The 72,089-nt window shown below is 49.1% G+C and overlaps 1 long non-coding RNA gene across 1 annotated transcript; it reads left to right on the top strand.

The window, feature by feature from the left end:
• The first annotated feature begins 42,482 nt into the window (after positions 1-42,482).
• On the top strand, positions 42,483-48,420 carry LOC132506042 (uncharacterized). The gene is made up of 3 exons (XR_009535686.1): positions 42,483-42,691; positions 47,305-47,374; positions 47,909-48,420. It is a non-coding gene; the product is annotated as an uncharacterized LOC132506042 (long non-coding RNA).
• The last annotated feature ends 23,669 nt before the right edge of the window (positions 48,421-72,089 follow it).

The following is a 72,089-nucleotide window of genomic DNA, read 5'->3' on the forward strand; positions in this document are numbered from 1 at the left end:
CTGTGACCAGGCCCCCCCACCGCCAGAGGCCCATGAGCCATGAGAGTGACACACGGCAACCTAGTGGGAGCTAAAGGGCAGGGGATCTCCCACCATCAACACCCACGGGGCAAGAACTGAGGACTCTGTGGGGTTTGTAGGGGCATTCTTGTGGATCCAGGGTTCCTTGGACTCAAGGAAGCTGGAAACTCTAGTCTAAAACCCTCCAACTGCATCTGGAAAGCTGAAGGTCATACAGCAGCAGGTCAGAGGCACTGCTGGGGCCAGAACCTGGGTCTCCTGATTCCTGGCTTCTGGTCCATTAAACCTTCCCCAAGGGGAGGACACATCCAGGTGCATTCAGGCCTCATGCATGCGCACATAAATTCCTGTGCACTGCCCAGCCCTTGGAAGGAAAGAGCATGGGAAATCCAGAAGAAGGAAAGAAAAGAGCACAGTCCTAGAGCCATCTGGGTGCCAGGCACTGTGCAAAGTGATTTGCATGCACCAACCATTTGATCTGCACAAAAGGTGACTATTACTCATGAGGAGACAAGGCAAAGAACTTGTTCATCTTATACAGCTGGCAAAGTGCCAGAACTATGTTTCAAGTCCAAAGGTCATGGCCTCCCCTTCAATCACACCTCTTCTCACATGCCTGCTCTGCCCTCCTGTTACTCCTATTCCAATCACTGATGGAAGATGCAGAACTCCACCCATCCTCAACCAGGCCCCACCCATCCCATCCAAGCTCCACCCATCCCCATCCAGGCCCCTCCCATCCCTATCCAGGCTCCACCCACCCCTGTCCAGGCACCTCCCATCCTCATTCAGAGCCCCACCCATCACAAGTCCAGGTGAATCCAGTTTGCTCCCAGCTGTGGATGTTCCAGGCAGCATTTTCATCCTGGATCCAGCTTGGTTTTGTTACCGCTGATTTGGGCTCTGACTACACTTTGACCGTTTTTAGTTCTATTAAAGTCTTAATTAAAGCTCTTTGGAAAAAGATAAAAGTAAACCAGAGCCAGTGACGCTTTATCCTGCAGAGTTTTGTTTGTGCATTATCCAAGAATCCAGCTCACAGAGGAGAGGGACCTACCCCCCTGAGAATAGTACCCCCCTCTTTCCCACAGACAATGTGGGGCTACCTCAGGCTTTCTGCACGTAATGAACCACAATGGCTGCTCAGGCGTGGCAACATTTTTGGGTAATAGATTTAGTCCCCAAAGATTGATGGGTAGAAAATGAGTGTGTAACCAGGACAGCCATGAATTGGTGCGGGTGCACAGGTTGCAGGGAATGGGGCAGAGGGGGGCTCAGTGGCTTGGGAGTTGCTCAGGACGACGCAGCCAGACCTGTCTAGAAACCCAGCTTCAGCACCTGGGGTCAGTCCAGAGACTGGGGCAGAGTCCCTCTGTAGCCATTGGTCTGCTTTGGAAAATGGATAACACAGCCTCATGGGATTTTCACAAGACTCACAGATGGAAAATGTGTTCACAGAGATTTTGGGGATCATTCAAAACTCTCACTTGGCTTCACAAGAACTGGTTGCCCTTTGAATGACCGACCAGGCTGGCAGAAGGGTGTCCACTCATGGACAGAGAGACCATCTTCGTGGGAGAAGGAGACGCATAGGTTGGTTTCATCCAACAGCCAGCTTATCTCCACCATTTAAAACATGACTTGATACTCCCCAAATGCCCCTGGGGTGAGCAATTGTTTTAAAGCCACGAGGAGGTTTGGAATGGATGGAATCGTCTGGAACATCTATAAAGGGAACCCAGAAAGGCCCAGGCAGGCCATCATCAGAAGATCGTGCACAGGTTCCCTTTGTAGACTGTCTGCCTGGACTGCCTCTGGCTGCCAACCTCAAGCCTCTGTTTGGCGTCTTGAGACCTGTTAAAAAGCTGATGTGGTTTTCCTGTTGCAGAGACAGACTGAGTAAAGGATAGAAATAAAGAAGGAATGGGGCTTCCCTGGTGGCGCAGTGGTTGGAAATCCGCCTGCCAATGCAGGGGACACGGGTTCGATCCCTGGTCCGGGAAGATCCCACATGCCGCGGAGCAACTAAGCCCGTGCGCTACAGCTACTGAGCCTGCGCTCTAGAGCCCGCAAGCCACAACTACTGAGCCTACACGCCACAGCTACTAAGCCCGCGCACCTAGAGCCCGTGCTCTGAAGCAAGAGAAGCCACCGCAATGGGAAGCCCGCGCACAGCAACGAACAGTAGCCCCTGTTCACCGCAGCCAGCGCATCAACAAAGACCCAATGCAGCCAAAAATAAATAAAATAAATTTTTTTAAAAAAAGGAGTGTACCCACGAGGAATGGTTATCAGTGAATGAGAAACTTCAGCAGGTTTCTGGAAGACGAGAAAGTGGATGGGGCCACATGGAACCATGAAATGAGGCAGGGGGAGCCATGACACAGGACTCAGCAGAGTGGGGGAGCACGAGGAGGACTGGCAGTGGGATGGTTATGAAACACCCGCCCCGGCAGACCACTGGGCCATCAGGACAGAGGGGATCCACGCCCCAGAATTGCCTTCCTCCAACGGGGACTCAGGGCATCGGGGCACCTTCCACCCACCCTCGAAGGAAGCCCAGTTGTTGGCATGCCCCACCTGGTGTTAAAAGACTCCACTCAGGTAACCAACACAAGAAAGGGAAAGAACATAGCTGTCAGTCATTGGGAGAGGAGGAGAAGAGGGTGGTGTAAATCAACTAAGTCCTCATGGACCCCAGCAGGGTCAGTAGTCACTCCCTAACTTGACAAGTGAAGAAGCAGAGGAAGAGGCATATCGTGTAGCCTTCCAGCTGCCACCAGAGCAACTCTAGGCAGGGATTGTTCAGAGAGGTTGTCCCAGAGCAAGTAGGATGGGGGTGAGGGGCGGTGGTCAGGACACTGCTGCTCTTCATCCTAAACTCTTCCGTTCAGTTTCATTTATAACTGAGCACCTATGGTATTGTGAAATCCTTTTTATACATTTTTGAAATAAAAACCAGAACATTTTCATGAGACTGAGGGGGCCTGGGTGCCAATCACAATGGAGACACTCACTGGTTTCCATTAGCTTTCCCTGTCCCCAACTTATCCAAGGCAAATGCGTTCACGTGCCAATTTGGATAGGAAAGAGGGAGAAAGGCTGAGGAGAGGAGGAGAAAAAATTTAGAACTTGGAGTATCCACCGTGTTTTTTTTTTTTTTTTTTTTTTGGCTGCATTGGGTCTTAGTTGCGGCACATGGAATCTTTCGTTGCACTGCACGAGCTTCTCTCTAGTTGTGGCGCGCGGGCTCCAGAGCACGTGGGCTCAGTAGTTGCGGCACGCAGGCTTAGTTGCCCTGCAGCATGTGGGATCTTAGTTCCCCGACCAGGGATCGAATCGGTGTCCCCTGCACTGCAAGACAGATTCTTAACCACTGGACCAACAGGGAAGTCCCCGTATATTTATTTTGAAACAACAAAAAAGGCACTGCTGATAGGGAAGCACTGAGGGCTTATGGGGTGAGTGTCCAAAGATGACATCTCAGTGAATGCAGACAGAATCCAGAGGTGCTTCTGAGATGTGTTCTGTAACTTTCTTTACATCGCATGGGCTAAAGAATAGATCAGCACCACTAAGGGGTACGAAAAAGGAGGAAGAATTACACGTTCACAAGTCAAAATTCTGTGTTCTGTTTCTATTCTAGAGGAAAACTTTTTTTTTTTTTTTACCAAAAGTAAGAACTTTTGTTACAAATACCCCTGTTAAGTGAGAGCTACAAAGTCCCCTAGCTGAGCAAGTCTCCAGGTCTGTAGGAGTGGCTGCCTTTACTGTAAGCGGAGCATCTTATTTAATTAGATAAGAATTAGATAAGTGAAAACAGAGATGCAAGAAATGTCTTTGCTAATTGCCTTTCCTACACAGGCCTGCATCCTGTTGTTTGGCTTTTAGCTACATTCACACCAGTCATAAGACGACCTTGACTTCAGGCATGTGAGACCAGAGAGGTGTAACCATCTCTTTTCTTATCCTGCCAGGCCTGCGTTGTTGGGTAGGAGCTCCCTGGAGAGGAAGCACATCCAGCTGGGCCCGCTTCTAACACCGTGCATCCCCAAAAGCCAAGGCTGATGTCTACACTCGTGGGGGCCTGGCGCCATGGTTGGTCAGCAAGGCCAGCAGCTGGGAAGGTGAGCTGGACACAGGGCAGAGGGGAGTAAGGATGAGCTGGTACCCGTGCTCAGTGTCAGTAGTATAAGGCCTCACGAGCTTCTGAGAGTAGTGGCTGCTGCTTTACTGCTACCTTCCAAATCTTACACAAGTTCCTCTCACATCAAGCTTTAACCCAAAATCACTTAGGGGAGGAGAGTCTGGGAAACAGGGTTCCCCAGCCTTAGCCAGTCTGGTAGAGCATGACCCAGCACACCAGGTCTGGACCCAGGCAAGCTCAGCTGAGTGCCCCCCAGCTCAGAGACAGCTGTCCTGGCCCAGCTGCACATCCTGATTCTGAGCAGCAGAGGCCCATCCAGGGCACCATTTGCCTCCAGGATGAAAGTGAGTTACGGAAGCAAGCCCACTGTGATTCTGGGGCTTTGGCTCGTAGGCTCCAGGCCGGTGGGAACCCCAAAGCCCTCCGATCCAAATTTGACATTTGGCCCCCGGGGCTGTGTAGTGGTATCAGGAACAGCTGCCTGCAGGGTGAGTTCTACTTCCCCACCTTGGACCTGACTTCCTCTGACAGCCTCCTGCAGGCAGCTGGCAGTGGCACACCCTCTCCCCACACCCAGGGGCGTCCTGGTCTCATTTCTGCCAAGCTTTGCTCCTCCCTGGGTCACCTTACCTCTACCACTGCCATCCAGGCACAGCCCCAGAAAGGCCCTTCTGCTTAGGGATGGCACCTGGGCACGTGCCAGGCCCTTGGGGGCATCAGGCAGCCTCTCAAACCAAGCTCTTCATGTGCAGGTGGCTCTGCGTCAGTTGCAAAGTTATGTGCAGACTTCAGTGAAAAGCAAAGAACTGTTGACTTCTGTCTTATGTGGCACCCAAGTCTCCCTACAACTGTTGTGGATAAGACTCTGCTCCAACCACTTTCCAAATCTCCTTTTTAAAAATGTAACATTTTGGGGGCTTCCCTGGTGGCGCAGTGGTTGAGAGTCCGCCTGCCGATGCAGGGGACGCGGGTTCGTGCCCCAGTCTGGGAAGATCCCACATGCCGCAGAGCGGCTGGGCCCGTGAGCCATGGCTGCTGAGCCTGCGTGTCCGGAGCCTGTGCTCCGCAATGGGAGAGGCCACGACAGTAAGAGGCCCACGTACCGCAAAAAAAATAAATAAATAAAAGATATAACATTTACTAAGATTTTTTAGTTTTTAAAGAAAATTCAAAATGGATAATCACCATAATCTCTCCACCTAGATAAATCCTACTGACATTTTTAATAATAAAACTAAATATAAAAAATATCGTATATGGTAAGTAAAAATATATAGAGAGAAAAGTAAAAAATATATACACGCACGTATATGTAAGATTTGGAAATGATCAAAAAGTTTAGAGAGGTACTACATTTGTCACTTACTATAGTAATAATGCTGTGTAACAAGTAATCTCCCAATGTTAGTGGCTTACAGTGACAAGTAGTGTTCTCTTTATAGGTCTGCAGGTTGGCTGGAGCAGCCCTGCTTCAGTCTGTGGGTCTCCAGGTCTCTCTCTAACCAGGACCAGTGATCACTCAGAGCATGTTCTTGTCACGCCAGTGGCAGAAGCACAAGATGTCAAGCCAAAACACAAAAGCATATGTAAAGCCTGTTTATACGTTTGCTCACATCTTATTGGCTAAAGCAAATCACATGACCAAACTCAAGCAGAGAAGTCTACTTCACCCCCAGAAGGAAGAGGGAGGGGAGTGAACATTTCCTGAACAACATTTCAATCTCACAGGAACCAAGTTAAGAAATTAGGTAACATCTTCCTTCCGACTCCCATACAGAAATACACACATGTGTTGTGCAAATATCCACATGCAAGTTCATATACTTATTTTTAAATACAAAAAGGAGTCCTTTCGTACGCATGCTGTTTGTTCCTTTTAGAGAGTTTTGCAGTAGAGTTCCCCTATTGATTTATTTAATAAACACTTACACAGCACTTACTTGCTATGTGCCAGGCACCATTTTATAAATATAATCTGCATGTATTGGTGCAAAAATATCCTGGGGCATGTATCTGGAGAAATTTCAGGGTGTGCTTTTAGGCTAACTGCACAGAAGTGGGGTTGCTGGGAGTACTTTTAATTTTCATAATTATTCCCTAATTGTCTTCTGGAAAGAATGCACTGATTTACGCTCCCACCTACCGGGTAGAAAAGTGTCTACTTCTCCATCATCACCAGCCCTAGGGCATCACAGTTTTCCATTTTTGTCAATCTGATAACTGCACACACATTTCACTGTTGTTTGTTTTAGATTTCCTTCATTAAAAATGAGGCTGGGCAGCTTTCCCACATTTATTGGCCATTTGTATTTATTTTTCAGTATATTGCCGTTCATGTCCTTTGCCCATTTTTCTACTGGGTTATTTTTTCTTATTGATTTATGTGAACTCTTTGAGGCTGGGAAATTGGCCTGTCACATTTGTCTGCCACAGATGTTGCAAATATGTTTTCCCAGATTTTTATCTATCTCTTGACTCTGTTATGGTCTACTCTATCAAATGGAAGTTTTATTTTTATGTAGCTCAATTTATTGATTCTTTCCTTTCTGAGTTCTAGGTGATTTTTTTTTCACTCATGCTCTCTTCTGTAATTTTTATGCCTTTATTTTTAACTTTTTAGTCTGAAACAGTCAATCATAGATTTATAGGCAATTGCAAAGATAGTACAGAGAGGTCCCTGTCACCTCCCATCTGCTTACCCCCAATGGTTACAGCTTACATAGTTAAAAGTTATGCAACACAGAAACCAGGAAATTGACATTAGTACAATGTGTGTTCTATGCCATCTTACCACTTGTGCATATTCATGTAACCAACACCACAATCAAGATACAGAACTCTTTTTTTTTTAATTTTTAAAAAAGTTTATTTATTTTGGCTGCATTGGGTCTTCGTTGCTGCATGCAGGCCTTCTCTAGTTGCGGCAAGCAGCCTTCTCATTGCGGTGGCTTCTCTTGTTGCAGAGCACAGGCTCTAGGCGCCCGGGCTTTAGTAGTTGTGGCTCACAGGCTCAGTAGTTGTGGCACATGGGCTTAGTTGCTCCACAGCATGTGGAGTCTTCCCAGACCAAGGCTTGAACCCATGTCTCCTGCATTGGCAGGCAGATTCTTAACCACTGTGCCACCAGGGAAGTCCCAAGATACAGAACTCTTCCATCACCACTGAGATCATCCTCATGCTTCCATCACCACTGAAATCATCCTCATGCTGTCCCTTTATTGTCAGACCTGTCCTCCTTTCCCCCATCACTTATAACCCTGCACAACCACTAATCTGTTTTCCATCTCTATAGTTTTGTCCTTGTGAGGACTTTATATAAGTGGAATCATACAGTATGTGACCTTTTGAGATTGGCTTTTTTCACTCATCATAATGCCCTTGAGACCTTGATAATGCCTATATCAAGAGTTCATTCCTTTTTACTGCTGAGTAGTATTCCATGGTGTGGATGTTCCACAGTTTGTTTAACTGGTTACCCACCTATCACAGGACATTCTGTTTTTTTCCCAACTTGGGGCTATTACAAACAAAGTTCTATGAACAGTCAGGCTTCTCTGTGAACACAGATTCATTTCTCTGGGATAAATACCCAGGAGTGCAATTGCTTGGTCATATGCTAAGTGTATGTTTGATTTTTTTTTTTAACTGCCAAATTATAATATTTTCCAGTGTGGCTGTTTTCTAATTTACTCTGTCAATCTCTATCTTTTAATTGGTATATTCAGACTATTTACGTTTAATGTAATTATTGATATGTTAGGGCTAAAGTCTGACATTTTATTTTTGTTTTCTGTTCATTCTCTGTTTTTCATTTCTCTGTTTTTCTTCTACCTTCCTGTAAGTTACTTGAACATTTTTTAGAATTTCATTTTGATTTATAAATAGTGTTTTTTAATGTGTCTCTTTCTATACTTTTTTACAATGTCTTATTATACATACACAATAGATCATAGTCTACTGATGTCAACATTCAGGCAATTCGATGAAGTATGGAAACCTTACTTCCCTTTATGTACCTTCACATTCTCCACTTATAATTGTCTTAAATATTTCCTCTACATCATGAGTACTTCATCAGAAAGTGTTATCATTTGTGCTTAATCATCAAACATAATTTAGAACACTCAAGAATAAAAGGAAAGTCTATGTATTTACCCAAATTTTTACTCTTTCTGTTGTCTTTTCTTCCTTTCTGTGTTTCAAGATTCCTTCTATCATTTTATTTCTGTTTCAAGAATTTTCTTTAGCCATTCTTTTAGGATAGATCAGCTAGTGACAAATTCTCTTGGTTTTCCTTCAACTGAGAAGTTCTTAATTTCCCCCTCATTCCTGAAGGATATTTTCATTTTATATAGAAGTCTGGATTGACAGTTATTTTCTGTAAGCTTTTGGAAAATATTGTGCTACTCTCTTCTGACTTCCATAGTTTTTGATAAGAAATCTACTGTAATTCTAATTATTTTTCTCACATAGGTAAAGTGTTATTTTTCTGTTACTGCATTCAAGATATTTTATTTACCTTTAGTTTTTAGAAATTTTATTTTGATGTGTCTTGGCATGGATTTCTTTGTATGTATCCTGTTTGGGGTTTACTCAGTTTCTTGCATCCATAGGTGTATGTCTCTTGCCAAATTTGGAAAGTTTTCAGCCCTTATTTCTTTGAATAATTTTTAGCCCCATCCTCTCTTTCATCTCCCCCCAGGACTCCTATGAAGTGAATGTTAGATCTTTTCTTATCATCCCTCAGTTCCCCAAGGCTCTGTTCTTTCACTGTTGTTGTTGTTTTTAGTCTATTTTCTCTCTGTTGTTCAGACCAGGTAATTTCTATTGGTCTCTCATCAAGTTCACTGACTCTTTCCTCTGTCCCATCATTCTGCTTCTCCAGCAAGATTTTATTTTATTTTGTTTTTGTTTTTTGGCGCTATGCGGGCCTCTCACTGTTGTGGCCTCTCCCGTTGCGGAGCACAGGCTCCGGATGCGCAGGCTCAGTGGCCATGGCTCACGGGCCCAGCCGCTCTGCGGCATGTGGGATCTTCCCGGACCGGGGCACGAACCCGTGTCCCCTGCATTGGCAGGCAGACTCTCAACCACTGTGCCACCAGGGAAGCCCAAGATTTTATTTTGATTATTGTATTTTTCAGTTGTAAATTATCCATTTGGTTCTTTTTTTAATGTATTCTATCTCTTTGCTGGGACTTTCTATTTCTTTGCTTAAATGTTTTATGTTTTCATTTAGTTCAAGCATTTTCATTATTTCTTGCTGAAGCATTTTTTAGAAATTTATTTTATTGAAGTATAGTTGATTTACAGTGTTGTGTTAATTTCAGCTATACAGCAAAGTGATTCAGTTATACATATATATATATTCTTTTTCATATTCTTTTCTATTATCACAGGATATTGAATATAGTTCCCTGTGCTATACAGTAGACCTTGTTGTTTATTCATTCCATATCTAATAGAATCTAATCTGCTAACCCCAAATTCCAAGTCCATCCTCCGCCAGCCCCCTCCCCCTTGGCAACCACAAGTCTGTTTTCTGTGTCTGTGAGTCTGTTCCTGTTTTGTAGATATGTTCATTTGTGTCATATTTTAGATTCCATATATAAGTGATATCATATGGTACTTGTCTTTCTCTTTCTTACTTCACTTAGTATGATAATCTCATGTTTGTTGATTACCTTATCCCGTTCAAGTTGAGATATTCCTGGATTTTGGTATGATGAGTGATTTTTCTATGGAAACCTGGATATTTTTGGTATTGTGTTTCGAGCCTCTGGGCATTATTATCTGTTTATCGGGCCTCCTCTGACATCACTCTGTCAGGGGAAGGAGTTGGTGCCACTTCATTACTTCAAGGTGAGGGTGGAAGTTCAGGTTCCCCTCTAGACCTCCCATGACAGCACCCCAGCAGGAAGGGGGAGGGGGACCGCAGGCTCCACACACAGTCTTCACCAAACCCACAGATGGAGGGGTCTCATTACCCCCAGCAGGGATGAAAGTCCCTACTAGGGCCTTCTCTGCCACCATCCCAGCGAAGGGGGGCGGATGGGGGTGCCTCGTTACAACCCAGCAGGCTCCTCACTCAGCCTTTGCTGAAGGGTGGGCGTGGGACTGCAGTGTTTTCTGCAGTGTTTGGCAGGAATTTAGCAATTATTGCCTAAAAATTCCTACTTTGCTAGGCTGCCCCTTTTCTGGTCCTTCTATCTAGGAGAGATCAGATTTTTCTTAAGGCTTTTTTAATCTGCACCTGTTGGCATTTCTAAGTTGCCAGCTTCTCCAGCACCCAGTCTGGGATATTTGAGGCCACAAGAAAACAGGTAACTCACCACCATGCCGTTCTCTCCATCTTTCAGAGGCTTCTTATATTGTTTTCCATATAATATCCAAGTGTTTTAGCTGTACTTAGCTGGACAAATAGGAAAAAGCGTGTCTATTCCATCCCAGAAACTATGGCTTTATTTTTTTAATAACACATTTAAGCCTCTGATCCATATGGAATTCATTTTCACAGAAGGAGTGATGTAGGGGACTCCAGCTTCATTTCTCCAGGCTACTCTAAGTTATCGTAATACCGTTTATTGGAGAGTCTCACTTCCCCCCACTGATCTGAAGCACCATGCACATTTCCATACATATGCAGGGCTATTTCTGAATTTATACTGTTCCATTAGCCTGTGTGCTTCCTCAACACCAGCTGCTTTATCTATTGTAGCATCACACACAGGTACTGTTTGCTGGAGTCTTTGCTGGAGCTCATGACCTCATTCTTCTTTTGCCCGAGAGCCCATCTCTGCAGATCCTCTCCCCACACCCTCTGAAAATCACTGTATTAGTTCCTGTGGCTACCGTAACAAAGTACCACAAACTGGGTGGCTTAAAACAATAGAAATATATTTTCTCACTGTTTGGAGGTCAGGAGTCCAAAATCAAGGTGTCAGCCGGGGCTGGTCCCTTCTTGGTGGCTCTGAAGGAGCATCTGTCTGCTCCATGCCTGTCTGCTGGCTTCTGGTTTGTGACTGCATCACTCCAATCTCTGCCTCCATTGTCACATGGCTGTCTTCCCTCTGTGCATCTCTGTGTCTCTTCTCCTCTTATGGTAAGGACCCCAGTCACATTGATGAAGACCCCTACTCCAGTGTGACCTCAGCTGTTTACGTCTGCAATGACTGTGTTTCCAAATAACGTCACATTCTGAGTTTGGGGAAGGACATGAATTTTGATGAGACCCTATTCATCCCGGTACGGTCTCCAACAGGCCACATTTGTCAAGACCTCCCCACAGGGCCTCTCTTCCACCCCCCAGGTGGTGGCCACTGTACACCCCAGAAGCCCACCAAGCCGTCTCCCCTAGCCTGCTCAGTCCCCACTACCCCCCCACATGGGGCCTTCTTAGATGTGCAAGAGGGAATGGCCCATTGGGGGTTCACTCATGGTGGGAACCTCTTGGTCTGCATAACTGTCATACTCCCTGTGGGGCAGGATCCTGGTCAAATCGGGGCTCAAACGGGGGCTCCTCTGTCAGGGCAGACAGGGTCCCAGGCTCTCAGAAGTACTGCACAGTAGGGGCAGACACCCATGGAGATGCTTTTCCACTTGCCACCTTGTTCCAAGTTCATGGAATCCTAGGAAATTCCCTGGCTGTCCAGTGGTTAGGGCTCTGCGCTTCCACTGCAGGGGCCCTGGATTCGATCCCTGGTCGGGGAACTAAGATACCACATGCTGCGCAGAATGGAAAAAAAAAATCATAAAATCCTAATCATCAGAGATGCTACTCTGTGTTGAAAACATTAGGCACATCACAAAGACTATTCCTGCTTCTCAGGAAAGCCCTCTGATGGATGCACTGCTCCCACTGTACCGAAGAGAAAACTGAAGCCCAGAGGGAGTTAAGTAACCTGCCAAGGTCCCACGTGAGGAAGATGCAGATAGAGATTGGAACCAGCTCTGCCTGGCTCCTCCATCCCCCTCTGGAGGCCCCAGGGACCTTTGAGAGCTAGTCTGGCTGTTTCACTGGGTCCACCCTATATTACTTATGGCACATAAGGCCACCTGGTTCAATCTTGAGATAAGAAGTTCCTGGCAATAGCCTTCACCTTCAGCCTAGGAGGATCCAGAAGCAGTTAAGGGAATTTGTCCAATCAGCATGAGGGAAAGGAGCCTCTCACCACGATATTACTTTGACAGAGATGAGAGTTTTAATGTTCTCCCTCCTGAATTTGGGAATTTTGCATTTTAAGCTCTTTTGTACCCTTTCTGTTTTTCAGAATCATTAGCACTAGATGGAGGCCCTGCTGGGACCTTTCCAACCATCAGCCACAGGTGAGTGTTTCCATGAACCACATCACCATCTTCAGTCTCAGACAGGGAGCAAAGTGCCCCCACCACTTCCTCCGTGTGACCAGCCCTCCTGGGTCTCCTTTACCCCTGGAGAAGACCAAGAGTCTTGGTGGCTCCGAGAGAGGCTTGGGGGTCAGACTCCAGGGTTCAAATCCGTGCCCTGCCATCTGCAGCGCAGTGAGCTTGGGTGTGCAAGAAATTTAACTTCTTTGAGTCTCCGTTGCATCATTGGCGAGATGGGCAATGACAGTGGGTACTCCGAGGGGCTGGCGTCGACTGGATACAGCGTACACACATCTACCATGGTATCCAGCCTATGGAATGTTCTGCATAAATGCAAACTGTCAGTATCGCCATCGTGGGTATTACTCTTATTCCTATTATTCAGTCTCAAGGTTATTGCTACTATTTCTGTTACTCAAGCAGGACCATGTTTCTTCTCTGGTCTAAGATACAGGAGCCTCTGACTCCAGGGGCCAACCTGGAGCGGGACATGTTTGCCATAATTTAGACCAGTGTTGCTGTGAGGAATTGAGTCATGATTATCAGCTTGTGAGCAGGGCCTGTGTCCAGTAATAACAGCTTGACATTTACACCACATTCAAAGCCCCCCTGTGCCCGCTAGAGCGTGAGGCCTTTGCTGCATCCCTGAAGAGGCTGGAGAGGCAGCTGTCAGACGTCCTGCAGGCCAGCCGCAGAGAGGACTTCCCTGAGGCCACGCGTGTGCCCAGCGCAGACCTGGGCTCTGGCCAACTCTCTCTGGGCTCTGCCTACCCAAGTTCTTATCCTTCTACTCCACCACACGTTCCCGGGAGAATGTGGAACCCTCTCTGGGAACATGTCCTTAATTCTTGGTTCCCAGGGTCCGATGTTTCCTGGAGAGATCTTTGGTAGGTTTTTTGGTTCGTTTTTTTGTTTTGTTTTGTTTTTTACATCTTTATTGGAGTATAATTGCTTTACAATGTTGTGTTAGTTTCTGCTGTATAACAAAGTGAGTCAGCTATATGTATACATATATCCCCATATCCCCTCCCTCTTGCGTCTCACTCCCACCCTCCCTATCCCACCCCTCTAGGTGGTCACAAAGCACAGAGCTGTGACCTGTGCTTTGCGGCTGCTTCCCACTAGCTATCTATTTTACATTTGGTAGTGTGTATATGTCCATGCCACTCTCTTACTTCATCCCAGCCTCCCCGTTCCCCACCGTGTCCTCAAGTCCATTCTCTACATCTGCGTCTTTTTTCCTGCCCTGCCACTAGGTTCATCAGTACCACTTTTTTAGATCCCATATATATATACATTAGCATATGGTATTTGTTTTTCTCTTTCTGACTTACTTCACTCTGTATGACAGACTCTAGGTCCATCCACCTCACTACAAATAACTCAATCTCGTTCCTTTTTATGGCTGAGTAATATTCCATTGTATGTATTGGTTCATTTTTTATTTGTATTTCCTTTCATTACCTGTGAATCAATTCCATGAAAAACCCTTGTTTAGTGGTTCAGGGAGGGGGCTGTGCAAGTCTTGTTGCCAGTGGCTCACCAGAGGAGGACACTGCCCTCAGCGTGCCCAGACTCCCTCTGGCCTGAAGCAGCACCCGCATTGCAGGCATTTTCCTGTCTCCCAAAGGTATTCTCCTATACGTCATCATCCATCCATATGGCAGGGAAGGACTGGGGGCTTGGTGTCAGCCAGGGGCCCTGGCTTTGGACCTCCCACTCCTGTATTTGGATGTATGTGGGTGCAGGGATGGTTGGATTTGGATGTATAGTCAAACCACAGTCACCCAGAACAATTCATAACTTCGTTCCTTTCACCAAATTGTAATGAGCACCCACAGTGGGCTTTCTGTCTTGGAGACACAGCTGAGAAGAGCCCAGCAGTACCCTGTCCTCAGGGAGACACAGGCAAAAACTCCAAACAAGTAACTGAGAAGATATTAGGTGTGAGCCATATGTTCATAAAAACAAGATTATGTCACAGAAAGTGAACCCACTTTAGGTAGGGTTGTCAGGGAAGGTCAACATTAAGACAGCATCCACCATGCAAATAGAATGACTAAGGAGCCAATCATGCAAATGTCAAGGAGACGAACACTCCAGGTGGCGAGAACCACCCATGCAAAGGTCCTAAGACAGGAATGAGCTTGCTAAGTTTAGAGGACAGAGGAGGACCACTGCTGCTGGGACATGGAGACAGGTGCGGGGACAAGCCCAACTCCAGAAGGCAGGGGGCTGTTTTCTAAGATCACGCCCTGTCGCGTTGCCACTGCCCCTCCAAGCCCCTCGCAGCCCAGGCAGGGAGTTTTGGACTCTGCCCACATGTCCCAGTCACTGAGCATCAGAATGCCCCAGAGTCCCACGCTGGGCAGGCATTTGGGTTAATTGATGAGGGTGGGACATGTCAGGTCCTTTGAGGCCCCAGCACATTTCTGCATGTCATAATCTGCAGGGACCACTGCCCACAAGCTCTTCTGCATACTGTATGGAGACCCTATGGGTTAGGGTTTCTGCCCCTCCCCCCGTGGCCAGCTCACGGCAGCCCCAGCCTGGCCTCTCCATCTCCCACCGTCACCACCATAAGGGAAGCTGCACTCAGTGAACTACCCTTTCAACATTTTAGAGGCACATTTCAGTCAACTCCACTCTTCAGCAAGGCTGGCAGATGAGACCTTCTGTCTCAGTCAGATATCCTGGTTAATGGAGCATCACATCTGTACCTTACACGGATCTCCCTTTCTCAAAGAATTATAAAACAATCAAATGCATTTCGCACTAAAACCTCAGTGACCATAATTTAATCGGGTTCCAGTAAACAAAGTCTCGCCAAGAATTTCTGTTGTCTGAGGGTCCTAATTATGAGTGTCAGTTACTATTTGTACCATAAATGTGCAGATCTGTTGGCTAATAGACATTCCTGGTGGAGAAAATGCCACATCGACCATCTCTTATGATCTATCCTCTTTGCTGGCCTTGAGAAGTTACACATACAGAGGAAGACCATTTTCTAGTTCCCACGAACACCTGTCTTAATGAGGATGTACGTCACCCTATTTACTTGCCCTCATTCCCTCCAAAGTTTGCACTCTCAATGCATGGCAGGCATTTGCAGGACCTCCAAAATGCCTGTGCCCTCAGCTCAAGCAAGATCTTCAGCCACATGCCAGGAAGCTGAACGATGCCTGAAGACCAGCAGTCTCCTGCTGGTCCCTTCTGCCCTTGCCAGTCGACGAACTGGTACCAATTTCTGCCACCAGGCCCCAGCAATTAGACCCTGTTGAACTACTATCTTAGGTGAATACAGCAAAGCTTTCTCAAAAGCCTGAATTAATCACAGAGAAAAGGGGTGTCATGGAATCCAAGATGATATTAATATCAGGAAAATGCAGTAAATTTTATTTTTATTAATCCATGTAGATTGATGTTCTCATTACCTGTCACACTCGCAAATGATAAAAAGCAAGGGTAGAAGCGCCGGTTTTCCATACAGGAGATCTTATCAACTGTACTGAGGATGTGATCATTATACTTACACATTTTATAGAGCTGTTTTCTGAACAGCCAAAAGCACTTTCGTTTAATATTAATAAAAAAGATGTTTGGCTGAAAGTGGCTGGAAGCCACGTGGCTTTTGTACGAATGATGGCACCTCCCACTGCACTGTTCTCTGGTCAACACTTCCCTGCCCAGAGGCCCAGCCTCCCGACAGAAACCGAGGCAGGTTGCCATAATCCCAGCCCCTCTCATCTTTTCACACAGCCTGAAATGAGGGTAAGTTGGGGAGAGTAGAAATCCAGTTCTACTTAGCCTAGGTCTAAAAAGACAAGAAGGTATTGGAAGATAATAACATTTTTTCTGCCATTTCTGTATTATCAGCCCCTCCACTGGAACCAACTATAACTGTGAATAGGATATAGAAATAGCCACGGAACACACGACATTAGCACCAAAGTAAATCATAGGAAAAATTGTGGGGCGGTGGAAAAGGACAGAGTTTCTCCACGGAGCCATCCCTGCGAACACGTAGAAGCCTCTTTGCAAACTCTGTTCTTGTGGCCGTGTTACAGCGTGCTCATTCAGCTATCAGCCAGGACACTTTTTCTCTCATCATAATAAAAAAACAACTAGTTGGATAAATTTCCCCTTGGCAACCTCTTGTTCAGACAGGTATAAGACTTTTTCAATGTGTGGGGATGGTTCCTCCCTGATACCCTGGAAGATCCAGCACTTGGCTCACCCCAAACAGCACGCCCTATAAATAAAAATGAAAAGCCCACACCGGTAATGCAGGGCCGGGCTGGCTTCCTCGCCTGCCAGGCAGACAGACCTCTCATTAGGAAGAAGCCAGGAGAGGAGTGGGAGATGAGAGCAGGAAGGTTAGGACGTGGAACCTGATGCAGTTATTCACTGGCAGGGCAGCAATACAGAAACACAGAGGGATGATGAGGTTAAAGTCTCAGACACTGCCTGGCTCTGAGGAAGAAGACACTTGCAACACTAATCAAAACCAGGGTCCCGGAGCAACCAGTCTTCCTCAGGAGAGGAAACATTTTGAAGACCCAGCAGCACCCCCAGAAGTGGCCCTGGAGGTGTGCAGAATTGATGAATGGTTCGCTGTATTATTCACAGGAAGCCACATTTAAAGCTTATTTCAGCTGGGGCTAAACCCATCCAAATGTGTTACTCTGCACAAGGACTTCTAATCCACGGAGACTCTATAAACCCTCCAGTCCATTACCTGGATCACCTGGCCTTGGGCAGAAAAGTATTTGGGAATTGGTTGTTTTATTTGACACTAAGCAGGGTGCCCCACGCATGACAGGCATTCAGCAATGCCTTTAATGAATGAAGGCTTGAGTAAATGAACCTTGAAGAAACCCTCGCATGGGCCAGAGAGAACCAGGACAGATGTCACCCTGGCAAGGATTCATGGCCTCGTTTACAGGCCCTGTTGGGAGGTCTGTGTCATCTCTCAGAAGGACCGGCTTTGCCACCCTGGCAGGACATGTCCCTCCCATGTCCCTGGCTGCACCTACATGGATGAAGCAATAGGCCGGCTGGCGCTTGGGTGCCCAGCTGCACAAAGCAATCGGTTTCACTGCCAGAATCCACTCTGCTCAGCCGGGGGAATAAATGTACTTCCCACCTCAAGCTAGGGCCTGTGGTCCTGTGCGTTTCCATCCGTATTTTCCTATCCTGCCACCCACCCCTCTTATTTTTATGCCAAGCGTGATGATTAAATTCTGGAATTTTAAACGAGTATGTGAGGCCATTGCAAGACAGAGCTGGCTGTTTGAGACCCCGACAGCTGTAATCTTCCATCGCCCCAGAAATTGATTGGATTCCAGGCCCAGGCCCTGTCCACACCGCATTCAGAGCCCACAGGCCGAGAGCTCCTCCCCGGCTCTGGAGAGGAGGGTGTGTGGGTGGTGTCAGGACGCCCCGGGCACTTCAAAGGAATGGTGGGAAATGATGCTTGCTATCAAAAGTTAAGCGTGTCTCACCAGATGAATAATGGAATGTTCTTCAATAATCCATCAGTTTATATTAAAAGCTCCAAAATGATATAAAATGTGAAGACATGGAAAAGGGTCACTGTGTGTTTCAGGCAAATCAAAGCAGCCAGGAGGGAACCTCCCTCCCTAAACCCCTACCTGTCAGCATCCACAACACCCAGACCTCGTCTTGACCCCGTTTCCCTCCCTAGCCCCCACCCCCGTTCCTCTCCGCCCGCCTTCTCTTAAACCAGCCAGGCGTACACCCCGACTCCTCCGCTGTATTAACTTCCTGGGGCGACCGTAGCAAAGCACCACAAACTAGGGCACTTAAAAGAACTTCAGCTCAGGAAGGCCAGAAATCCGGAATCAAGGTGTCAGCACTGCTCATTCCTCCCGGAAGCTCTGAGGGAGAATCTGGTCCAGGGCCCTCTTCCCTCTTCTGGTTGCTTCCAGCAACCCTGGGTGACCCCACGTCACTCCAGTCTCTGCCTCTGTTGTCACATGGCCCTCTTCCCTGTGTGTCTTCTCATTTTCTGCATCATGTAAGATACGCATCATTGGATTTAGGGTCCATGCTAAATCCAGGGTAATCTCATCTCAAGATCTTTACCTTAATTCCGTCTGCAAAGACCCCTTTCCAAATGAGGTCACGTTCACAGGTACTAGGGACTATATTTTGGGGGGGTCACTGTTCAACCTGTGACATTCACCAGAACTGGAGTTGTCAAGGTTGCCAACGGCCCCAAGTTGCTGAATCCGATGTTGATTCTCCATCTGCAGCTCATCTGACCCGTTGACAGCATCCTTTTTCTTGGTACCCCTCCCCTCGGCCTCCAGGACCCTCCACACTCCCCGTGGTTCTCCTCTTGCCTCCCTCTGCCCCTCACACAGGCTTCCTCATCTGGGGGAAGATCGCCACTCCAGCCTCCTCGTTGTTCAGATCAAATATCCTGGCATTGGTGTTGATTCCTCTTCCTCTGACACGCCTAATCCAATAGGAAGTCCCGTGGGATCCGTCTTCAGAAAAGACCCAGAATCTGACCATGTCTCACCACCCCTGTCTGAATCATTCCCATCTCTCCTTGGATACTGTACAAGCCTCCTAAGTGGTCTCCCTTTTTCTGCCTCCCAAAATCCATTCTCAACAGCAGCCACAGTGACCCTGTGAAATCATGCCAGCTCACGCCAGCTCTCTGCTCAAAATCCTCCAGTGGCGCCCATTTCCCTGGGAGAAAAGCCAAGTCCTTGTAATGCTGACCAATCCCTCCCCAGTCTGGCCTCTGATTACTTTTCTTTTTCCTTCTCATCCTCCTCCATCCCCCACCCCCATGCTGCTGCAAAACAGGGGCTCCTTCTGGTTCGAGAATTCCCCCCAGCACTCTCCCACCCCTGGGCCTTTGCACTGGCTGTTCTCGATTCCTGGAAGGGTCTTTCCCTAGAGACCTAAGTGTCGCCCTCCCTCACCTCCTCCAAGTCTCTGCTCCATCTTCACCTTCTCAGTGAGCATCCCCTGACCATTCTGTAAAAATTACAAACTGTCTTCTGGCCCTCCTGATCTCTGTTGTCTCTCTCTTCCGCTCAAACACATGCTCCCAGGGAAGAGATCTTTATGTGTTGATCCCCAGTGGATGACAACACCTGGAATACAGGAGGTGCTCACCAAGTGTTTTGTCAAATAAACAAGTGGGGAGGAATGCCATTAAAAACAAAATGGTTTAATTGTAAACTATATCATAGGCCAAAAAGTATATATCATCTTTAAATATAGTTTAAAGAACAATACACACCCAAGTACCCACCACCCAGCTTAAAATAAAAATATGGCCCATTCATGTGAGTCTCCTGCGTACCCCTCCCCATCCCAGCCCTCACTCCCTCCCCCCATTAATCACTATCCTCAATTTGTATTAATCATTCCTTTTCTTTAATGTTTTCCACGTGTGTATGTATCTCTAAACACATACTATAATATACTATATACGTTAAATTGCATATTCTCATGTTTAAAAAACATGTTTATATACATAGAAGTGCTGACAGTTGTAGTCTACAAATTATGGGTGACTTTCAATTTCCTTCTTGTCCTTTTCTGTATTTTCCAAGCTTAGAGAATGAACGTATATTACTTCTGCCGTCAGAAAACAATGGAATACATGCCTACACATACCTAGATGGTCTCATTGTGAAACAGGAAGCATGCTTGTTTGTGAGGCAAACAAATATCATTTCTGCACTTAATGTCCCTCTATGACTTACCATCAAAAAAAGGTTTAGATTTGTTTAACGTGGTAGAGAAGCAAATATTGCTAAATGAATCTCAGAAATGACGTGCCCCGAGTGGCTGACTGGGTGACCTGTGATGGAGCAGGGACCTTAAAAATCCTGCTCCCCAAAATGAGACCCCTAACCCCCATCTCCCAGGTCCAGCTCTGGGCTCAGCTTCCCGGCGCATCTGAAAGCTGCTGTTCTTTCTATGATTTGTCCACGATTCAAGTCCTGGGTGGTCTCCAGTTTGATTACAGTGACTCACCTCTTCTATTATTAAGGACACAGGAGGTCCTGTATTTTTACTTCTTTGCGGCTGTCAGGGATACTTGCCCACTCAGGGTGAAGGGTTGTGTGGGGCGACAGGCTGGGAGGCTACACTGGACCCCCCACGCTGTCCACCCTCTCCCCTGACGTGACCTTGGCGGTGCAGCCTCGGAGCCCCAGCTTCCTTCCCTTCAGCACGTAGACTGGGTCTAGAATCTAGAACATCTGCCCTGTACATGCTTCTGTTTCCCATACTTTTCCTTTGCTTCTTTCTTCTTTCTCAGAGTGATGATGAGCTCGAGGTCACTGGGCCAAACTGCCTGGACCCCCATCCTGGCTCTGCCTCTTGGAGCTGGTGACCCAGTGTAGGCTCTCTGACCTCTTGGTGCCTCCGCTTTCCCGCCTGTGAAAAGGACATAAAAAAATAAACCTAATGCAGAAGACCGTGGGGAGAAGTCACCCAGAGCAGCGCCAGCACACAGCGAGCTCTCGGTAAATGTTGCCCTTTTCTCCCCTCGACTGTTTTAGAAGGTATACATTCTTTTTCTCGTATTTTAGCAGCAGCTCTTACATTTTTAACATTGATACTTAACCTAATAAGCCTGAAGTTAATTAGCATCTATCTCCAGGACCACGAAAGGCTGCCCTGGATCATCAAACTGTAGGATGTGTAACGCACCTTATACATCCTCGTGTGCCTCCCCAGCTTTTCATGATGTATAATATTTTAGTTTCACTTTGTTTTTAAAAATCTTTGACATTAGTCTTTTGTTATTGCATTAAATATTTATTTGGTAGTGAAGAGACTTTTGGATTTTCTCGGGGGGCTTCCCCTGCATTGGCAGCCGCCCTACAGGCCTCAAGATCCACTGGTCTCCCTGCCCTTCACCGCCCAACCATATACACACATGCACACGCACATGCGTGCCTACACATATGGAAACACACACACGTGCACACAAAGATGCCTACAAACACGCAGGCACCCAGACATGCAGCTGCACTCATACACTTGCACACACAGGCACATGCAGGCATATGGACATGCACGTGGACACACGTGCGTATGTCTGCACACACTCACGTGCACACAGACATGCACGCGCAACATTGAGGCCTGGTCCCCTGAAGCACCGCCTCTCCTGGATCGCCCCAATCTCTCCCCTCCATCAGCATCCTGGGTACCAGTTCCTCAACATCTTGCTATCTCCTAGGATAAATCCATGGACCAGTGTCTCCCAGGGTGACGTCCCTGAATCACTGTGTCAGAATCACCTCGGGAGTTCAGATTGGAAGAGAATAAAGAGAAATAACAATGAAATGCAATGTGTTCTGGGTAGGATCCTGGGACAGAAAAAGAATATTAAACGGGGGATGCAAATAGAGTCTGTAATTCAGCTATTGGTATTGTGGCCATGTTAATCCTCGAGTTCCATCACTGTATGATAGGTAAGGTGGTAACTGTAAGGGGAGCTGGGTAAGGGGTATATGGGAACTGTCTGTTCTATTTTTGCAGCTTTTCTGTAAGTTTCAAATTAACTCAAAAAGTGAAAAAAATTATCTTGCGAGTTTTAAAAAATATATATTTCGGGACCCACTGCAGACCTGTGGACTCAGGAGCTCTGGGGGTGGGCTGTAGGTGGTAATATATATATATAATACCTAATATAATATATAATATAATATATATAATATTATATTATAATAATATATAATTATAATATAATATATAATGTAATATTTTATATATATATATATATATATATTTTTTTTTAGACTAGCAGTCCCCAACCTTTTTGGCACCAGGGACCCGTTTCGTAGAAGACAGTTTTTCCACAGACAGGCGTGGGTGGGGGATGGTTCAGGCCGTAATGCGAGCAACGGGGAGCAGCAGGTGAAGCTTCGCTCACTCGCCCGCCGCTCACCTCCCACTGTGCAGCCCGGTTCCGAACAGGCCGTGGACCAATACCGGTCCACAGCCCGGGAGTCGGGAACCCCAGTTTTAGATTATATCTCCAAATAGTCATATTCTGAAGTATTAGGGGTTAGGACTTCAACAAATGAATCTGGGGAGTTGGGACACAATGAAGTCCATAATGATCAGACCCCTGCAGACCCCCTGGCAGTTCCCCAGGGCACACGGGTCCCACTCTGGGCACAGTCCCAGAGCAGCAGCACCCCCAGAACCACACAGGCTGTGCAGAGGGGCGGCCACACAGAACACCCACGTCCACTCCCAGGCCCCCACCCTGGTAGGGGTCGACAGTGGCAGGAAGATCCATCCATGGGCCAGCCTCGCCCTGGGCACCCAGGAAGGGCCAACCAAGGGCCAGGAGCAGAGAAGAAGATGGGAGAGGGTGGAGGGAAGGAGGCCACAGGCACTGGGAGCTGGGCTAGCAGCTGCTCTCCAGGAAGCTACATGATTAACAAGCATTCAGGGGACACTTTCTGTTCCGTGAGAGCTGAGAACCACATGTACTCACCCATAGGGCCAACCAGGGCTGAGTGCACTAAGCCAGCACTGGCCAAGAGAACTTTCTATGATGATGGAAGTGTTCTGTATCTGTGCTACCCAATACTGAGGCTGTTGAGGACTTGAATGTGGCTAATTTGACTGAGGGACTGAATTTTAACTTTAATCTTAATATAAAGAACCACATGTGGCTGGTGGCTGGTGACCGACATGCAGCACTCAGCCCTGGCCCCTTCCTCCACTGTGTACAAACTACAGCCTAACATTTATTTTTTATTTTTTAGATTTAATTTATTTATTTTAGTTTTTGGCTGCGTTGGGTCTTCGTTGCTCCACATGGGCTTTCTCTAGTTGCAGCGAGCGGGGGCTACTCTTCATTGCGGTGTGAGGGCTTCTCATTGTGGTGGCTTCTCTTGTTGCAGAGCACAGGCTCTAGGCGCACAGTCTTCAGTAGTTGTGGCATGCGGGCTTCAGTAGTTGTGGCACGCAGGCTTCAGTAGTTGTGGCTCATGGGCTCTAGAGTACAGGCTCAGTAGTTGTGGAGCACAGGCTTAGTTGCTCCGCGGCATGTGGGATCTTCCCAGACCAGGGCTTGAACGCATGTCCCCTGCATTGGCAGGCAGATTCTTAACCACTGCACCATCAGGGAAGCCCCAGTCTAACATTTTAACCTCAGCCTTCAACACCCAAACGCAGAGTGGTGACCTGGACCAGGCAAGCTACGGGGCCTTTGGATAGAGGGAGAGACTTGCAGGCACTTACTGAAACGTGCCTCCCTCCCCAACTATCAGGATGGATGGCAAAAATGAGTCTTCTGTGAGTAGCTGTCCAAACTAAAACAGGCCATAGATGCATTGCAGGTTGAGGCTCCAGGATCCAAATACCCAGGCCCTTTTGGATCAGGTAGGAACATTTTACTCCCCTTCTAGGGCCGGCAGCTACAGCACTGGGTCCCTGCTACTCTGAAACCAGACTGGAATTCACATCCAACTGGAGCTGCTCTAGAGAGGGCAGCCCAGGGCTACATGAATAATGGATGAGCCACACTGCCTGCTCTGAGAGGCCTCTCTCCCTTCCAGGATCCCAGAACCCTGAAGGAGGGGACACCCTCCTTTCTCATCCCCGGCAGGGCTGGCCCAGGCCAGAGCCTGAGAGGGGTCGTCAGGGCAGGCTTTGTCCCAGCCCCAGCACAGACCTCTGCCCTCCAGGATTGGACAGCAGAAGGGCCTCCCTGGCCCTCCACATCGGCTGCATCTGGGATTTGGGATTCGGGAGCCCCATGACTGGCCCCGAAGATGGCTTCCCCCCCCCCAGAAGGTGCAGGCTAGCTGGAACCATCCAAATCCCCTACGGGGTCAACAAAGAGGCCAGGAAAGCAGCACGGGGCCTGGGCTGGGAGCCAGGAGGGCAGAGACCAGCCCCAGGCTGGGAGTCCTTGGTGGGAGCTGGGACTCACCACACTGGCCTGTCACCTTTACTAAGAGTGGTGGTGCCATCTTTGGTTAGAGAGCCTGTAGTCTAGAGAGGACAGTCTGAGAAGGACTGGGACATACAGTAGTGTCTTAGAGCAGACCTGAGATGAGGTGACCCCAGACCTCAGGAAGCACCCACCCAGTGGGTGGGAGTGAGGCAAGGCAGGTGTTTTGGACTGAATTGTGTCCCCCTCAAAATTCATATGTGGAAGCCCTAACCCCCAATGTGACTGTGTTTGGAGACAGGGCCTTTAGGGAGGTAATTAATGTTAAGTGAGGTCATAAGGTGAGGCCCTAATCTTATAGGACTGGTGTCTTTATGTTATGGAGTCCAAGCTCATTGCTCACCACATGACAGACCAGTAAATCAAGAGACTAGTTTTGGGGGCAAGGAATAGCAACTTTATACAGAAAGCCAGCAGACCAAGAAGATGATGGACTAGTGTCCCAAAGAACCATTTTACCCGATTTAGAATTCAGGCTTCTTTTATGCTAAAAGGAGAGTGGGTGTGGCTGGTCGTTGCACACTTCTTGGTGCCAGAATCCTTTGTTCTTGCAGCTGTCCAGGGAGGTCAGGTCACAGTGTTCCTGTAAACCTCCAACAAGACAAGTGTTATTCTCTGTTCTGCAACTTTTTGTCTCTGTATGAATGGAAAAGTGCTATACCTTGAGAATGTATATTTCAGGCTATAGGCAACTGGTAGCAAAAGGTTAAAGTAAAAAGAAACAGATCCAATGTGGACTCAGATTTGTTCTTCCCTAGTACACTTACAATAACTCTCCCCCCCAGCAGCACCCTTAGCACAGAGAAGAGGCCATGTGAGGACACAGTGAGAAGGCAGCTGTCTGCAAGTCAGAAAGAGAGGCCTCACCAGACACCAACCCTGCCGACAACTTGATCTCAGACTCCCAGACTCCAGAACTGTGAGTACATAAATTTCTGTTGCTTAAGCCACTTAGTCTGTGGTGTTTGCTGTCAAGCCAGTTGCCCCTGTGGGCAATGGAGGTTGACCTACTGAAGAACTCTCTGGAATGTGGCACAGGCCAGAGTCACCCACCTGAGAGGACAGGGGAAGCTCAGGCATTTATCCTCTAACTCCTGGCAGTCGCTGGGTGAGGGTGACCCTCAGGAGGCGGTAATGCCCAGCTATGAGCAGCTTCAAGGAAAGCCTTGAAGACAGGGAAGTGCAGATGCTGTCAGCTGGCTCTCAGGCTGGAGTCCACTGAGAAGTATATCCCAGGGGATCTGGGCAGGCTCTGCCCAGCAAAATCTGCATCTAGCAGCCTAGTTAACTTGGGAGCCTGGTGAGAATTACAATGCACAAATGGCCTGGCTGAGAGAGTCTAACCAGGAGGCTGAGTTACGGGGGGGTGAGGCACCCAGGCTCTAGCAACAGTGGGAAGCTGTTACGAGCTCAGGGCAGAGGGACCAAGTGATGGGAGCCCAGAGGGCAGGGAGCTGTAGGGGCACTGCCAGGCAGGAGGAGAATGCCAGAGGCACAGCCAGGCGGGGTGGCGGGGCGATAAATACCCCAACCTCTCCTCCCACGTTGGCTTAGGCCACAGAGCAGATGAACCATGGCAGTGGTGTGCTGGTAAATGTTTAACAACCAGCTCTCTGGTATAGGGGAGCCCTGATGTGTAGCATCTGTCAATTTCTGTGATGAATATACTTCCACCAAGGCCTATTAAACGCTGCCAAAAGGTTGGTGCAAACTGTCCTGAGTTTTCTTAGATTCTGCATGTGTCTATTTGTCATCTCTTAATCATGGGGCCAAACTAATAGTCAAATTGTTTACACCGCCCCTGTGGCCTAGCTTTCACGGGCATACGAAAATCATATTACAAACCTTCTAACAATCCCAAGTCCAGACCCCCAACCATCTCCTTTATCTAACTCTCACCCACCAACCCAGTACTTCCTCTGCCCTAAATCACCAGACGTCTAGAGACCACCTTGTAGCTCAGACCCTGCCACCATTATTCAAACTAGCCAATCCTAGGCTGTTCCCCGGCCCTGCCTTTCCCCCGAGGATCGCAATAAAGGATGTGGCCTGTGCTTTCCCCTTCCTCTTGCTTCTGCCTCCTGACTCTGGTGCTTTCCCACCGGGCCCTGCATGGATGTGTGCCTCTGTTCCAGGGGAAATGTGAGTAACAATAAACTTCCTTTTAATGGCATTATCCTCACCCTGTTGTCACTCAGTCAGCTTTATCATTTAAGACCCGGCACAGGTCACAGACCCACGGGACAGCGAGGTCACAGAAGCCAAGAAAGCAAAGAAAAGGCTTTTCAGAAAGGAGGTAACGGCCAAGCATGCTGGACGCTGCCAAGGGCACAGCGAGGTGACCGGAAACGCCCATTCATTCTGGACACCCAGAGCTCGGAGGTGACTTTGTCGTGAGTGATTTCGGCAGGGGCAGCAGACGGCGGGCGCGGAGAGGGATGGATTCAGCGAGGGCAGGGAGCTGATCGAGAGTCTGTGCTCTGACAGGGAGCCCAGAAACAGGGCTGAGCTGGGACGAGAGGGGAGGTCAAGGCAGGGTTGTGTAAGCTGGGAGATGCTTATGCACATTTGCAAGCTGGCAAGAAGAGCCTGGGAGGGAGGGCGGGGTTGCAGGTCCCCCCTTCAGTGCCTTCCCACACAGGCTGTGCTGAAGCTCCCCTGAAGACCATGAATAAATGATTAAAGATCGACATCGATCCACAGACCTGAGGCCCATTTTATTTCTGACTCCTGTCTTTCCAGTGGTTGCTCTGAATGGATATTAAGAAGGCAACCCCTGGACCCTAATAAAAATAGCAGCCTCCCTGCACTTGTGAAACTCTTGAAACCCATTTCCCAATGTCCTTTTCCAGCTGGTGGCTCTTCTCACCCTGGCCATGGCCCATTTGCAGAGAAGGGTGGGGCAGTGGCCTGTCCCCACTGCTGCCCTAATTCTGGCTGGCAGGAGCTGGTGGGAGGCGGGGAGAGGGATTGCAGAAGGATGGGGCTAGATGGAGAGATTGTCTGTAACAGCCAGAGATCCTTTGTCTCGAGGAAATTTGGACACTTTTGACAAGAGGCTTTTTTCTTTTTTTTTCAGAGTATGTCTTCGAGAAGGTTTCTCTTCAAAAGACCAGGGCACGTCTGAGGCATTCTCTTTCCCCCCCCCACCCCCCACCCCCACACTACAAGGCCATAAATTTCCCTGCCTAATCTCCTCTCCTGTGAGTTACAGAAGCTCCTGGGTCATTTATTGTTCATCATTATCACAGTGACACATCCAGCCATCTAATTCATTGTCTCCCAGCGCTAACTGCATCTCCTTCCTTGAATACTCACCCGGCTGGAATCTCTTCTGACAAACTCCTGGCACCGCTCTGGCATTATCTTCCCCCAAACAGGCACGATCCTTTTAGAACTTTATTGGCGATCTCTTAAAAGAGCCCTTCAGAAACAGTCGGGGCCTCAGTGTATCACGGATCACTTAGCACTTAGGGAGGACAAATGAGGACTCAGCGTGACTGCCTGTTCTCGCTGTACTGCCAAGGAAATTCAAGGCGCCACCTCCGAGGTCTCCCCGGGGCCAGGGAAGGCACCCAACATGTCCCCTGGCTCATAAGTGACCCCACTGACTGCCTCATCCGTGGACTGTCTGGGGAGGGTGGAGGATGAAGCCAGCGTCCTGGATTCCCACAGGTGGGCTGGGAAGCGCTGTGTGTTCTCAGATCCCCTCCTGTTGCCCCACAGCTGGTTCCCACCCAAGTGATGCCCCCAAACTTCACCCCATCAAAACCTGCCCTCCCTATTTATTTCTGTTCCTTTTAGGGCCCTGCCTCTGCTCGCTGACCTAAGGCAGTGCTGTCCTGTTGAACATTCTGCGATGATGGAGGATGATATTCTCTATCTGCGCCATCCAGTACGGTGGCCACTGGCCACGCGAGGCTCTTGAGCACTTGCCATGTGGCTCACGCAATCGAGAACTGCATTTTTAACCTCATTTAATTTTAAGTTAACATTAAATAGCCACACATGGCCAGTGGTGACCAGTTGGAGAGGCAGATCTAAGGGGGAGGGGGGACTTATCTGTTCATCCAGCATGTTGACTCTCCTGGAAAACAGTCCGACTAACACCCACCAAGTTCCTGCCACATGCTGGGCTGTGGGCTGGGTGTGTTCTGTTCATTGTCTCACTTCATTGTCGTGACAACCAGGTGAGGTAGGTACCATTATATCCCATTTTACAGACGATAAGACTGAAGCTGGGGGAAGGAAGGTAAGCCAAGTGGCTAAGAAGGGATTCAGAGGTTGGCAGTCCAAGAGGGTGTCTAGGGGAATGTGGGCAGGCTTTCTCCACCACACGGGGTCCCTGTGATAGGCTTGGCTCCCAGACTGTCTCGCCTCGCTGGGTCTCCTGAGGAAGGTGTCGCTGGATGAAAAGCAGAGATACATCATTTTAGCAGGATCACGCAGATTCCCACTGCATGCAGATGTGAAAAGTGTAGCCTCTTTATTCCTCTATAAATATTCTCTATAAGGTAATCTGATCTTCCTCCCAGACCCCCTTGTAGCTGGAGGAAGGGGAAGGGAAGAAGAAAACAAAATTTCGTCTAATTTTGTAAACATGGCATCCTTCCATAATCTAAATAGTCTCTGTAGTCTCTTCAGGGTTTCTCTGCCCTCGGGCCCCCAGAAGTCCCCCCCCACCCTTCAAGATGGTATCTGGCTAATGTGGACGGTGGGTAGTTTTATGACCTGGTAGCCCCAGGGGAAAGGGGCCCTGGACCCTATCGCATCCTCGGATGAACATGTGGCCGGTGTCTGCTAAGAAGAACTGGCTACGTAATTCTCAGGGCTCAGAGCCAAAGGAAAATGTGGGGTACTTGGTTCAAACACTGCTACGCATTTCAAGATGGTGACAGCAGAGCATTATACCAAGCACATGCCCTTCTGAGCACAGGCCCTGTGGACTGCACAGGCCACACACCCACAAAGCTGGCCCTGCTCCCAGGGTCTGTGTGCAGACCTGCCACTTGTGAGGGTCCATCGCTGGGTGAAGGGGTGAGGGAGGTCTGTTCTCCTGGGGCCTGGTCAGAGCTGCAGTCGACCCTGACCTTTCTCGCCTCTGGGAGGGGTGCTGTGCCCCATCCCCGACCAGGGCCCAGGAGGTCAGGCCTGCAGCCCACGTATCCCTGCCCACAGGCCCCAACCCCAGGTCAAGGCAGAAGTCCAGCTTCCTCATCCTTCTCAAGGGAGTGTATTTCTGGTTCCGCCCACGTCACATAACAGGGGCACTTGGAGGAGGGGGACTCAGGGCTTTCCCTCTTCCTACCAGCTGGGGCAGGGCCGCCTGGGAGGCCACCTCCCCCCTTCCGAGATCCTGAAAAGAAAGTGAAACAGAAGCCCCTGTGTAATGCCCCCACCCATGTGCACCTCCAGTACCAGGAGAGGCGTGTATGAATGACACAGCTCAGCTCCCTGTGCCCACGCCCCACTTCCTGCAAAAGCCACTGGGCTTGAAGGGGCAGATTTCCCTGATTCAGACCACCAGGCCTGCTTCTAGATCTACTAAAGGAGGAGCTGAAGTAATTTCCAGAATTCTTACCTCTTTTGACCTAATCTGTATCTTGCTGCAGACTTGAAAATCCTATTTCATGCATCATATTAACTCTCCTCCTGTTTGCAGAGCTGCTGTAACGGCCTCAGTCCCCTACCCTGCCTCCCAAGAGACTGAAGCGGCTTTGTGTTCACATCCTAGGAGTCTTGAGCGGTCAGCAGACCAATTTCACAAAGTCAAGGGCCGGAAGGAGAGGAGGCGTGGCCGTGGTACACACGCTATATGGAGACCTCCCTGCCTGTGTGGGTTCCCTGTGCTGGAGGCGGCAGGATGGGAGATTCAGAGGCTTCCCCTTCTCAGGTCAGATCTGAAAGAGGAACAGGTGTGAATTTAGCAAAGGTGAGTGGAGATGAGCAGGTGCACGGAAAGGGGGCGGGGGCACATGGTGAGGCGTGGGCAGGTACCTGCCCTGTCTTAAAGGAGTGGCCATCAGCTCTGGCTCACATCTGTCGCAGGGGGAATGCCCACCCACTAATGTTTTTATGGATTTTTATGTGTTTAATGTTGACAAATTATTCCAAATTTTAAAAAAATCATAAAACAATGTGCGTACATCAGGTAGGAACCAAACAAAGCATGTTTTCTGGCTGAATCTAACCACTAAAAGAATAGAAGGAAGACTGGATTCTGGGAATTGGGGCATGGGATTAGGCCATCAGGGCAGATCTTACAGGGTTATAGCTGTATTCTGGGAGAGATGTATTCTCACTACTTGGAAACTGTGACATGGTCTTAAACAGGGTAAAGGCGCCTCCAGTTTTGCATCGTGAAGAGACCTCACTGGTTGGCACATGGAGCCTGGGTTGAAGGGGAGAATGTACCCTTGGGAAGGCCATTTAGGAGAGAGTTAATAAGGCAGGAGCAGTGAGCAAGGAGAGATATTTAGAAGGTAACATTGATGGGACTTAGAGATAGACAATCATTAAATAAGCCAATAGTTTAGTCCCTGGCACAGTCCAAAACTATACATTAAAATCAATGCCAGAATTCATTGACATATACACACTACCAAATGTAAAATAGATAGCTAGTGGGAAGCAGCCTCATAGGACAGGGATATCAGCTCGGTGCTTTGTGACCACCGAGAGGGGTGGGATAGGGAGTGTAGGAGGGAAATGCAAGAGGGAGGGGATATGGGGATATATGTATACATATAGCTGATTCACTTTGTTATACAGCAGAAACTAACACAACATTGTAAAGCAATTATACTCCAATAAAGATGTTAAAAAAGAAATCAATGCCAGAATTGACAGGTATGTCGATCAACGGGAACTCTCATTCCTGGCTGATGGGAATGTACAATGTACACCCACCTTGGATTACAGTCTGACAGTTTCCTTAAAAAGTTAAGGATACACTTGCCATATAACCCAGTCTTTTCACTCTTAGATGTTTACCCAAGAGAAATGACATCTTATATCCACACAAAGTCTGATACACCTGTCTATAGCAGCTTGGTTCAAAATAGCCAAAGCTGGAAACAATCAAAATGTCCATCAATGAGTGAATGGATAAAGAAATTATGGTATATCCATTCAGTGGAATACTACTCAGCAAGAAAAAGGAACGAACTGTTGATATATAACAGTGTGAATGACTCTCAAATCACTAAATGGAGCAAAAAAAAAATTCATACTGTATAACTTCATACTGTATAACAGTTCTGTGGCTTTTTTAAAATGGATTTTATTTTGGTAACAGAAGCTTTTATTTCCAAGTCTTCTTTATATAAAATTCTTAAAAAATGCAGAGTAATCAAAAGATTGATCAGTGGTTGCCTGGGGATAGGAAGGGGAAGGATGAATTACAAAGGAGCATGAGGAAACTTGGGGGGGAGCATGATGGAAATGTTTATCTTGAGTATAGTGATGGATATGTAAATATATATGTCAAAATGGATCAAATAGTACACTTTATGTAGGGTTTCACATACTTCAATTATACCCAAATAAAATTGGGGAAAAAAAATTAACTCAAGGAACTGGAATAAAACATTCCTAGAAGGGAGAGTCCCACCTCCACACTGGCCCTGCATTTCCATGTCTTTTAAGCCAACTCTAATTTTAGATAGAAAAGAAAAAGAAGGGGAAAAAAGACACCAAAGTGAGATGTTGCTTTACAAAGGTGTTGGAAATACATTAAACACTAAGATGTTACCATAATAAATTAAACGAATAATTTCAGGTCTGTCTTGCCACATATTTTAAAATATTTAAAATTAACAAGGGCAGAGAAAGCTAATGTTGAGCCAATAATTTTAATGAATATATCCCATTATGTTCTAATGAGTGGCTTTTTTAAAATGGATTTTATTTTGGTAACAGAAGCTTTTATTTACAAGTCTTCTTAAAGGAGCTTTCCTATTACATATTTTTAAAGTACAATTGGAAGAGAACAGTCCGTTTTAAATCATTATATTACAGTGTGACCACAGGGCAGAGGCCTGGAAGTTAGCTGATTCTTAGGTTGATTCCCAGTTCTGTTTCTTGTTTATTCTGAGGCCTTGGACAGTCCCTGTGCCTGCAGAGCCTCAGTTTTCCCATTTGTAATGTGGAGGTAATGACCCCTCACCTCCAGGTGGCACAACATGCTATAGAGTCTGAACATGGATTTCTTCTCTATACAGGAGTAGCTGATAATTATTAGATTTTATACTCAGTCCTAAAACTGCTATCTCCCAAAAGGATATTCAAAGCGAGAAAACTGTAATGCTCGCTCCCTTCATTCAAGTCTGAATGTTGATCATACAATGAACTGGACCCTTCTGGATGCATCCTAAACCATTCTCAAAATAATCCCTCTTTCCGTTCCTCACCCGCCAGGCAGCTGAGCTGCAACTTGACAAAACATGAGGCTAGTCCTCTTTTACAGCCAGACGTTCATCTGCAGGCTCCTTGGCATACCAGTCCCTCCAAGTTATTTTATTATTTCCAAGAAGCCGTAACTGAGCCTTTTTATATACCTTCTGTTGTCATAGGAGCGATCACACATAAAGCATGTCAACCAAGTAGGAGAAAGTCATCTTTCATCTAGTTTACTGTTTCCTTGAGACAGCCACTCTCTGGGTCTGGTCAGTTGGCAGCTTTGATGGGGTTATTGAACACGGCTTTTCAAATAACAAAAACCTGGAGAATGTGGGAGATCCTTTTTTTTGTCAGTTCAGCCCAGGGTTTGGGGTAGAAGGAAGTTTCTCTCACCACGTGGGGGTCTGGTGGGCCCCATGCAGGCCTGCAGCTGGTCCTGGGATCACGCAGCCAAGGTGCTGAGCTTGGCCTAGATGCTAAGCACAGAGACAGCTGTGCTGGTTCTCAGCCACCTTTCCCTCTGTGGCTTCCCCTTCCTGTGGTTTCAGAACAGGACCCCAACTCCCTGTCCAAGCTCAAGGTTTCCTCCCCATTTTCCTGTCACATCTCCTTGTTCCAAAGAGGCAGATCTCAGTTTCCCAGTCTTTAAAATGGGGATAGAAACAATGCCAGCATGAATTTTTTGCCTTTCATTTGTTTTTTGTTGTTTTGTTTCGTTTATTTATTTATTTATTTATGGCTGCGTTGGGTCTTCGTTGCTGTGCACGGGCTTTCTCTAGTTGCCGTGAGCAGGGGCTACTCTTCGTTGCCGTGCGCGGGCTTCTCATTGCAGTGGTCTCTCTTGTTGTGGAGCATGGGCTCTAGGCACGCGGGCTTCAGTAGTTGTGGCTCGCGGGCTCTAGAGCGCAGGCTCAGTAGTTGTGGCGCACGGGCTTAGTTGCTCCACGGCATGTGGGATCTTCCCAGACCAGGGCTCGAACCCGTGTCCCCTGCACTGGCAGGCGGATTCTTAACCACTGCGCAACCAGGGAAGTCCCTTTCATTTGTTAATAAGGATCAACTCAGACGGTGGCATGAACACGGCTGGTAAATTACCCAGAGGTGAGCCGCTGCTGTTACTAACATTCCTCCTTCTTGTCAGGAGCCGCTAGCTCGCCCCTTCCCGCCCCAGGCCCAGCGACGTGCACATCAACAATCCTTGTTTGCAGACTGCATCCTGCAGAAGCACTCCTGCAGGGAGCCTCCTCGACCCCAGAATCATTTAACGACTCAGGAGCGCCAGGCTTCCCCCAGGCATCTCCTGCCTTCCTGAAGGGATGCCCCGAATCCCGCAAAAGTTCTGAAAAGTAATTTCAGTCTCATTAATTCTGGAAACAAACAACAGCAGAGGGAGAAGGAAGATGATGAGCAGAATTAAAGGACAAAGCAGAGGGGGACCCAAGGTACCTGGGGTTGGGGAGAGTGAGGGAGGGGGTGTGAGGCGGGTGCAGCGATCCCACACTCGGTGCAGACTGGGACAGGCAGGTGAAGGGTGCAAGAGGAGTGGTGCTGGGGCGTGGTCAAGGCGGGGCCAGGGTGGGCGGGGCCCACGGGAATGGGGCCTGGATGCACAGGTCAGGAGTAAGGGGAGGATGGGGAGGGGAAGGGGCGGGGCAGGGTCCAGCTGGGACTACATCTTCCAGGATGACTGAGTTATCCAGAAAAAGAAACAAGGGGAAGAACATACCAGATGGAGACAACAGCATATCCATGTGTAATGGGTTGAACTGTGTCCCCCCAAATTTTATATGTTGCAGTCCTAACCCCCAGCACCTCAGAATGTGCCTATATGTGGAAATAGGGTCCTTGTAGATGTAATTAGTTAAGATGAGGTCATTAGTGTGGGCTCTAGTCCAATATGACCTGTGTCCTTATATGGGGAAAATGTGGACCCAGGGACAGTCACACCAGGAGATGCCATGGGAAGGTACACGGGGAGAAGATGGCCATCTACAAGCCCAGGAGAGAGGCCTAGAACAGATCCTCACAGCCCTTGGAAGGAACTGACCCAGCCCACACCTTGATCTTGGACTTCTGGTCTCCCGAACTGTGAGACAATAAATGTATGTTGTTTAAGCCATCCCATCTGTGGTACTTTGTTACAGCAGCTCTAGCAAATTAATACACAAACTAAGTCACAGAGACCCAAAAATGTGTGGTGAGGGGAGAGTGCAGACAGTTTGTAGCAAAGTAGGAAGTAGGAATGGGGGCAGATGAAGCTCTGGAGGAGGGGGGCTCAGAGTGCCACGTTTAGGAGTTTGAGGTTTATCTTTGGTCAGTGGAGAGGCATGGAGGCCTTCAAGCTGGGAACGAAGGTGGTCAGTTTGGGCTTTAGAAGACTCACCCTGGCTGCAGAGTGGAGGAGACTGCCACAGCCATGTGAGCAAGAGATGGAGTTCCAGGGCAGGGAGTGGAGAGAAGGGAGCAGCCCCAGGAGAGTGCAGGCATTCTCATCCACAGGACGCCACAGGGGCCAGCAGGGTGGGGTGAGGAATGTATCACTTTGCTCAAGCTCACTTAACAAAGTCCACAGACTGGGCAGCTTCAATAACAGACATTATTTTCTCCCAGTTCTGGAGGCTGGAAGTCCAAGATCAAGGTGTCAGCAGGGTTGATGTCTTCCGAGGCCTCTCCATGGCTTGTAGATGGCCGTCGTCTCCCTGTGTCTTCACGTGGTCTTCCTTCTCTGTGTGTCTGTGTCCTAATCTCCTCTTCTTATAAAGACCCCAGTCCTATTGGGTGAGGGCCCACCCATATGACCTCGACTTAATATTTTTTTCAATTCAAATGTACATTTATTGAGCCCACATTAAACGGGACCTGGTTAAGAAATGACCCTCTCCTCATCTGTGTACAATGCCCTGCTGTTTCTCCTTGGCTGGGTACATCCTACTTCACTAGTCTTCCACAAACATGCAGTCTTCCAGAATGGAGACTTCTGGGCAGAAGTTCAGAATCTTCTCAGAAGTGATGGGCAGCAGAGTGGTGGTCACAGCTAGTGGAGACTTTGCTTCATTTGAAGCCTGCCTGGAAACAGACTCGTGGCTTCCTGTGGAGGGGCCGGCCCGGGCTGGGCTGGCGCTCCAGTCATGGGCTCCTTGGAATAAACAACACTGATATCTGCATGATCTCCACTCACAAAGTGTAAATGGAATTGTAATTGGCTGTTGGCCCCCTTGGCTTCTTCCCCAAAGCTGAGGGTAGTTGACTCCACATCCCTAGAGAATTCGAAAGCCTGTGTGTGTTCTCCAAACACATATCAGGGGCTGCCTCCAGGGGTGGCATGAGGAAAGTCACAGCCGGGACAAACAGGGCAGAGAAGACCAGGGCCTTCCTGAGTGAACGTGGTGCCAGCGGAAAGCCGGCAGGGAGGGCAGCCCCGGAGCGTGCTGGCCGAGCGTTCCTGGGCTTGTACAGAAACTTCGGCTCCCTTCCCAGCTGGCTGTCAACCTCATTTTAATGTAATTACCTCTTTGAAGACCCTATCTGCAAACAGAGTCACATTCTGAGTTGCTGGAGGCTAGGACTTCAACATATGAATTGGGAGGATTCGGTATACAATTCAGCCCATAACAAAGGGATACCCACGTTTCAGTGGCAGTTTTCACTTCAAGCCCATGGCTCATACACACTACTATATATAAAATAGATAACCAACAGGGACCTACTGTGTAGCACAGGGAGCTCTACTCAATACTCTGTAATTACCTATATGGGAAAAGAATCTAAAAAAGAGTGGATATATGTGTATGTATAACTGATTCACTTTGCTGTACAGCAGAAAGTAACACAACATTGTAAATCAACTATACTCCAATAAAAATTAAAAAGAAAAAAAACCCACAGCTCACTGTGAGACATCAGAGAGAGCCCAGGACAGGCCAGCTGCTCCCCTAGCCTGGCCCTCCCAAGGTGACCATTTTCCTTGGGAATGCATTACTCTCTGGGCTTGGCCTTCTCCTGCAGGCTCAAAATCTAATTTCCATTCCTTCGAGTGATATTTATGGCGCTGGCTCTGCACCAGACATGATTTTGAGGGCATAGTGAATGGTTCCATCCCTCTTGGGGGTGAGCGGGCATGAACCAAGTTCAAAGAAAGTGATAAATAAAAACCATGATGTCAATTTAATGATTTGCCCGAGAAATACAGTTATCAGATGTGCAGGTTGACAGGACAGCACCCTCTCTCCCTCTGGCAGGCTCTAAGGAGAGCCAGACAACCGTCGGCTGGCCACTTTGGTGGAAAGACCTCCTTCCACACCATCTGCACTCTCCTGTCCGGCAGGCAGGCCTCCAGGAGAATGACTGTGATGCCCACAAATTCACCTGATTAGCCTGGAACCAGAACAGGAGAGTGAGGTAAACTCGGGCGGGGGTTCTGGCTCTAGGCAGCCGGAGGCTCCCTCTCCCACGCCACGGATCAGCCTTGGCAGACAACCTGGATGCCAGAGCCAGGATGCCTCCTCCCTGGCCCCAGCTGGACGGCTCTGCCCACAGCTGTCTCCAGGCCCCGGCTTACCAGCCCCTTCTCGCTATGTGATATTTCTCCCAACAGGATATGATTCAATTGGCCAGGTTTCCATCAACTGAAATTGCAAACCCATGCCTGGCTGCCTCTGGGCAACTGCCCCCAAATCCCGGAGCACAGGAGTCCTGGGTCTTTCCAAATCCTCCTGCCTCTCATTTACTCACAGATCTTGGGTCCCACTGCAGGCAGACCCAGCCAAGGCAGAGATACGACTTTTCTAGTCAGCCTTGTTTTCCAGGGGCAGATTTTCGGTAAAGCTAACAAAGCCCGAGTGTCAGGACCCCTCCTTTGCTTGGGCCCCTGGAAGAGCTGGAAGATGCTGGCAGTCATAGAGTGTTCTAGGTGGGGAGAGAAGTCAGCTTGGATTCAGCAAACATGTCTCATAAATTGCCTAAAGGCATTGCAGAAGAAAAAGACCTAGATTCCCAGGGCTCCCGGTACTTGGTGGTGATTTCCTTTCTCACTGTAAATCAACATTTGCTTTCATACCTAAATCCATATTGTATTTATGTATCCTTTCTCTCAAAGAGAATCCCTCAAATGGGCTGAGCTTCAGGCCTCACAGACCTTGGATCCACTCCTGCTGGTTTCCCCTGAGTCCTCATCCGTAGGGTGCTGGGGATGAGGGGCTGCCCCGAGACAGGCAGCTCCATGCCTTCCAGACTCACAGGGACACTGCCCAGGAAGTGGGTTGACATCATGAGTCAGAGAAAGATCCTGAGTGTTTCAGCATATGAGCCTTCAGTGTGTAATGGACGTTGGAGCTGAGCTCTGCGCCCCCTGCACCGGGCCCTCCCCCAGAAGACCACCGTGGTTGGGAATACCTGCTTGGCTGGTGTAGCCCTGGGCTTCCTTCACATCACTGAAGGGAGAGACTGACATCTCTCAATAACACATGGCTCACGTTCCCTTCTAGGGACATTTTTCAGCTTTGGAAAAGAAAAAAACAACCTTTGAAAATTCCTTTAAAAGTTAAAGCATGGCTTTTGGTGCCTCCCCCTCCAAATCAAAAACATGTATTTTTGCAAACGACAGAAACATCAGACGTCTTCCCTCCGTCATCTGTCTGGCTGACACGTTTTTCGGGACAGGCGCTTGCAAGGCTTAATTTATGTCTCTGTGTGTTTTAAGGAGCTCCGTGCTATCATTCTGATCTGGGAGTTGCCGTGTGGCCCTGCATCTCTCAGTCTGGTCATTCGTCCTTTCCTCACCTGTGGAGAGTCCGCCCCGCCCTGCGCTTTGTTTTGTATCTGTCGGTCCCCTCCCCACCCCACCTCCCTGCAAGCCAGTCCATCTGGGACTGTTCAGGTGCCAGATCCCCCATTCAGGATAAAGTCTCTCACATATGGATGACAGCGCGGGAGGGGCAGTAGCCAGGGCCCCGTCCCCACGTGACCTGGCGGCAGGGCTCTGGACACTGCCAGCTTCACCTCCTCCAGCCTCCATCCATCCTCCCTTTCAGAGTCTGCTCCTCCCCGCAGCCGGAGTCCCTGACCCTTGCCTCCTGAGTGCACAATGGACACCCCTCCCTTTTCAAGAGCTGCACCCTCTGTGTGCAGCCATCACCAGAACTAATGCATGGTTCATAGGAGGCTCTTGGCCTGGCAGTGGGCGCCAAGGGAGAGGAGCTTGAGGCCCACAGAAGCACTTTGGTTCAAGGAACATTCTTTCCCTGATGCACATCTGTGCTGCCTGGAAGTGCATTAAAAAGAATCAGATGAGCTGCTACTTCTAAAATAGGTTTTGAATGTGTAAAGTGCCCGGGGAAGGGCGGGGGGTGGTGCCGAGCTGACGAGGCGCTGGGGCTTCTTTCCGGCTTTGTCCCTGAAGCACAGGGCACCATGTGCCCTGCAGCGGCCCTCCTGGGCAACTGGGAAGGGGACAGGCCTGCCTCAGCAAGGGCAGGGCCACCGAGGCCTCCAAGCCTCAGCACTCTGCTCTCTCACCAAGCAATGCTCTTTCGGCTCTGTGGCTGTTTCAGGAAGAGGAACGGGTCTCTTATCCTGGCCTAACAAGGAGACCCCTCTAGAGCCTTTGTCAGAGACCCAGATTTGAGCAAAGCAGCCAAGGGGCCCGACTTCCTGGCTGGTCCCAGCTCCACCACCCACCACCTGGGGGCCTTGGGCAAGTCACCGAGCCTGGAATCAGGAAAAGTGTGCCCTCCTGACTTGAAACTCCCCAGGTGGTATCCCACCGATTTCTGATCTGCTTTTCTCTGTGCAGACCACATACTACAGGATATTCAGAAGGACCATTTGTCCTGGGGACCAGACCTACAGAGCTACGAGCCAAGGAATTCTGAATCAACAAGGCATGTAAGGCCAGAACTTGGGCACAAGGCACATGCATCAATCATGGCTTCCAGTGGTAAGTGACTGAAATCCCAACACAACTTGGTCTTGCAAAAAGAGGGAACTTATTAGCGTCTACAGGTGAAAGGTGGCTTCAGGCATAGCTGTATCCAGGCACAGAAACAATGTTGTCAAGACTCACTGCTGTTGCAGCCCAGGACTGTTCTTTCCCCTCTGTTGGCTTCACTCTCAGGCAGGCCTGGTCCCCATGGTATCTTCATGGCCTTGCCAGCCCTGTGGAAGACGGTCTCTCTTGTCCAAGGGCTCAGCTAAAGTCTCAGGGCCAGTCACTGTGACCAGGAAGATGGATTGCATAATAAACTTGGGGATGAGGGGTGTCATCACTGCCCAATCCACAAGAAACGGTGGGGGGAGACCCCTAGAGGAAATTCGGAGTCATCAGAAGTCTATGGACAGCATGCTGGGAAAAGAAAAACATTAGGCATCCAACATGGAGTGAAGACAGGGACCCTGTCACTGTTCTGTGCTGTTTAGACGGATTGAGCCAATAGTTCATGGTTTGGGGTTTGTTCTCCCTGGTGGTCAGATTAGAGGAGTGGGCATTTGAGCTGAGCTGCCGAGAGTACAAGTTTGCCAGGTGGGCAAGGAGGGAAAAGCATTCCAAGCAGGGGGAGCAGCACAAGCAAAGCCATGAGGTGTGAAAATGCAAGGCACTTTCATAACCGGTGAGCCTCATCCTTGCAGGCATCATGCGGATGGCAGGGAGCACAGAGTGGGAAGAGCTTTCATCTGGAAGTCAGGCAGACTCAGGTGCAAACCCCAGCTCTGCCACCTGCTCTGTGAGATCTCAGCAGGTCCCTACCCCTCCCTGGGTTCTGGTTTCCTCCACAGGACACTGATGTGTGCTGGAGATTGAGTCCCTTATGTCACTACTGTTCTCTGTGAGCTTCCACTACCTGGGATATTTGCTGCCTTTACAGTGCCACCTGCTCTACCCACCCACCTCACACACACCCACAGCTGTCACCTGGGCCTTGCCTTCCCTGCTTTACTCCGTAATGCAAAAAACTACACTTCCCAAGCTCACTTGCCCTCTGGCTTCTGGGTAAGTTTGGTTAATAGGAGGCACTAGTGCATGAAAAGATGCTCAAAGTCACTAATCATTAGAAAAATACAAATCAACAATGAGATATCCCCTCACACCCATGAGGATGGCTGCTATTTAAAAAACAAACAGGGCTTCCCTGGTGGCGCAGTGGTTGGGAGTCCGCCTGCCGATGCGGGGGACGCGGGTTCGTGCCCCGGTCCGGGAAGATCCCACATGCCGCGGAGCGGCTGGGCCCGTGAGCCATGACAGCTGAGCCTGCGCGTCCGGAGCCTGTGCTCCGCAACGGGAGAGGCCACAGCGGTGAGACGCCTGCGTACCGCAAAAAAAAAAAAAAAAAATGGTTAAGGTGGTAAATTTTATGTTATGTGTATTTTATCCAAATATTTAAAAATTGGAAAGCAGGATGAAAGAAGCCAGGGTCTGTCCCCCCACTTCTCCACATGGTTCCTTTTCCTCCACGTCTCTGGCACCTGCTGCACAGTCGCTCCCTCTGCAGCCCCAGCTCCCGAGGGTCCGTGGTTCTTGCCGTGACTCCCCCTTCCACCAAATGGCTCCAGATCCCGGGGTCCAGTAAAACCACTTCCTCCCTTGGCCTCTCCAGTCCCAGGGATGGTTGTGGCTTCCTGCATTGCTAATCCATGAGTTGCCTCACTTTACCCTTTGGTTTCTCCACTCTCTAATCATTAGAGTAACCAACAAATTCACTCTTTTTAAAAATACCCAGGTGGTTTCTCTTTCTAACTGGGATTGTCTGTTACACAACCTAATGAATGGCTCACGTGGCAGGCGTGGGCACAGGCCTCCCCGGCAGCAACTCCGGCAATCCCCACTGGCTGGGGTACACTGGGGGCCGAGGAAGTCCAGATGTTTGGTGCCTCTGGGACAATCTGTTCAACCAGGAACCAAACCTAAAACAGCCAGCCTGGAGTCTCAGCTTCTCTGGCAGGTGGGAACACATGAGGCAGACACTCCACGGGTGCAAAGGAGAAGTCAAAAGAAATCCACGGGACTTCCCAGGTGGTGCAGTGGTTAAGAATCCACCTGCCAGTGCAGGGGGCGTGGGTTCGAGCCCTGGTCCGGGAAGATCCCACATGCTGCGGAGCAACTAAGCCCATGTGCCACAACTACTGAGTCTGCGCTCTAGAGCCCACAAGCCACAGCTACTGAGCCCGAGAGCCACAACTACTGAAGTCCGTGCACCTAGAGCCTGTGCTCCGCAACAAGAGAAGCCACCGCAATGAGAAGCCCGCGCACCACGACGAAGAGTAGCCCCTGCTCGACACAACTAGAGAAAGCCTGCGCGCAGCAAGAAAGACCCAACGCAGCCAAACATAAATTTAAAAAAAAAAAGAGAGAAAGAAATCCACAAGCATCCTTCAGATGGTGGTTCTGTAAGTAGCTGCAGTGCTTCATTATTTACTCCTGCTTGCAGCGGACTCAAGCCTGGGCTGGGCCCTCCTCCAACCCCACCCCACCCCCGGGCCCTCTTGTGCCCTGGGCTGGCCGTGGCGACTCCCTGGGAGGTTGGTCCATGACCCCTCAAATCCTCCTACTTCTCAGATTGGCCCCTGGTTCAAGGTCTGCGATCCTGAGCTCATCTCCCTCCGGTCCCCAGGGCCACCCACACTGTCCCCCAGGGCAGCCCTTCTGCAAAGCCAGGAGAGAGAGGAAAACCTGCCCCACTCAGGTGGGCCGCGGCCCGGCCGGATCCTGATGCTTCTTGTTGAGAGCCGCCAGCCTGCCTCCCGGGCACAGGCAGACAGCATGAAGAGGCCTCCTCACTCTGGACCGGTCAGAGAGGCAGACAGCAAAGGTAAGACCCTGCCAGGCTGCCTCCCGCCCTCGCCACACCCAGTTTCACTCCCCATTTGTTCTGCAACACCGCCCAGCCCCCCACGCCACAAGCGGCTCGGAAATCTGGGAGGGTCGCCGTCGGCGCTCTGCACCAGGCCCTTCTCGGGAAGAAGTTGAGCATCGCCAATGTCCTCCTCCAGCCCCGAGCCCAGCACCTGTGGCCCCAGCACCACAGCGCCGCCCTGGCCCTCAGCCAGCCCTCAGCTCTGCACTGGGTGGGCTCCGGCCCCCTGGAGGCCCCTGCCGTGTTTACTGGGGGCAGAGCCAGGAAACAGCCGCCCTGAGCGCCACCTCCTCTTGGGGCTGAGTCCGCTGGGTGCCAGAGACCACAGGCCTTGCCCGGTATTCACGGATCCAAACTCAGCGGGTGTCCGAACCTTGTCAGGCCCCATGGGAAACCCAGCCCTGGCCACCCCCTGAGCAGGAGGCTGAGCTCCCCTCCTCTGCTCCCACCTTGGCCCATAAAATAGAAACTGCTTTCACTTCCACCTCCCAGGAAGACTGTGGGAGAAGCACCCACCCGGCTCTCCCTTTTCCATCCCTGTCATGGTGGACAAGTGACCGCCGTGATCGATTGTCAAGGGCGGGGCTGGTGCTACCATGAATCAAAGACCACCCTCTGCCCGCTCACCCTGGGCAAGGGCCTGGTGGACGGGGAAGAAGGGACAGTCCTTCCTGCCTCTCACGTGGGGTGGCAGCCCCCTCCTCTGCCAGCCCACGCACCTGGGCAGCAGGACCTGGCCTTCCGCTCTGGCCCCCCCGTGTAGTAGTGCGGACCCGACTCCCCTCACTGGCCCAGCTGGAGTCTAGGTGGCAGGGGTAGGTGGAGGAAGTCAGGCAAGGAGCAGGGAACCCCCTTCCGGTTTCAGAACTCTTAGGGGCCTAATTCCCCTCTCTGGTCTCAAACTGTGCTTTTATTCTTTGCACAAAAGAATAACAAGTGGCCTGGAGTCGGAAACCGTTTGCTCTTTGGCTGCAGCAGCATTGTTCTCTGCTTGGGGGTCTAGCTGGTGTCAGGGTGGGATGGACAGACAGAGGGGCGAGCCCGCGGTGGGCCACCTGCAGCCCTCTGCTCCAGCCCAGAGCATCCTAGTCTCTTTTTAGAACCTTCCTTGGGGCTGAGACAGCAGAAGAGAACAATTTGTCGTCTTGTGCCTGGGCTTAACCCATTAGTCTTTGTTCAGACAATCTCTTTAGACCTTAAATAAAGGATTCAGCTTCTTCCCAAAGAGCTGAGGACAGCAGGAAAGGCAGAGGCTGTTCAGGAGATTCTTCACAGTAAAGAAGGAAGTGACCTTGGGCATCCTGTGTTTGGGGACAGTGTCAGGAGTTTATAAATATTCCCTCTTTCCATTGAGATAACCTCCCAGCTCAGCTGTACTGTGATAATGCTGACAATGGACCTCTTCTGGCCCCCTGGTCTGTCTACCAATTGACTGACACTTAGAGGGTGTAATGGGTTGGATGGTGTGTCCCCCAAAATTCATAGCCACCCAGAACCTCAGAAGGTGACCTTACTTGGAAACAGGGTCTTTGCAGATGTAATTATTAAGGTTAGAGTTGAGATCATACTGAATCACGAGGTGCCCTAATCCAGTGAGAGTGTCCCTACAACAGAGACTGACCACCTCAGAAACAGGGGGCCTGGCTTCCAGGCCAGGAACACCTCGGTAAAGGAACTTGCAGACCCTCATCCACCCGTTCTTCTCTGCCCGTGCCCACCCATCCCCATGAGGGTCAGGATGCCCCCAAGCCCTTCCTCCTCTGGGCGCACCCCAAGTCCCTGCCAACGGGCTGCCCCGCCTAGTAGTCAGCAAACTCAGTGCAACTGGTACAGCCCGGGAGACCTAAGGACAGAGCAGGGTGCCTGCCGCCGGCACCCTTTCTCTAGCCAGAAGCGACTCCCAGTTATTCACAAGCAGAATACCTCTTAAAGCAAGCCTGACGATTACTTTGCAGCCCTTAACTTCATGAAGCGTTTAGACTTCCTTGGTTTAATGAATTTATGTGAAAATCTGGTTCTCCAAATCTGTGCATCCTCCTAAAAATAGTAATTCCGATCTCAGTGTGTTTTTCACAGTGTCGCCCCTTTGACACTAGCGATATTCTAAGCTTCATGAATTCCTTTAGTAACATGACATTCAACAGTTAGGTGGGATGTGTGGCACCCACTGCCATGCCTGACGCAAAATAAGCTCACAAAAGATATTTCTCGCTTGAAAGAAATGCAGTAAGGCATGGTGTTCTCTTGTCTCTGCAGTTACCGCAGTGCAATTCTGACTCTACCCCTGTGGAGTTAGCACAAGTTTCACAGGTTCAAGGGTACAGTCCCCAACGAGACTGCACCCACTTCAGACACCAGCCACACTTTGGAGGCCCCCAGGCCACCCACAATTCTGATCAAGTGGCCACAAATCTGGAAGGTTTTCACAACCCCCATCAGGTTCAACTATTTGCTAGAATGACTCACAGGGCTCAGGTAAGTGCTGTCCTTCTGGTTACAGTTTCATTATAAAGGATCCAGCCAAGTGAAGAGGCCCCATGGCGAGGCCTGGGAGGATCTTCTGTTCCCTCTCCTCGTGAGGTCTGGGTGTGCCGCCCTCCAGCATACCCATGTGTTCAACAGTCGGGAAGCTCCACCAAGTGTCAGGGCCCAGAGCTTTTATTGGGGTTTCACTGTAGGTAGGACTCGTTGAATCACTGGCCAGGTGACTGAACTCAATCTCCAACCCTCCTACCCCATCCTACCCCCAAAGTCTGGCTTGTTTCTTAGTCCATTCATGCTACTGTAACAAAATATAGACTCTCTGTATAAACGGTATAGTCTATATTTTGTTATAGACTGGGTGGCTATAAACAGCAGTCTGTAACACCATAGACTGGGTGGCTTATAAACAACAAACATGTATTTCTCACAGTTCTGGAGGCTGGGAAATGTGGGATCATGGCACCAGCAGATTTAGTGTCTGGTGAGAGCCTGCTTCCCGGTTCACAGATGGCCATCTTTTCACTGTGTCCTCATATAGCCAAAGGGGCTACGAAGCTCCCTGGGGTCTCTTTTATAAGGTCACAGTCCGATTCATGAGGGCTCCACCCTCATGACCTAATCACCTCCCAAAGGGCCCACCTCCAAATACCATCAGATTGGGGGTTAGAATTTCAACACGTGAATCTGGGGGAGACAAAAACATTCAGATTGTAGCAGGCTGACATCACCTGGCTCAAGGACCCAGCCTGCTAGTCCCGTGGTTGGTCTCTATGTTGTGGCCACCCCCATCCTGAGTCGTCTCAATAACCTAAACTTAGTTGTGGGCCTAGGAGTCCACCATGTATAACAGGCACTCCTATCACTCAGGGAATTCCAAAGACTTAGAAGCTCCCTCCCAGGAACCAGTCACACTCTTTATTACACAAGAGCTCAGATCTTGAGTGATTATTTTAATAGGAGGTGCCACTGAACACAACACCTGAGTTCTCAGATTCTGATGGCCACTCTCTAAATGTATCTGAGTTAATCCCACAGCCCCATGTGGCAGCACCTTCCAAGAAATGCCATTAGATAAAAACTATCAAAAGATATTCTGATCTATATCCCATCTATGACTCTCGAAGAATGTCACACATGGATGCTTCTTCATATACCTTTTCCTGTCTTTTGGCATTTAAACCCTCCTCACCAAAGCTGCCCAGGCTCCTCTCTCCACTCCCTACTGCTGACTCCAAGAATTCAGCCCTGGGACTCGCCGGGTGGTCCAGTGGTTAAGACTCCGCACTCCCATTGCAGGGGGCCTGGGTTCGATCCCTGGTCAGGGAACTAGATCCTGTAACCAAGATCCTGTGTGCTGCAACTAAGACCCGGCACAGCCAAATAAATAAATAAATAAAAGAATTCAGTCCTGACCTGGGCCCCAGTAGCTCTCAATGTTTCCCCTCCTCCCCCAGGAAATAAGCTGAGCTACAAAGACCATGCCTCCAATTTCATGAAAGAAAGGAAGAAACTTTCCAAGCTGTGATGGTTAATTTAATGTGTCAACTTGACTGGCTATGGGATGCCCAGATTAAACATTCTTTCTGGGTGTTTCTGGATGAGATTAGCACTTGAATCAGTGGGATGGTCCTCCCCAAAGTGGGTGGGCCTCATCCAATCCACTGAAGCCTGAATAGAACAAAAGACCGAGGAAGGAGGGATCCACCCCTTTTCAGTAAGAATTTCAAAGTTTGAACCAAAAGGGCTGCTGATGAGCACTTGATTCCTAAGAACCAGATACCCCTCCTCCCCCACTGGTTCCCTGGGCTCTTTGGATTTCAGGGGCAATTCATTTGAATTCCTGTTTCTAACCAACTCTGTTTCCTGAATTTCTAAGCAATCCAGGTGCCCACTACTTGGAATGAAAAGGAGAGCATGTGTGTCTGCCTGGCCTGATCATGAACTGTAGTCTTCAGACGGGAGGTGATGCTTCTAGGCGTTCCCGGGTCATTCTCAACTGACCTCACCTGAGGACAGATGCAGTGAAGGGCACCCTTCCCTGCCCAGGGCCCTCCTCACAGACACCCCCAATTGTTTTTCTACAGCACTGTTTTGCCTTGGGGCGGGGTCAACACAGAGCTCCTGTCCGGGAAGCCGTGGTGTAGAGAAAGGATGGTAAGTTCCAATCCAGCCTCCAGAACTCACTGGGTAATCCTGGACATGTTATTGGATTTGCTGAGCTATTTCTCTGCCCACAAATTGGGGGCAGGAGGGACTCCCTTGCTCAGGCGTCCCACAGGCTGCCGTGAGAACCCCAGACATCAACCGTGCAGCAGAGACCGTGCCTCTGGGCGCCCTTCCCACCCCTTGCTCTTCTTCAAGAAGTCTCCCTCCTCGGGGCAGATTCCATGCCCCGCCCCCAGAACGTCAGCTTGCGGTGCCACTGGCACCCTCCAAGTCCAGGGTCCCAGTGGGGTGAGCCCCACCCACTGCTGAGCCCGACCCTGTCACTGGTGGCCGTGCTCCCATCCCCAGCTCAGAGAGGTAAACTCTACTCCTGTCCCCCACCTCCTCTCTGTGGAGGCAGAAGGAGCGTGGTGAAAGGGTCCCCAATCCCTCGGGTTTTCAGGGATCCTCCAAGCCATGCTGTGATGCTTAACTGCCAAATAGGAGAGGAGAAACAAATGACGTTTATTCTCCCATCCCCAGATCTCCCGACCCCATCCTGAGCGTTCTGAGTGGAAACCAGACCCCGTGGGTGCCCAGCCAGGATCAGTTTGGCAGAAGTACCTGGAGTGTGAGAAACTAATAAGATCCATTCAACTTGAAGGCTAATTTTATATGACTGTGTCCATTTTTCCCCCAAGAAATTTCACACCTTGACACAAACGAGGAGATTCTAAGAAAGAGAAATTTAATGTAAGTAGCATTTCCAACCATGGAGGGGTATATGGAAATGGGCCTTTTTCTCTGTGACCAGTGGCCTCCTGCGATACATGAAAGGAAGACCGCTCCCCCAACATGGTGTCCCTCCCACGACAATAAAGCCCCAAGTTGGCTCATCTCACAAGGACCTTGTACATCTGATGGCGTCTTTTGAAGGCAGGTCAGTGAGAATGATACCTGAGCTGCAACTTAGCTGGCATTACCTGGCATACAGTGAGTGCCCAATAAATGCTGGCTGGCTGGCTGGCTGGATGGATAGATAAGTGAGTGAGTTATTCAACAGTCCCATCACAAGCCAACATTCATTAAAGCCTTTCCATAACAATCTAGACATAGAAGAGTTGTTTGTGGAAAGGCAAGAACCGAATTTGCAAACCCTCCTGTTTACTTCACAATAATTCATGCTCACCTGCGTCTAATAAAATATGGAAGCAATTCTACAGGAATGTTTTGTGCTTTAGCGATTCATTTAACTATTTCCTCCAGGGGGCAAGTCATAAATCCTCATCCAGATGTGTGGGGAGTTCCATGAATAAATCTGCAAATATCAAGATGAGATGCTCCCCCCTGACCCCCGGCCACACGAGTTCTTGCTAACGGAAGCATGAAAGTGGAGACCAGCGGAAGTCATTCTGGCCTCTGCTCCCAGTCACGGTCCCCAAGCCCAAAGCTCCCCGTGCCTGACCCCCCTACTGCAGTGACCTGAAACGGCTAATGGAGCTGAGTGCCCAAGGCACTTTCTTCAAGGAACTTTCCTCTGTCAAGTCCATGCCCGGCGCTTGGCAGGACCTCAGAGAGATGAGATGCTCTCCACCCCATCAGCCCTAATTCGAGAACACCAGGAAGGAGGCTCAGGTGCCACAGCTGCTGCCACTGTCCCTGCAGACCCCAACCACGGCCCTTCACTGGGCTGAGTCCGCCTGCGTCAGCTGCCCCCCAACTCCTTGCAGATTCAAGAACCGATGAATACAGATAGCAACACCTGCCCGGAGCTGCCTGGCGTTCCACTCACGTCCTGATTTTCTGGGTCACCAATTTTTTTAATTAAACTTTTAATTTTGAAATAGTTGTAGATTCTCATGCAGTTAAGAAAGATCCCCAAGTCCCAATTCTTCCTCAATTCTTCCTCCCCTGCCCCTGTCCCCTGTGGTAATATCTTGCAAAATAGTAGTACAATAGTGAGTCACCAATTTTTTAAAATGTCACATCCCATGTCTATTTCCTAATGTGTGATAAGAAGTATATTTTCACCCAGTGGAGGCTCTTGTCTCCCCGTTCCCACTCCCAAACCTATTTGACTTCACCACCCAATTATTTCCCACTTTGATAAAGAGCACAGTGTACACAGCCCCACATTCAGGATTTCTCTCCCTCTTCCTTGCATTTTCTCACTTTTTTTGGTGGGGGGCCAAAACAGTCCTGAATCCACCCACTTGTCACTCTCTGGACCACAATGACCCTGGCATTAGCCCCTGTCAACGCTCTTCAGCAGAACCAGCTAAAGAATTTGTAGGGCCCAGTGAAAAATGAACGTACAGAGCCCCGTGTTCAAAAACTATTAAGAGGGACTTCCCTCGTAGTTCAGTGGTTAAGAATCCACCTGCCAATGCAGGGGACACGGGTCAAGCCCTGGTCAGGGAAGATCCCACATGCCACGGAGCGACTAAGCCCATGCACCACAACTACTGAGCCCACGCACCACAACTACTAAAGCCTGAGCGCCTAGAGCCCGTGCTCCGCAACAAGAGAAGCCACCACAATGAGAAGCCCGCGCACCAAAACAAAGAGTAGCCCCCGCTCGATGCAACTAGAGAAAGCCTGCACGCAGCAACGAAGACCCAAAGCAGCCAAAAATAAATAAATTAATTAATTAAAAAAAAAACTATTAAGAATTTCATTATGGCAGCAGCACAGCATTACACCAAGCTCGGGGCACTGGTCCCACACCCACAAAGCCCCCCCTGCCCCGCACGGCTGTCGACAAAAAGTTGGGCTTGTTAATTTGATGCAGGAAGAGTGAACACACACCATGGGGAACCCTGGGGCATCTCAGTCAGGACCTCTTACAGGACTTGGGCTTCTGTCATATGATCTGGGGGAGGGTTCAGGGAATCAAGCCTTCACTCTGGGTTAGATGCTATCAGGAATGAGGGGTGGTGCTATGATTGGGCATCTTAATAATTCTTATATAGAAGGTAAGAAGGACGGGACAAAGCTAGAACTGTGATAAGTTTAAAAAGAAAAAAAGAGTCACGTTAGCCAGGATGGGAGATGTTTGGTTGATTTTGCGGTTTGGATGATGTCCATGTTTTGTCTGTGTTCAGACGTGATTTCAGAAGAGTCTTGTTGCTGTCTCAACCCATCGTGGTCACAGAGTGGCTTTGTCTGAGGTTGGTGATCCGTGAAATTGTTTATGTCCAACAGGAAAATGCCTTTTTCTCTTTCTCACCCGTCATCTCCGGCTCAGCTGCCTGCAAGAGCCCGCACTTGCCTCTCCATCTTCACGCTCTTCTCCACACAGCAGCCAGAGTGATCCTGTTAAATCGTAAGGCAGATCATAGCTCTCCTCTGCTGAAACTTCCAGTGGTCTCTGAGTGAGTTGAACTGTGTCCAAGTCCTAACCCCCAGTATCTGTGAATGTTAACTTAGTTGGAAATAGGGCCTTGCAGATGTAATTAAGTTAAAGATCTCAAGATGCTATCATATTGGATTTAGGTTCTAAATCCAATGACTGGTATCCTAATATAAAAAAGGTACAGAGTATAACTGAATCACTTTGCTGTACAGCAGAAATTAACACAACATTGTAAATCAACTATACTTCAATAAAACGTTTTAAATTTCTATTTCTTTCTTTAAAAAAAAAAAGAGGGCACAGAGCACACACACAGAGAGAATAGCAGGTGTAGACGGAGACAGACTTTGGAGGGATATAGCAACAGCCAAGGAGCACCTGGGCCCACCAGAAGCTGGGAGAGGCAGGGAAGGCTGCCCCCAACCCAGATTCTTTGCAGGGACCATGGCCAATACCCTGATTTTGGACTTCTGACCTCCAGAGCTATGAGAAAATACATTTCTGTCTTAAATCACCAAGTTTGTGGTACTTTGTTGCCACAGCCCTAGAAAATGAACAGTCCCTTACTGCAATTAGAAAAGAACTTCAATCCCTTCCCCCGACCGCCAACCCCCGTGGGACCTTCTTCTCTCCAAACTCTTTCACACACAACTTCTCCCATTGGCCCCCACGCTCCAGCCACACCTGCCTAACTTTTCCTCCATCGCACTGGCCCTTTGCACATGCTGTGCCCGCTGCCTGGCATCCACCCCTCTGATCTTTCTTTTTTTTTTTAATATTTATTTATTTGGCTGCATCAGGTCTTAGTTGCGACATGCAGGATCTTCGTTGCGGTGTGCGGGATCTTTAGTTGCTGTGTGCAGGATCTTTAGTTGAAGCATGCGAACTCTTAGTTGCGGCACGTGGGATCTAGTTCCCTGACCAGGGATTGAACCTGGGGCCCCTGCATTGGGAGCACGGAGTCTTAGCCACTGGACCACCAGGGAAGTCCTTGCACCCCTCTGATCTTTGCACAGCTGGTCCTGGTCATCATTTCGGTCTCCATGCAGAGACCACATCCTCTGGGAGGCCTTCATTAACTTCCTTGATTAAAATAACACTCCCCTGCCTGCTACTTACCCTCTATCCTGTTGCTGATTTAATTTCCTCTTGACACTGCAATTCTATCATTTATTGGTTCACGTCTGTTGTTTGTCTCCTCCCCCGACGTGCGGGCTCCATGGAGTTAGGAACATCCCTCGTCTCCCAGCTTATTTTTATTGAACAAACACACGTATCATGTGTACTGTATGCCAGGCACTCGGCCAAATGCTTTAAAAATGTTACCTCATTTAACTTTTGTGAATAAGATATTTTACAGATGAGGAAACCGAGGCACAGAGAGTTTAAGTCACTTGCCGAAGGTCACACAGCTTGTCAGTGGTGGAGGTACCCAGAGTCGATGAGCTTAAAGCCTCTGCTCGACACAGAAGACTTCAGTCAGTGTCTGCCAGATGGGTGGATGTCCCCTGAAGAGTGAGCACCAGCCCCTCACCGGTAACCTACCAGGTGGGAGGGAGAGGGACCTGTGTCTGCACCTCACCCACTGCTCCCAGTAAGGCTCAGGGGTGAGTGAGGGAGAAAAGAGCAGCACTGTGGAGGGTTCTAGAACAGCTCCTAGCCCCCCAGGTATGGGATGCCTCCCAGGGTGTCAGGCTCCTCTCTGTTCCCACGCCCCTCTCACCTACATCTCTCCAAAGTGCCCTCTGCCCAGCTACCTGTCCACCTGGGCCCTGAGCTCCTGCGGAAGGGAGTCCAGCGTTCACCAGCAGTTCCTGCACCAGCCCCTCAGTGCCCTGTGACCCCTGCTCTGTGACCCTGCCTCCAGCTGATCAAGCCCACCACGTCCTGGAGCTGCTTCGGCAACCAGGCCCCCAAGGGTCATCCAGGGCCTGGGCCCTGGGCCGTAGTCCACCTTCCTCCAGCCACAGCGCCTGGGGGTGTCTGAAGAAGGGGGTGTCTTCTTCTCTGTGCTCTGGCACTTTCTGGCATGTTTTACATGATATTAGCACTTTGGTGTATTGGTCATCACTCCCAGGAAGCAGAAAGGAAGTGAGTGGATAGAGAAATACATTTTGTAAAAAGGAGAGGGAGGGCTTCCCTGGTGGCGCAGCGGTTAAAAATCTGCCTGCCAATACAGGGTACACGGGTTCAAGCCCTGGTCTGGGAAGATCCCACATGCCGCAGAGCAACTAAGCCCGGGTGCCACAACGACTTAGCCTGTGCTCTAGAGCCTGTGAGCCACAACTACTGAGCCCACATGCCACAACTACTGAAGCCTACACGTGCCTAGAGCCCGTGCTCCACAACAAGAGAAGCCACCGCAATGAGAAGCCCGCACACCGCAACAAAGAGTAGCCCCCGCTCACCGCAACTAGAGAAAGCCTGCGCACAGCAATGAAGACCCAGTACAGCCAAAAATAAATTAAATAAATTTTCAAAAAAAGGGGAGGGAGAAATGGAGGGGAAGCATCATCGGAAACGAGGATGTGAGCGCCGCCCGGGGAAGAAACTGGAGGTGGGCACGGCTGGACGTGAGGGAGAGAAAGGAAAATTATGCTTTCACCCCAAGCCCCAGAGGAGAAGAAACTGCTCCCGAGGGCCCGGCCGGCCACTTCCAGGGCCTCAGCGACCCTTCCGGCTGGAGGCCTCGTGGTCAGCCCAGTTCATGATTCATAGATCAGCGGTGAGTTTTTATTTTCAGGTTAAAAAAAAAACATAATAGAATAACTATCTGGTTCCTTAGACAACTCCTTTTCCTCAGCGGTTCTCTCGGGCCCTAGAAGGCTGTAAACAGAGTTTATGGCTGCCCCTGGGTTTCCTTTAAGGTCTTCGGAGCTTCTGTTTCCTGCTGGCTGAGAGGTGGAATTGAAAGCAAGCTCTCAGCCACGAGCAGCCTCTGTCTCCAGAGGCATCTGATGCCGCTGATTCCACACTAACGGGAGGCACTTCTAGATAAAGTTTTCCACCCGCCTGGTCCGTAGGAAAACCTACTACCAAAACATCCACCTGCCTGTTCTAGATCGAAAGAAGTATTTCCCACGTCTTCTAATCAGCATCCTCCACAAGCAATCAGGATCCGGGAAAGAGAGGTCTGATTCAGGAAGCTTCCCTGGATTAAAATGAGAGTTCTCCTCCACCTCTCTTAAAATTACATCCGTCATATGCGTTACACTTCACTATTTACAAAGCAGTTTTGCAAACATGTTTTCACCTGGCTTTCACGTGTCTTCTAGGGTGAAAACTCACTCGGGAAGCTTTCCTGACATGACCCCAGCCCCCCTCTGTGAGCGAGGGAGTGGGGGTAGCCTCGATGGGCGGGTCTGAGTCCAGGGCCACTTTGGAGCCCGTTTGCTAGCGGGAAGGTCACTGTTATCTAAGGACTCACACGTCCCTAGGACTCACCTCTCTCCTTTGACTTGTGATCGTGGTGAACCTAGGGAGTGATGAGACTCAGGCCCGGCCAACCCTCCTCCCTGGCCCCCTCCTCCTCCTCCCATGCGGATGTAACAGAGGGCTGGGCTGGCCACCCCCACCCTCTTCTCTCATGAGGCAGCGAGGTGCTCAGTCCAGACCAGATGGGTCTTAGGGTCTGGGGGCCGATATGGTCTGTCTTGTTCTCTGCCTCTCTCTGATTGCATCTTCTGGGGCTGACAGATATGAATAATTGGTCTTTTGTCCCAAATTCCTGGACCTTAGGAAAGAGGGGGCTCCATAGGATCCAGCTTGGATCACAAAGTTTCCACACCAGGATTTGGGACCCAAGTCAAGAGACACTTCCTTACTCAGGGACCATGTCAGGGAGGAGGACATTGACAAGGCCAGATGAGGGCATTGCTGATGTATCAGTCAGGAAAAGTTAGGTTATGCTGCTGTAACAAACAGCCCCCAAAATTTCAGTGGGAAAGAAAAAGAGAGGGAGAAAAGAAGGAAGGGAGGGAGGGAAGAAGGAAGAAAGAAAAAAGAGAGAGGGAGGGAGGGAGACAGGGAGAGAGGCTGGTTTCTCATCATCTTCATTGTTAGCTGCAGGTCAGCTGTGGTTTTTCTCTCTGTCCTCTTTATTCTAGGACCAAGGCTAACGGGGCCACTTCTACTGGCACATTCTGGGTTTTCAGCAGAGGGAAGGGGTAATGTAGGACAAGAAAATGGGAGAGGATCCTGAGAAAGACGGATGAGGGAGCAACGAGAATGAAACAGATCCTTCCTGACCCCCAGGAGCTCCACCCACATTTCATCCCATGGCCAAGCCTGATGTCAGTGGGTTGGGACTTGTAATCCTTCCTTAGGGATGGCCCCGTAGGGACGAGCAGCTGATGTGGCAATCAAACGGCTGCCCCACCTGGCCGCAATACAAACCAGAGTCTCACTTGTCTGTCCCTACTGTGTGCCGCCAGGCTGTCATGAGCAGCTCTCCTAACTCAGAGCTGAGACTCAAGGATACAGGGCAAAAGTGAATCCCATTTTATAGACAAGGAAACTGCAATTTCAGAGGGCGAGTTTGGCAAAAACAGACCAGATACTCCCTCAGCCCACCTTCTCCTCCTGGGCACACAGATGACATTTCCCGGTGGACTGGCTCTAGGACACAGAATATGCATAGGACTCATGCATGCTGCTTCCACACCCGAATATAAGCCTCTGTCAACCTCCCACCCTCTCTCTTCCCCTCCATTGTTCGCTGTGAAGGCCATGTTTCAAGACGGCAGCATCTAGAATTGGAAGGAGCGGGAGTCCCAGAATCAGCACTCAGCTTGCCGCCCCGCAGAGCCCCCGGATCTGCAGCACACGGAGATCTGAGTGACAAACCTCCAGCGTGGCAGGGCACGGAGAGACTAACACACCTCACAACACAGTAAGTCAGGACGCGGAGCTGGGGAACCGTGAAGCTGGGAGACGGGCCCCAGGTATTTGGGTTTGGTTTCCTCCAAAAGCGGAGCCTGTGACAAGGACTGGGTCAGGTAGTTGTACTGGAGGTGATCACGGGAAAGAGGAAGGAGGGAGCAAAGAGAATGAAACAGATCCCTCCAAAAGAGATGGGAGGTCCTGACCCCCAGAGGCTCAGGTCGTAACCTTATTTGGATATAGGGTTGTTGCAGTTTGTTGAGATGAGGCGATACTGGAGAAGGGTGGACTGCTAATCCAAGATGACTGGTGTCCTTATAAGAAGACAGAGACACACAGGGAAAGCATGTGATGACAAAGGCAGAGCCTGGAGTGATGCAGCCACAAGCCCAGGGATGCCAAAGGGAGGAACCCCCTACAGCTTTCAGGGGGAGCATGACCCTAACACCTTGATTCTGCAGTCCTAGTCCCAGAACTGTGAGCCAATACACTTCAGCTGCTTTAAGCCACCCAGTTTGTGGCACTCTGTTGTGGCAGCCCTAGGAATCTAATAAGGCGAGAAGAAGGAAAAGCTCATCAGCGGTGATTGAGCTGCCTCCCCTGAAGGCCACCGGCTCTCAATCCACCCAGGACACCTGAGCACCCAGGAGACTGTGACTCAGACTCGTCCCTCCAAGACCACGGACTGGGGCATCTGTGCACCAGCTCCTGCTTCCACTGGTGAAGGCTGTCCCTGGGGCCCGCTGGTGGCGGGGCCACCCCTGCACATGGCCTGAGCTCACCAGCTTTCCATTGAGCTGCAGATGACGTCAGAGGTGGACGTGGGGACATGGGGTGGGACAGGCGCCAAGAGCATCTGCTGCACCAGGACGTGGGTCCTGACCCATCATCTCTCTGTAGCACCACTTTACTCCAAGTTCAAGATGAAGACTGAAAGTCACCCAGGCAGACGTACCATTCACCATATGCACTTTGGGACCTCTTATTTCATAGGTGTGCATGGATGAACTTGTCAAGATGTTACGAAGGGGAGAAAGAAGGAAGGGGAAGAGGAGAAATAAGGAGAGGAAAGTCAATATTAGTATCGTCATTTCAGGGAACCTGGGACACAGATTAAGTGATGTTTTCCTGGCAGCACGGCTAGCGAACATCTTCACACTAATTTGCACGAAGCCCACCTGACTCCCAAAGCCCACAGTCATCTTGAACACAGATGATTTTTTCTTCCTTTTACAACCTGAAGAATCCACAGTCACAAGCACATCTGATCTGGTAAAGACAGAACGGAGAAGTAAACTGACGGAAACATTGTCCTTGCTTGTGATGAATCATTAGAAGATATACATATATTTATTTGTGCACAAAGATTGCACAACCTTGGCTATGGAGCCACACACTTTAGGGGTTTGAAGGGGTGAAACGAACAGGCTCAGATTCCTGACACCGACACCTTGTACTCTCGCTTTGTAAGACAAGATGAAGATTTCTAATTTTGCTCATAACCAATTTAAGGGTCATGCTAGCTGCTATAACAAATAAACTGCGTCAGGGCTCAAAAAAAGTCACTCACCTTGGAAGTTTATTTCTTGTTCACTTAGAGTCCTGAGTTGGGATCTGGAATCATCCTCTATGCAGTGATTCAGTTACCCAGGTCCCTTCCATCTTGTGGCTCCTCCAAGGTTACTATGCTTGTCTGCACCAACCCAAGGGAAGGAAAGAGAGTTATAAGACACATCTGGTTCTTAAAGGGTGACTATAGAACATATCTCCCAAACCAGGACACTTTTGAGAGTGAAAGGGGGTGTTATTAAGAATTATACCAAGACAATAAACTCAGTAAGGGCAAACTCGGATATATGATCTCCCTACTTCATAACCACCTTGATCTGGAAACAACCCGCTTCACTTTGCTTCACATGCTGTTGGTGAATATGGCCACATGGTATTCCACTGATCTGTTTTTGTGTAACGAACCACACTGAAACAGTGGCTTGAAACAATGACCAAACATTTTTTGGTTCACAAATGTGGGATGATCTGGGCTCAGCTGGGTGGCTCTTGCTCAGGGTCTCTCGCATGGGGGGAGGGGGGCCGGGAAGACTCAACCGGGGGCCTCGTGCACATTTACCTCCCCGTGGTCTCTCCAGCATGGCAGCTCCAGGGCAGCCAAACTCATGCAAAGTGGCTCAGGCTCCAAACGACACATGTCACAAAAGAGAGCCCGGCGGAAGCTGCATCACCTTCTGAGTCCTGGCTTGGAAGTCCCACAGATCACATCTGCTTACTCTATTGGTTGAGGCTGTCACAAAGACCCACCCCTGGTTCACCTCTCAAGGGGAGAGCAGCAAGTACAGATGAGACCAGAAACAGTGTCAATGTCATTTTTGGGAAAACACAGCCTGCCGTGTATGAGCCCACCAAAACATGAGAAGCGATGGGTGCTGCTGGAAAACAGAGACAGGCTGGGCCTCCCCTTCCCACCTCTCAGTCAGTTCAGGCTGCCGTAACAGAAATACCATAGACCAGGTGGCATGTAAACAACAGACGTTTATTTCTCATGGTTCTGGAGGCTGCAAGTCAAGGACCAAGGCATCAGCAGATTCTGTGTCTGGTGAGCACCCGCTTCCTGGTTCACAGATGACATCTTTCCTCGGTATCCTCATGTGGCAGAAGGTGCAGGGGAGCTCCCTGGGGTCTCTTTTATAAGGGCACTAATCTCATTCATCAGGGCTCCACCCTCATGGCCTAATCATCTCCCAAAGGCCCTACCTCCTGATACCATCACCTTGGGATTAGGGTTTCAACATTCGGATTTGGTGGGGCACAGACATTCAGTCCATAGCACCAGCCCAACTCTAAACTCTAAGATGGAGAGCAGGACTTAGTGGACACTTGGCCATCTCTCCCACACCAGCGCTGTCTACAAAGCAGCCCACCACTTGGGTCATTGGGCCCAGAGAGCATGGCCGGGTCCTGCTGTGGCACCTGTGAGACGTGGGACCACAGGAAGAAGGGGGAAGTGGGAGAGAGCTTTGCCCCAACCTCAGAAGCAGTTTCTTCCATGGGGTCAGTCTAGGCAGCATTGGACCTTGTATGGGAGGAAGAACCCAAAAATGTGGGTGCCCCCCAGCTTGGCCTGGCCTGATTATTCCACCATGAGCCAACACAAGGCTGGCAACTCATGGTCAGCCCATTAGAAACGTTTCTTTTTTTTTGGAAAAACAATAATATCGTTGGTGGCTAAAAGTTATTATTATTAAATGAACTGCTTTGTAAATGAACCCTGGGAAACATCTTAAATGTCAGCTTAAAGAAAACCAGCCATTTCTGCTTTCCCATTCTATTGGAATCCCAGCAAAGCAGGAATTGTGCTTTCCAATGCTGAGGCGTGCTAGACCATAACATGAGAGGAACAGTTCCTAGAAGGTTCTAGAAGGACCCACTTGGTCTACACCCAGAAGTCCTCCTATGCAGCCACTCAAGGCTCCTACCCAACCTCATCATCTGTGTCTCCTCCTTTTCTTTTTTAATAAATTTATTTATTTATTTGTTTGTTTTTGGCTGCATTGGGTCTTCATTGCTGCACACGGGCTTTCTCTAGTTATGGCGAGCGCGGGCTACTCTTCATTGCAGTGCACAAGCTTCTCATTGTGGTGGCTTCTCTTGTTGTGGAGCACGGGCTCTAGGCGCACGGGCTTCAGTAGTTGTGGCACATGGGCTCAGTAGTTGTGGCTCACGGGCTGTAGAGCGCAGGCTCAGTAGCTGCGGCACACGGGCTTAGTTGCTCCGTGGCATGTGGGATCTTCCCGGACCAGGGCTCAAACCCGTGTCCCCTGCCTTGGCAGGCGGATTCTCAACCACTGAGCCACCAGGGAAGCCCTCTCCTCCTTTTTAAGGAGCATCTTGTCTTCCTTAACAGGTATGATTTCCGTGGTGGTTAATTATATGTATCAACTTCGCTGGATCACGGGAGATATATATATATATATATATATAGGTTCCGTTCTCTGGAGAACCTTGATTAATACAGTTTCCTTTTTGTGCCTAAAAATTCCTCTTTTTTAAGAGGTTCTTTTCTCTCCTTCTCCTCAGCTCATCATCCCTATCCTGTAAATATTACAAGATGAGAAGCGATTAATTCACCTGCAAGAAACAGGAGATCAGACTTCTGCCTTGTTTTTTTTTCATTTTATTGAAGTATAGTTGATTTACAATGTTATATTAATTTCTCCTGTACAGCAGAGATTCAGTTATACATATATATACATTCTTTTTCTTATATTCTTTTCCATTATGGTTTGTCACAGGATAGTTCCCTGTGCTCTACAGTAGGCCCTTGTTGTTTATCCGTTCTCTACATAATAGTTTGCATCTGCTCATCCCAACCTCCCAGTCCTTCCCTCCCCCCTGCAACCCCCCCTTGGCAACTTGCCTTCTTTTCTAATTACAAGTTTCTATAGAGGGAAACATTTGAGTTTCCTTTGCACAAAAAATGACAGCGATTTTCCAAATTCCTGATTTCCTCCATGAAAAGGTCGGGTGTGTGTCCCAGGGCTATGAACACGGAAGTTCTCACCTGCAAACTGACGTCTGTTCTGTTTAAGTGACATTCTCATGAGAATGTCCAATCTGGGTGGATTTCTACATAAAAGTAGAGCAAACCTCCACTTTCCTCGTGAGGGTCTGAGGAGACGGGTCTAGCTTAAGTGAGGGTCTCTCTACCACAGCACGGCAATGGCCCCTCAGCTGCCCCTCGCTCCTCCTCTGGAGTTCCATCCCCTCCTGCCACAGGGCATGGGCATGTCAGGGCATGGGCAGTGGCGCGGCCCTTCCGGGCCCCCAAGAGCCCCCTGACCACGTGCGACTCTTCCCAACTCCTCACTCACCTTGGTAGCTTGGAATCAGACGTTGTTCCCGGGAAGCTCATTGGTGTGAGACCACAGGTCTGCAGACAAGAGGGATCTGGACGCCCCCTCCAGGCCCAGCTCACTAACTTCAGGACCCCCGGCTCTGAGACCAGCCCCCTTGGGCCCCGTCGTCTCAGGTAGGCGTGCCGATACCTTTCCCCCGAGGAGTACCCACCCCCACTGAACACACAAACCCTCGTGGCTCCCCAAGACTGGGCCGACCAGACCCCAGGAGTTCGAGGCCCAGACCTGGACGCTGTCACTGGAAATAGGGAAATGCACCAGCAGGTGGTGGGTGCTGGAACCTTTTTGCTTTTTAATGGTTGGGACCTCAGTTATGTTCCCAGCAACGAGTGGCCTCTTGGCTTTTACCAACAGAAGCTTGTTTCCGAGGGGCTGTGAGGCCCAGGAAAGTGTGGGTCTCTGAGCTGTACCCACACTTCACAGGGGAGACTGGAGTAAGAGTCACAGGTGAGGTCACCTTGCTGCGTTAGATGGGGGGAATTCAGCTGAGAACACCGAGTGCACCTCACTCTCAGTCCAGCCCATGGCCCACGGCAGCAGGACCCCATGCAAGACCCCACTCCTGTCTCTGTCTGTTACCCCACCTCCCCCTTCCACAGATAACCATTCCGATGGGCTCCACGTGTACACTTGTTTTCATGTGTGCTCTGAAACACCTGTGTTGTTTTTGGTGCAGGTATTTTAATGGCCACAAATGCAAGCACTGTGGGCCTCATCGTCCTTCCGTTTCCAGGCAGCTCTCGGCTTTAAAAATGCTGCTTTGCGTTCATCTAACCCGTTACCCTGGCTGCTGCGCAATATTTTGCTGGGTTTCTGACCGCCTTGCCTGACCCCTCCCTGAGCGAGAACACCCAGAGCGCCTTCACCTCCCCGGGCTCAGTGATAGTGGAGGAGCATCCTCTGACATGCCCTCTACACACCCCTGCACGACCATCCCGGGGTAGCAAGCATCTTCTGAGTGCTGGGAGCTCTGGCTGTGCTATCTCAGGTATGTCCTCCATGGACACAGAGGTGTCCTTTTCCTCACCTGCCGGGGGTGAGAATGCCTGGACCGGGCGGGGTGAGGGTGGGGGGATTGGATGAAGACATGCAGGTCTGGAAGAACTTTGAGATGCTGTTCTGTGTCAGAGCTCATTAATTCCCAGAAGCCACCCCGAGAGGGGCATGTGTGGACCAAAGACCAGGGTCACCTGAAAGACTTGTACCAAGACCAGACGCCCCCCCAGGCCTGTCCTTAGCCAGGTGGCAATTAGAAAAATTCAGTGACATTTGGGTCCCCAACTATAGAGCCAGTTCTCCTCCCTCTAGTGAAAGTTTCCAGTTGACTAGGAAACAGGGATCTGGTAAGAGTGACAAGCCTGAGCAGCAAGAAGGGATGGGCACCGGATCTAGGGGGGCAGCTGGCTTCACGGAGGAGAAGGCACGATTCTTCCGCTGTGAAGTGGGAATGGAAAGCAGCGGGCAGACGGTGGCAGGAAGGAGAGAGCTCACTCTGCTGGCTTGTCGTTCCTGGATGAAGTTAGAGATGGGGGCGTCCGCTAAGCAGAAGGTGGTTGGGTAGGAGCTTGGGCAGCCGAGGAGAGAAGAGGAGGTACGAAGTCCTCATTGCAGAGAGTAGGAGAACAACCTACAGGGAAAGTAGTGGGATTGCCGGGCAGTACAGGGATGCTGGGAGAAGATGGAGAAGAGCCAGCCAGTGTGTGTGTCAACCACGCTGGGGTGTGCTCAGTGGGGGATGACGGCAGGAGAGAGACAAGGGAGGTGATTAAACGAGGGGTGATGAGTAAGGGAGGGAGTCATTCCGTGAGATGGTGGGAGCTCCGGATGAGGCTGGCGGGAGTGCTAGAGCGAGTGGGGGGCAGGAGAGATGCTTGGATCTCTTTTCCAGATAAAGTCAGGGTCCCGGGTGTGACTACAGGAAGGGGTGACTGGATCGGAGTGTTGGAAAGATCACTGGAGGTGAGGGAATCAAGGTAGCGAGAGACCAGGGGGTAGGATGGTCCATCCACATGGGTCCTGGAGAATAAGACAGGAGGATGGAGGAAACAGTAAGCCAGGAACCATGTCCCCAGCGAATGAGATGACCAGCAGACGGACAGCAGGTGATACGGCTGGGTTTTGAACGAGAAGGAGATGTCACGGGAGCACGGAGGATACTGACCCCTGCAGGATTCTGCAGTGCGCGGGGTGTAAGAGAAGAGCACCCATGAGTGGGCACCAGGCGAGGCGGCGAGCCAGGTAAGAGCCAGGAGAACACACCCAGAAGGGAGTTTGCTGGCCATGGATCTCACGGTGCCATCAGTCAAGTTTGAGGAAGGATGGGGGTGAGGAGGTGCGTTGAGTCAGAGAACATGCAGATCTGGAAAGACGGTCCATGGCTCGGAGGCTTGGTCCTTTTTAGGGTTATGGATTAACAGGGGAAGCGAGGCATGATGGGAAGAGCCCTGTAATCCCCTCAGGGGGCACAGAATCAGAATCGTTCCAAGCTCTGGGTTTGAAAATTGTGGGCACTTCAGGCAACTGCTGGAGTGACAGCTCCCCTTGGTGGCGGAGGCAAGTAGAAGCTCTGCAGGGGGGAGCCCTAATCTTGCACCCAGAGAACAGGTGGCAACCGGGGCCCCAAATGCCTGCAGCTGAGGGGCAGGGTGGCTCTAACAGCAATGAAGCTCAGGTGCACCACCTATGCCTTTCCCATTATCCTTACCTGTTGGAAGATTCCAGCCCAATAAATTCCTTGTCAGGAGTAAAAACCAACAGTCTCCCCATGTGTCACCTCTCCCCAGAATGTCTGCACGAATGGCTTAAAAACTGCTACCTTGTAGAAAGAAATGTACCCCCCTCCAACGGTAGAAGTTTCCTTCCTTCCAATGGTAGGAAGGATCCTGAGCTAATAGACGTGAGTGTGGAATACCAGCATCAGAATTTTCCCCTCCAACATTTTATGATAAAAATTTTCAAACTTAAAGAAAAATTGAAAGAACTTTGCAGTGATTACTCGTATACCCACCACCTGGATTCTGCAACTAACATCTTATTGAATATTATACTTACTTTATCACATATCTATCCAACTAGCCATTTCTCTGTCCAGTCAACAAGCCATCTAATAATTTGATGTATTTCAAAATGAATTGGGATGTCAGTGCATTTCATCCCTAAACACTTCGGCACATAAACTATTAACTAGAGTCCAATATTTGTTTACAGCCCTTTTGTTTTTCTTTTGAGGTAAAATATGCATGCAATAAAATGCACAAATCTTCAGCGTACCATTCAATACATTTTTGACAACTGCATACACCTGTGTAACCCATATTCCCATCGAGACAGAATAGCAGCATCAGCCCAGAAAGTTCCCTCCCGCCCCTTCCCAATCACCCCTCCCATCTCCCCAGACAACCACTGCTCTGATTGTTCCCATTACAGATTTGTTTTTGCCTGTTTCAGACCTTAATATAAACAGAATCATAAAGTACACGTCATCCCTCAGTATCCAAGAGGGATTCTAGGACCCCAGAGGATTCCAAAATCCAAGCATGTTCAAGTTCCTTATATGAAATGGTGTAGTATTTGCACAAAACCTACTGCCCTTCCTCCAGTATACTTTAAGTCATCTCTAGATTATTTATAATACCTAATACAATGTAAATAGTTGTAAATACGATGTAAATGCTATGTAAATAGTTGGAAATACTATGTATCTCCAAGGTTGGTTGAATACAGATGTGGAACCCGTGGATATGGAGGGCTGACTGTATTGCAGCAGCTGGTGTAGCAGCATCATATTTGAGAAGATGCCAGGTAATTCTAATAGACCTCTGGGCTGGGAACCTCTGCTCAGAACCAGGCGTTTTCTCACATTATGGTTGAGGAGACTGAGTCTGTGAGTGATTTGACGTTAGGTCACAACTTGTTGGCTACAGACCTGGACATTGAACCCAGGTCTCCTTGCCAATGGCCTTCTGTTGACTGTACAACAGTGGTCCTCAAACGTCAGCATCCATCGGAATCCCTGCAGGGCTAGGGTGGGGCCCGAGAGTCTGCATCTCTCACAAGTGCCCAGGTGATGCTGTTGCTGGTCCAGGGACGGCATTGGAGAACCACAGTTCTAAAAGCCAAGAGTAAGATTTACTATTGGAAACTAATGATGTATTTGTACAGCTGGCCCAAATGGGTGAGCATCGCAACAGGCAAGAGCCGGAGGGGGACTAGACGCGGGTGGTGACCATATTGCAGTGCAGTGTCCTCATCCCAGCTGGCTTTCTTAAGATCTTTCTCAAGGGTTCCATTCAGCATTCACTCTGCAGGACTCTGTCATGTGTGTTCTGCAAGAATATCCGCACTTCACCTCATTTTCCCTTTAACTGGGGGGAGCCTCCCGCCTCTGCTGAATCAGTTACACATGTATCTCAGCTGATGCCAGGGCCCCTCCTCCCTTCAGCCTAGTTTATCTAGTTGTTTTCACGACCCACTGGCAACTTCCAAAGGCTGGGAGCAGAACCCCTCACGTGCTGCGGGGGGGCATGTGGTGAAAGAGGTGCTTTTAGGGGAACACACTATATCATTTTTTCGTTTAATAGCTATGCATTGATTTTAATGTGCATTAAGAAAACAGCAAATCCATGAATTCACACCTACTGTATATTACTTAGACCAGTTCCTCTTTAAATAAGTTTAAAAAATGAATGATTTGAAGAGCCGATATTGACAGACTAATAAATCAGGTGCTTATAGGTGTGTGGCAAAGTCAAGGCTGACTAAGCCCTGAGAAACCTGCTTCAGTAATTCCGGGAAAAACGTGGGCTGTGGAGTCTCACAGAGCAGCATGTCCTGTGAGCAACACTCACATTCTTTTTCCCACAAGCTTTAAATCCTTGTCCTAAAACATCAAAACAACTCTAGTTCTTTTGCATTTGTATTCTATGACTTATTTTGCATATTATTCTCAGTATCTTACAATAACTTGCTTTCTTTAAGATATGTGAATTTACATATTTGCTGCAATTTAAAAGTGTGATTTTTATAACATTTCAGAACTAGGATTCTTTTTCCTTGAGGAACACATTTTCAATTTTATAATGAAATTCAGCTGGAATATAAGACTGCATGTAGGAAATTATCTTAGAGACAAATTTTCAATATCTTTTTCACTTATAAATGAGTTGCAACTCTATTCAGTTACATTCCTTTCTTTATTTTACACTCCACCTCATTCCATATAGACTTGAGATGACTCTAGCAAGAACACATGATAAAATAAAAATTTTAAAAATTAAGACTGGGAATTTAAAGTAAGAAGTCAGGGGGAGGGAAAGTAAAAACACAAATATGCAGGCTTTACAGGTGCAAGTGGTTAATGTAGTAAAGTTGAGTTTCAAATTTGGCTTTGAGCTCCCTGGCAACTGAAGAGAAAAGAGACACAAAATCTTTTCATGATTTTCATTTTGGTGAAAGAGGAAGCATGTCAGTTCCTCAGGGAAAGCAGAACTTCTCCCAGGATTTAGGAAAAGATGAAATTTATTAGGATGGAGGAGCATTGCATGATGCAATGGACCATGACCTTGACATTCCTAAAGCAAAGAGAACAGAATAACCTCCCTGACACCATCAAAGGTGACAGTAAGCTCACCACATCGTCTTCCCTAATCCTCATCTAAGCCCTTAGAATCGGCCCTGGCTATAACGCTGCACTTCAAAGCTTCTCTTTATAACCAGCCAAAGTGTTTTGAGACGTTAAACCATTGATACCATCTTTCCGTCAATGACTCCCAAATTTATATTCTCCTAACTCCAGACTCAATCATCCAGTGTCTCCCACACATCTCCACTTGGGGTCTAGTAGACATTTTATTTATTTTTCCTAAGAATATCATTTTTATTGTCATCATAGAAGTAACATATTAATAAATATAAAATAAATGAAGAGAAGTTAGCCAAATTACTTTTTTTTTTTTTTTTGTGGTACACAGGCCTCTCACTGTTGTGGCCTCTCCCGTTGCGGAGCACAGGCTCCGGACGTGCAGGCTCAGCGGCCATGGCTCACGGGCCCAGCCGCTCCGTGGCATGTGGGATCTTCCCGGACCGGGGCACGAACCTGTGTCCCCTGCATCGGCAGGCGGACTCTCAACCACTGCGCCACCAGGGAAGCCCCCAAATTACTTTTGAATAATTATTTAAGATTTCTTTTGTTGTTGCAATAACAAACACCCTCAAAATCTCAGTGACTTAAAGAAACAAATGTTGATTTCTCACTTGTGCTACAAGGCTCAGGGACCTAGGCTGACTGCACAGCCTCCATCTGAAATGTTTCTAGTTTCCACGTCCAGGGGCAGAGGGAAGGCTCTAGAGGGTCTCTCATCAGCAATTAAATGCTTTGGCCTGGAAGTAACGTCATTTCTCAATTCATTGGGCAGAACTGGCCACATGGTTTCACGCAATCACAAGACCAGGGAGTAAAATCCTACCGTGCACCCAGAAAAGGGAGAACTGAGACTATTTAGAGCATTAATAACTACTATAATTTTGCCCGTTTTTATCATTTGCCACCCCCAACTCCCCAGAACATGAGCTCCACAAAGGCAAGTATCTCTAGTGGTTTGCACATAGTAGGTGCTCAATAAATATTTCTTCAAGGAATGGATGGATTGCATGGTTAAATTCGTATCTGAAACAGAATGTTAGGAGTTAACTCTAAACCCCAAATCAAACACATATACTGCAAACGTGCAGGAAAGAGGTGCTTCATCTATTCCTGGGCTGTTCTGGAAGCCCAGGAAATTATTTTCAAACTTTTTCCAAGGAGGGGTCCAATGGCTCTCACCAGGTTGGCACAGGTGCCTCTAAAACAGACCAAGAAAAAGTAATCCAGGAGGAAGGGGAGTTTGGCTATGGCAGGTACAATGCCAGACCCCACAGCCAATGTTAATATGTTAAAGGCATCAGGTGTGTCACCTCAGCTCGCCTCTCCGTGCCTCAGTCTCGTCTACGCTTTGGGCCCGCGGTGGGGATCAACTGGACAGGTGTTCTCCAAACTGGCCAGCAATTCACAAAAGCTGGGGTGGCGGGGCAGGGGTGGAGGGGGCCCCGTGCTCACCCGTGCAACCAGCGCGCCATCTAGTGGACAGAGCGGGCAGTCAGGGCAGCGGGCACACACCAGGCCCTCCTGGACCCTGGGAGGCAGCTGGTGCTCAGGAAGGTTTAAGAGGCTCCAAGCCTATGCAAGCCCCAGAGCAAGACCGTCCTTTTCACCTTCCCTGCAGGGCAAGCTGGAACTCCAGGGCTGGGCGGCCCAGGGCGATCGTCTCCTTCTGTCCATCCACACCTCTCTGATTCACGGACAGCAACAAGAGGGCATTCAGGAAGAACAGGACTAGACAGGTGAGGTGAGGGTGACAGTTGACTCAGCACAGAATTGACTCGGTGAGCAAGATATCTTAATGCGGCATTTTAGAAAATCAAAATTACTGCCAAAAAAAAAAAAAAACTATGATGAACAAAATAGCAAATCCTCAAAGAAAGATGGGCTCATTTTCCTGACCTTTCCATCCGCCTCAGACTCCAGTAGGGTTCACGGGGCATGTTACAGGCCCTATGCCTCACCAGCCTGGCCCCGGGAGAGCCCTGGAGGGAGCCAGGGGCACCTGCCACGTCAGCCGGGGGCCAGGCTGGGCCAGAGCCTGGGGTCCAGAAGCATGTCATCACCAAGAATGATATGGCCCTGAAGAAAATGGCCAACTCCAGTCCCAATGGGTATTCTGTTTACCCGGGGAAGAAGATTGGTCTCCATACGTTCTCTGCCGTGGTGGACACAGGCACTGAGCTCGGAGCCCACCCTGCCCTCAAGGGAGCCACCATAGTCGAGCTGAGACACATAAGGACAGGAGCAGGGCATGAGGGGATTCTCTGCCTGGACTTTAAATAACAGCAACCCCAGGGGAGACTAGAGCTCAGCTTCAGAGCAGCAAACCAGGCAACAGGAACGGCTGCCTCTGGGCACCCTTTCCCTGCACAGCTTAGGACACAGCTTCCCCCTTCTCGATTCCTGTAGCAAAGTGACAGGGTGACCCCTGAGGATGTCTCCCACCCTGAGATGCTGGGGTCCCTCCACAGACACGTCATCACACCAAGTTAATGCCCAGGGCCTGCCGTCCTTCATCTCCTCCACTGAGCACCAGCCAGAGTGGTGGCGTTTATCTCCAAGACAAACAGAGCTGCCCCCATATCCATGACTGGCTGTGTTTACCGATGATGTCACATCCAACCCAGGCTTCCTGGTGACTCAAGGGTGAGCTGCTGGTCAAGGTGAGTCATACTGTGACCCACCCAAACAAGGAAGTATGTGGCTCCCTGGAGTGACCCAGCTGGAGTGAAACCCTACAGATGAGACATGGCCGCTGACGTAAGGAAGGTCGACGAAGGGGCGTCTCAGAATGCCCACCCCTCACTCAGCACCTTGTGGCAGCCTCCATCAGTGCCCTGTGTGTAAAGCTCACAGCATCTCATTCCCATGTTTCAAATGAGAAAAAAAAGGCTCAGAGTGGGGAAGTATCCTGCCCAAAGACACACAGCAAGCAGCTGACCGGAGGGTTTGCTTACTCACTGGTACAGAGGCAGCAAAATCAGGCCAGGAGAAATGATTTCAAAAGGCAGAAAGGGGAGAAAGGTATTTCACAGAGAGGCAGGCAAACCAGATTAGAACAAATCTATCAGGAAATGGAGATCTCTTACATGTGAGTTCAAATTCCAGCAGGTTCCTAGCTTCTTCCAAAGCAGTCTTCTCCAGACGGTTACCCAGGAATGGTTGCTTTCAGCCTGGTCACCTGGCCCTTTCTCTCCCATGACGATTGCTAAACATCGGTGATTCAGATGGGTGGGCCATCAAAAAACATAATAAATGAACAAGTGTTCACTCTGCACAAAGTAATGATAACAATAATTAAACTTAAAATGCATCTGTACAGTAGTTGCACAACCTGTGAGGGGTGTGGAAATTCCATGTGCCTGGACCAACAGGCTCAGGGCCTGAAGGTGAGGGGGAAAGAACTGGCCCCCCGCAGATCTCAGCGGGAGCTGCAATCTCTGTTGACGGTGGAGTGAAGTGATCTGGAGATCAAAGGCAGCCTGGCAGGGGAAGGAAGGGGCAGGCTGCAGCCTCAGAATGTGAACCCGTGACCTCCCTTCAGCCAGCAGTCCCAGGACAGGGTGACCGGCTGGCCTACACAGCTGCTTCTCGCTCCTGTGTATTCTGAGAGGGAGCCTGGCCGGGTAGCTGCGTCTCTAGAGAAATGCCACACAAGAGGCCTCTCGCTGCCCTCGGGGTCATCTGCAGGACTGTCCACCCTCATTCCGATCTACCAGGACATGGAGGCCCAGGGACAGGATGTGACTTGCTCCAAGTCACATAGGGACTGTTATCACTAAACAGAAATGAAATTCACCAGGCCTACCATCCAACTCCCTTCCCGCCATGTCAGGCACACCATCCTGGTGCCCTGTCCCATTTCAGTGGCAGCAGGAGACCCCTGTCACCAAGTCACAGTGGGGACAGGCCTCAGGAGCCTAGGGCTACCCCGATGTCGAGTCAGGCTGACAACAGCCTGGCAACATTACAAGGCACAAACGCTGTTCCTTTTTCCCAGCTGCTGTTTCTACATGGAGGAAGAATCCATTGAGTCTACACCCAAGGGTCAACCCGATAACCCAACATCTAGCTCAGTCAGAAGGAAAGGAAATACACCCAAATATTTTGTCTGCTTAATATCAAAGATCCAAATGTTTCGTGACCTCAGAAGCTCTGATATCCTGTGCCAACATCTCATCTCCTTTCGCGTTTAGAAGAAAGCTGCTACTATGGGAAAAATCTTCCAAGAATTATGAACTCAATTACAGCCCTAGAGATGGTTCTATTATTTTAGTTAACAATAATGCATGAAGACTTTTCTACTCAGGGCCCCTGGGGATATTGTCATCGTTGTTGTTTGGTGGGAACAATGGCTGACTCAAAAGCAAAGCAGGGGATTTATCTCTACATGGTTTTTATTTGCCAACTTTGAAAAATGATTCAGAAATGTGTCTCTTGGAAAAGTGGGTGTAAAATTGTGTTCTTCAATTTAAGTAAAATAAAAGTGCTCTTGGAAAGTGGCCTAAGGATATAAACTCACAATAGGGGATTTTCCAAGAGAGTCCCAATTTTAATAACATTCTCTCCCTTTGGTCTCTATAACCACGTTCTTATTTGACAGTCCATGGGTCTTTTTTGTTTTCTCTGCAAAAGATGGTCATCCCCCCAGATGAAGAAATGTAAATATATTTAAAGTTTCAAGAAGCTCTTTTTCACCATTTGGATTTTTCATTTGAAGATTCATTTGTGTTTGTTGACTTCAACACAATCTCAAATTCTCCCAAATTTTAATGACAATGTACGTCACTTTAGGAATGCTTTCAGCAACAAAGAACAGAAAACTCTGTGCTCACTGATACTGTCAGGTCCTTCTTTTCTCTCTCTCTCCACTTGCCAATCTCAGTTTGTTGATGTCAGTCTCGTCTGCTAATTCGAGCTTGGAAGATGGCAGCACCGAAGTCACATCTGCTTTCTGGGAAGCTATTAGGGAGCCAAGCAAACGGCTGCCTGAACCCCCAACTCTTTTGCTTTTTCTCCCTCAGCAGATCTTTGTTTACTTCATCTCTTTGGCCAGAACTGTGTCTATTCTGCCATTCCCAACTCCAGCCCACATAGTAGAAAACTTGCCGTTATGTGCCTGCTTGTTGCCTTACCAAGGTTATAGCAACTACAGACTTTCAATATCTGTAAGCACAACAGATGAAGCCTAGAATGCATGCTTTTCATTGTTAAGTGCATCCTATTGAGAGTATTAAAATAGCAAAGCTCTTTCTACCATGAATCTGTGACTCCTACTTCTGGGCCCCAGGTACCGCCTGACACCATAGCCAAACGCATCCTAAAAGTTTTATAGTCATTGGATACTAATGGGACATTACAAACCGGCTTACGTGGCAAAGTCTGCCTTTAGCACTCAGCAGAGTTTCCATTGATTCTCAAGATTTCTTGTACTTCCTGGTCAATGTCAGTAGGTTGGGGACATTTTTAAAGAAACACATAAATTACTACTCAAGGCCTTTGCTTAATTATTTATAATTGTATGCATTTGCCTAATGGAAATTTTCACTTTGTGCTGAATTTCAAGATCCACGGGGATAATACTTCCCCTTTTAGTAAAAGGTTGCATTCTCTCATCGTTTATTGCTCTCATAGATCCACGGAAATTCAGAGTCAGAGCAGAGGCATCGTGTAGACAGAAAGAAAGGTTACAAAGGTCTGAGCTGGTCTGGAAACAAATTCACTGGAAATGCCAGGGCCCAAAGTTGAAGGGGCTCCATGTGATGAGGTGGTACCCAGCAGGCACATGGATACAAAGGCGGGTGTGTGATAAGTGGGCTTGCAGACAAAAAAAAAAAGTTCATCAGAGACAGGCTTCTGCTCTCCCTGAAAGAGAATTGAAACATTGAAAGACAGATCATCCTAGTGGAAAAGAATATT

The sequence above is a fragment of the Lagenorhynchus albirostris genome, chromosome 15 (genome assembly GCF_949774975.1).
Source record: "Lagenorhynchus albirostris chromosome 15, mLagAlb1.1, whole genome shotgun sequence".
Taxonomy (NCBI): Eukaryota; Metazoa; Chordata; class Mammalia; order Artiodactyla; family Delphinidae; genus Lagenorhynchus; species Lagenorhynchus albirostris.